This window comes from Helianthus annuus, chromosome 15 (genome assembly GCF_002127325.2).
Source record: "Helianthus annuus cultivar XRQ/B chromosome 15, HanXRQr2.0-SUNRISE, whole genome shotgun sequence".
Taxonomy (NCBI): Eukaryota; Viridiplantae; Streptophyta; class Magnoliopsida; order Asterales; family Asteraceae; genus Helianthus; species Helianthus annuus.
In genome coordinates, this window is record NC_035447.2 from 117,596,999 (window position 1) to 117,669,087 (window position 72,089).

The window sequence follows — 72,089 nt, forward strand, 5'->3', positions numbered from 1 at the left end:
ACAAGGCCAACGAGGACGCCCAAGCCAAGCTGGATGCTGCCCATCTCCAATACCAGCGGGATATGAGTTCCTACCGGGATGGCCTTAAAGGATCCGTTGTTGTTTCCCTCCTTCAAGCCAGGCTAAGGATGGCCTATGAAGCCAAGGCCTTGGGCTTTGAATGCCCTTCCTGGAATGTCAAGGCCTGGGAAGCGAAACTAACGGATCTCAAAGGCACTCCTGTGGAACATCCTGCGAAGCATGCTGGTGAGGATCCTCCCAAGACGACGGAGGCGGCGGCCGATGCTGGTGGCGATGCTGAGAAGAATCCCGAAGGTGATGCTGGTGCAGGTGCTGATGAAGCGATGGTTGAAGAGGGTGCTGCCCCTTAAAAGCAGCAAAGTGGGCAATGATGGATATATGTGCCAAGGCCGGAGCCCACTTCTTTAAATTTGGTGGTTGTGATTGTCCGAACAATTTACTTTTCCTGCTTTTGAACAATTTACATTTCCTGCACTTTTAACAATATGATGACCAAAGGTGGATGGGTCCTGGGTTTCAGGATGAAGCCCTTGGTCATCAGTTAGTATCGTTTATTTTGAACAATATAACAGTTGAAGGCGGATGGGTTTCGGTTTGAGACAAAACCTTCAATCTGTTAAGTAAATCTAGTTAGGAACCTATTGTGCTTTTGGTGGATGGGCCTTAGTTTAAGGTGAAACCAAAAGCACAATTTTTGACATGTTAATAATATGACCTGCTTTTGACCTACTTGCCTTTGTTAATGCTTTGGTCTTTCATTATATACTGTTTAGTTTTGATATCAATTAGTACAATTAAATACCTCGATCCATATTTTTAGCAATATCTTGTAAAGAACTTTTGGCAAATAGATCTTCTCAAAATCCCCATAATCCGGATAGAGTTTCAAAAAATAGTTTATTCTTTTTAAGACTTCAAATAGTTTAAAGTGTTCAAAGGAATAAGATGGTTTACTTAGCAGTTATAAACAAATTCCATTCTGGTTTTTAAACATGAGTACCGTACCCCAAATATTCCAAACAAATATTCTGTATTATATCCTGAGAATATATCCTGAGAATATATCCTAAAGATATATCCTAATCAGGATAATTAAACTTCAGACATGGTTTCAAAAGTTCAATCAAGTTGTGTAAGATTTTCAAAGGAAAGATCATACCAGGAATAAAGTGTAACCTTAGTTTCAAACTTCAATCCTCTTTGCAATTCCTTATACCAAGATGTCCCCAGTCCTTGTATGCTTGGCTCAAACTTGACTTTTCGTGCCTTACATAATCGCCTTAGGAGAAATGTCCCCTGTGTACAAAATCTTCCAACACTTAGAAAAAATTACTTAGACTTATGTTCAACTGCGTAGACAGTTCTTGTGTCATTGGGGTAAAATCCGAAAACATTCTGGAGATAAATCCTTAGTATCCTGGGGATAATCCTAAATTTTCATGCGCTACAGGCGGGAGTGTATAAACTCCAAGACTTAGAAAGGTGAAAACCTTTAAACCTTAGAGAGTATGAAAATACCCTTTCGTGAGAGAGGGTGATCAATCCTCATATACCTTTAGGATTTAGGATATAACCAACAGTAATGAAATTGTCAGCCACTTTTACATGGACTGGTCCCGCCACCTTGAACTACTCCCGAATAACTTGCGCTCCAGGCGGGGTGTCTAAACCCAATTCGGATGAAAGGTGAATACCTTTAAACCTATGAAGGGATCAGGATCCCTTATACGTGAGAGAGGGGGCCAATCCTCTAGTCTTCCGAAGCATCCTGAGTGTGCATCCTGGAGCTATATCCCGAAGCATATACTGCAAAACATTTCAAAACTAAGGTGGGTGTTAGCTTGGCTAACACCCCTCCGATGCTTAAGTTAGTATTGGGTTCAAATAAAATAAAGTATATTTAAAAGAGACAGAATTCATACCATCTTGAGTTAGAAATTAAATTCTAAACTCACTTGAAATAGGCTTTAAGATGTATAGTATTCCAGGATCTTGGTAGTATATCCCCTCCCTATTCTTAAGCTGGTATGCTCCTTTTCTGGATTCCGATTCAATCTCATAGGGTCCTTCCCACTTTGGAGCCAACTTTCCATCAGCAGGATTCGTGGTGTTCTGAAAAGCTTTCCTTAACACCCAATCTCCAACTTGGAACCTTCTAGTCCTTATATTCTTGTTATAAGCTCTGGATATCCTCTGTTGATATGCCGCCATCCTTAGCTTTGCTGCATCTCTTGTCTCATCAATGGTATCCAGTTCTTGACATAAGATTTCAGGATTTGATTCAGGATCCCGTAGGCTTGATCTAGCTGTCGGCATCACCATTTCTGTCGGGATCATTGCTTCTGCCCCAAATACCAAAGAAAATGGGGTTTGCCCAGTAGCATTCTTCACAGTTGTTCTATCAGCCCATAGGATAAATGGTAGTTCTTCTGCCCATCATCCCTTCTTAGCTCCAAGTCTTTTCTTCAAATTGTTGACAATTATCTTGTCCGAGGATTCTGCTTGTCCATTTGCTTGAGGATGCACTGGTGTAGATGTGACCATTTTAATTCCCCAACTCTTGCAAAAGTCAGTAGTTCTTTTGCTGATGAATTGAGAACCATTGTCACAAACTATCTCAGCTGGTACCCCAAATCTGGTCAGGATATTCCTCTTTATGAAGGATACCACTTCTTGATCCCTGACTTGAACAAAGGCCTCGGCTTCGACCCACTTGGAGAAATAATCTGTCATTGCCAGCATAAAAACCTTCCCTCCTGGAGCCTTTGGAAGCTTTCCCACTATATCCATACCCCACTTCATAAATGGCCAAGGGGAAACAATAGGATATAATGGTTCCGGAGGCTGATGCAATATGTTACTATGTCTTTGACATGCGTCACATCTTCGAGCATATTCTGCGGCATCTTTTCTCATTGTCGGCCAATAATATCCTGTCCTTAACACTTTTGAGAATAACGACCTGCCCCCAGTATGGTTACCACAATCCCCTTCATGTATATCCTGAAGTACTTCTTTGGCTTCAGGATCCTCCAAGCACCTTAAATACGGTCCTGCAAGAGATTTCTTGTATAAAACATTATTTATAATAGTGAATCGTGATACCTTCATCCTAAATGCCTTAGGATTTTCATTTCCGGGGATGTATCCTTCTTTAAGATATCTCACAATTGGAGCCGTCCAAGATTTGGGATCCTCTTCAGGATACTCTGTTCCAGGATCCTGTATAGCCGCTACTCCTTTACCCCAAGGATTTGTTGTAGGATACAAGACATGTATTATTGGTATTTGGGTTCCTTCTGGTATCCTGATCGATGATCCCAGATTTGCCAAGGCGTCTGCTTCGGCGTTATCCTCTCTTGGTACCTGTTCAAGTGTAAAAACATCGAAATATTCTGCTAATTTTTTGAGAATATCGAGGTATTCGATTAATTTCTCACCCTTAACTGCATAGGATCCATTAAAATGGTTAGTAATTAACAAGGAGTCAACATATACTCGCAAATTCTTGATACTCATACTCTTAGCCAATTCTAATTCTGCAATTAAAGCTTCATATTCTGCCTCATTATTAGTAGTAGGAAATTCGCACCTAATGGCCTGGGGTAATATGTCCCCCTGTGGCGATTTTAGTAGTATACCTAAACCTACACCTCTTATATTGGATGCACCATCAGTATATAACGTCCAGGATTCTGAAGATTCTCCTAACTGTTGAAATTCTAGGTCTACTTCATCATGGATATCACTACTGAAATCAACCACAAAGTCAGCTAAAGCCTGAGACTTTATGGCATTTCTAGGTTCATATATTAAATCATAAGCACTCAACTTTACTGACCACTTGGCCATCCTGCCTGACATCTCTGGTTTCCTAAGCACATTTTTGACAGTATAATTCGTTTTAACATGGATCTTATGTGTTTCAAAATAATGTCAAAGCTTTGTCGATGCCATGACTAGAGCTAATATCAATTTTTCTAAATGAGAATACCTAGTTTCAGCATCTAACAAACGTTTACTAACATAATAAACAGGATATTGCTGACCTTCATGGTCTTTTATAAGAACGGCACTTACAGCATTCCCTGATACAGCGAGGTATAGGGATAGTGGTTCACCATTTTCAGGCTTCATCAATAGAGGTGCAGTTGAGAGATATCGCTTCAAATCCTGCAAGGCTGCTTCATGCTTTATTCCCCATTCAAATTTCTTATTCTTCTTGAGGATATCATAGAACTCCTTGCATTTTTCTGAGGATCTAGAAATAAATCTATTCAAAGCTGCTACTCGGCCTGTTAACCGTTGTACGTCCTTCATATTCGAGGGTGACTTTATATCCAGGATAGCCTTAATCTGCTCCGGGCTTGCCTCTATCCCCCTTTTCGTCACCATATATCTTAAGAACTTTCCTGCCCCCACTTCGAAATGGCACTTAGCAGGATTCAGCTTCATGTTATACTGATCCAGGATATCAAACGCTCCCTTGATATCCTGGAGATGATCCTCAGCCTTTTTAGATTTCACCACCATATCATCGATATATACCTCCATGGTGTCCCCCAGCTTATCCTTGAACATCATGTTTACTAATCTCTGGTATGTTGCACCTGCATTTTTCAAACCGAAAGGCATGGTAGTATAGCAATATATACCTGTTGGTGTCATGAAAGCAGTATCCTCCTTATCCGAAGGTTCCATTTGAATCTGCTGAAATCCTGAGGATGCGTCCATGAACGTTAACATTTCATGTCCAGCAGTAGCATCCACCATTGCATCGATATGAGGGAGAGGAAATGGGTCTTTAGGATAAGCCTTGTTTAAGTCCGTGTAGTCTACACAGACTCTCCATTTCCCGTTCTTTTTCTGTACCACTACTACGTTTGCTAGCCATCTTGGAAACTTGACTTCCCTGATCATCTTGGACTTCAACAATCTTTCAACTTCCTCTTGGATAATCTTATTCCGCTCAGGAGCGAATTTTCTTCTTTTTTGCTGAACAGGCTTGAATGATTTGTCAATTCCAAGCTTGTGAGTGATAATGTCTTTGGATATGCCTGTCATATCCTCATGCTTCCATGCAAACGTTGACATCCTGCATTTCAAAAAGTTAGTTAACTGCTCTTCCATATCCTGAGGGATATTGGTTCCTACGAGCACCGAGATATCAGGATTATCCTGATCCAGGATAATTTTCTTCACATCCTGCTCCGATTCCTCCACGATATCCTGGGCCCGCATCTTTAATTGCTATGCTGCACTAGGCCTAGTTGAGGGTTTCATCGAGGATGAGTAGCATTCTTTCGCTTCCTGCTGATCACTTTCAACCTTGACAACCCCCCAAGGGGTAGGGATCTTGATGCATTGGTGATATGTTGATGGCACAACTTTCATATCGTGAATCCATGGTCTTCCCAGTATGATGTTATAGCAGGATAAGGAGTCCATCACGCAAAAGCATTGTATGGAGTTGACCCCTTCAACATATACTGGTAACTTTATCTCCCCTACGGTATTCCTAGCTTCTCCACTGAAACCAACGAGCACAGTGGACTTCGAAGTAATGTCCATCGGAGATACATTCATCCTCTTCAATGTTTCCAGCTGAATTATATTGACAGAACTACCGTTGTCTACCAGTATCCTGCATACAAAATGGTTAGCCACATATAATGTTATTACCAAAGCATCATGGTGAGGATCCTGAACAGTATCCCTGTCATCACTATCGAAAGTGATCACTTTATCAGTTGTGAGGGTAGTCATCTTGACTGGTTTGTCTCCCCTTTCACTCTTGGCTTCCTTTGCATGTCTCTTAGCCGCTGAATACGAAGTCCCACAAATGTCGGATCCTCCTGAAATAAAGTTAATTATCTTGGCGTCGGCTGGGGGTGATGCTGCTCGCTCCGGATCCTTCTCGGGATCCTGCCCTTTATTTTTCTTTCTTCCCAGCAATTCCTTCAGATATCCTTTGCTTAGTAGGTAGCTTATTTCTTTTCTCAGGGCAATGCAATCCTCAGTAACATGTCCGAAGTCCTCATGGAAGGCACACCATTTGGATTTATCCTTCCAAACAGCTTTTTGTTGATTCTTCCGAGGCCACCTAGCTTTATCTCCCAAACCCTGCATAGCATACATTAGTTCAGGTATATTAACAGAAAAACAATATTCAGATAATTCAGGATATTCTTCAGGATCCTCGTCTTCAACAACATTCACTCGCTTGCTATCATTTCTGCCATATGGCTTAGAGCGATATGGCTTATATGAGGATTCTGATTTCCTGTTGGTTGATTCGTAGGTTGAGGTAGAATTCATCTTCTCTTGCATTTTCTTGTCATCTTCCAAACGGATATATCTCAAAGCCCTGTTACGAGCTTCGTCGAGATTCCTACAGGGATTCATTACAAGATCCTGATAAAACTGAGAATCCTTTTGTAACCCCATCTTAAAAGCTTGCACAGCTGTTGCAACATCAAGATGTGGGATATCCAAGGATTCTCGACTGAATTTGTTCACGTAATCTCTCAAGGATTCCCGAGGCCCTTGAGTTATCCTGTAAAGATCACTGGTTAGTTTCTCAAAACTCCGACTACAAGAAAATTGACTGTTAAATAAATTAACCAAATGAGCAAACGAAGTAATTGAGTGAGGATGAACGTTTAACAGCCATTTTAAGGCTGATCCTGTCAGAGAAGAACCAAATCCCTTGCATAAGCATGCTTCCTTGAGCTCCGGAGGGATATGGTTAATCTCCATTCTTTCCCTATACTGGGCAATATGCTCTTCAGGATCCGTAGTCCCATCATACAGCTTCATATTGGGAGTTTGGAATCTTTTTGGGATTTCAGCATCACAAATAGGATGTACAAACCGAGATATCCTGTGGCTATCCTGGGATACTTCAGGAATTGGCTAAACCACCCCAGGTACACTGGATATCATATCCTTTAGCTTCTGAAGCTCCCTAGATAATGCTGATGTCACAGCTGTATCCTGCAAAGATCCAACACTGTTAGTGGCAAGAGTATTATTATTGTTAGATACGTTACCAGTCTAAGGGTTTTGCCCATATCCTGAAGCATATCCTGAGCTCCTTATGGTTGACATTCTGACCGAGGAGGGTATTTCAGGAGTATGATTCTGAGGAAGGCTGGGCACAATATTCCCCCTATTATCCTCAGTGTAAACTGCGGAACTGAAATTCAAAGCCCTGGGCTGTATAGGAGTGACAATTTCTTCAGCGGGTCTACTCGAGCTAGCTTTTAAGAGTTGTATTTCTCTTAACAGCATTTGATTGGTTTCCTGTTGCTGCCTCATTTGTTCCTGCACACTTCCAAATAAAGTCAAAATTTCATCGTTAGAGGCTAAAACGGGAGCAGATCCCTGGACACTCCGAGTAGGGATAACATCTTGGGATTGTGAAGAAAGCGGCATCCTTGGAGGAGGTGGTGGAAGCACCGAACCAGTAGTAGCAGAGGTCGTAGCAGACACAGTGGAGGAGCTCATGTTTGATCTTGAGGCCATTGTAAACAATGTAGCAAAAAGTTTTGAAAATAGAAAACCGGTTAATGATTTTACAAAGATTTTTAGTAAAAGTAGCACCACTTGCCCCACGGTGGGCGCCAAATTGTTTTGGTCAAAAATTACCGAAGCAATTAAGTGATCAAATTAGTTAAGTGAGGTAGTGTGCTAAAAAATGTGTTGAAAATATGTTGGTTAAGTTATTTAGAAAAACAGTATTCAGGATACGGCTCAGGATACAGAGCTGTATCAATGATCAAACAATGAGCGAAAAAGTAAAGGTTGACACGTGATGTACGAGGAAAGCCCTTGATCAATCTAGATCGCCGGCATAAAACCTCGGGAGCTGACAATCGCAGCTGCCTCGTTCTTCTTATTGCTACAAATTTCAGGATACAGTGCAGGATGTGGTGCGGATCGACTAAGTGTTACAATGTAATTTGAATACAAGTGTTTGAATGTGGTGTTTGCGGTGAGCTAGAGAGTAAAGAGTGGTCGAGAGTGTAAGTGCAAAATTGCGTGCCTTAAACTGATCCGCCCCCATCTATTTATAGTAAAATAATTCAACAAACTATCCGAAATTTCCGGGATCCAGCGAATATTCCCACTCGAACGTTGAGGACCAAGTCTTTCGAGGTTCAACGGCTCCCTCACAACAAATTCACCCGAGTCTTAAGGAGAAGAAGTCCTGATGACCGTTAGTAGCTTACAGCCATTAACCTGCACGTGATTAATTCGATATACCTCAGGATATTACCCAGGATGTTAGCAATATCCCCGTCCAGTATCCTGATTACAAATAAACAACCACAATCAGAATATTAGTCAGGATATATGTTCATAAAATGGCCCATAACAATCACCATTTGACTCGTTTGGACTATAAGACCAAAAATAAAAGCATGGTTTTAAATTTCCGATTTCACCCATTTGCCCCGTTTACCATAAGCCATGGTTTTTATCATTTACACTTGTTCCGACTTGTATCAATCATGTCGGAACCCTTATTTTGGATATTACATCATTCGCATTTATAGTTTATAAAAAAAACACGTGTCCTACAAAAGGGTGTAAGTTTTACTTACCTCGTATCCAAGCTACACTTTTCTTTTCCTTCTTGATTCGGTTGACCCGCTTTCTCCCCAAGCTCCACCTAGCTTGTTAAGCGCCAACTATTATTCGTCATTCACAAGGTGGTTAGTTTAATCATGACTTAGTACGATTATTCCACCTTACGCATTTCTATATCTAATTATCGTTCATCACATCGTAGGTCAGTTTGACTTTTTAAAAGTCAAATGCCCATTAGTATACTAAATGCATATTTGAGTTCATCAACTAGTTTTTGCAGTCTTTAATTACTCGGTAGGCGTTATCTTTAGGCCACCGTTTTAACCAAAAGTTCTAACCACGTTTATCACATTTCAATCACTTTAATTAGATCAAGCGATTATCAAGACTAATTTATTCATTCATTTCACAAGAACAAAAGGGTTCTCATCTATAAGTGAGACCCGTTCATCATATCACTAGCATTCATCCCAACATCTTATAAAATCAAGTTCTTCATATGAACTAATATGCTACACCATTTCATACGCCTATTTATATGAACGAAATTACCAATTTCATCATAACATACAAAAACCCATTTCAAGTCATGCATGAGCTTTCACTCAAACTTATAATTTGTTCAAGTATCTAACTTCAACTATCAATTATGACGATTTTTAGAACAAATACCTCATCATCTTCACTACATAATCAAAACCCACTTGTCTAAAAGTGGTAATTCATCAAATTACTCGAATCATAGCATGTTATGTATGATTTTCATTTAGGGTTTCGTTCCTAAGCAAGTATACATCACTAATCTAGCCATAGCTTCTCTAATCCATGCCTAATTCGCGATTAGGATGATTATCAAATTCTTACAACTTCACCAAACATCAAGATTTTACATACCTTATGATCCCCACGACTTGGTGATCGTTTATACGTGTTCATGCATTTGATTTGAGCTGGATTTGACCTTCAATTTGTTGATTCTTGTTGAAGTTAGGGTTTGGGCTCCAAAGAGCTCTTCCTGGTCGATCTCCACAAACACCCTTAGTGTGTGTATTGTGTGTTATTACTTGTTTTAATTAAAACAAGTTTCCCACTTGGTAAGTATTAGTCCCTCATGTTTTTATTTTGATCAATTGAAGCTACAACATACCATTTATCACTTAGCCGCATACTAGTAACTAGGTTAATTATCCCTAGTTAACTTAATAGGTTCGGGAGGTTATAACCCGTTATATTTTAAGTCTCGTTAACTCGGGCCTTTCATAACTTTATTTTTCTCAAGCTTGTATTTCCCCCTTTTAATTAATATTAGGACTATTTGTTTAAGTCCTAATATTCACTGGGCTCAATTTTACCATTAACGGTATCTTACCCGTCTTTTAGGATCAACGTGGTTTGATTATCAAACCCGTTTTCGGGGTGTTACAAGTCTACCCCCCTTAAAGAGGTTTCATCCCCGAAACCTTTCTTACGTACTTTACTAGTTTCGATCACCCGAACCTTAACTTCGGTGATCACTTGAGCATTGCTCGCACATAATACTCCTACCAGGAAAGTATGGTAATGTGATTTTGGTTTCAAAGCGTATGCGCCTTTTATGTGTATGGCCTCACAGGCCGATAACTTTATTTTGTATTTCTTATTCTTGTCATTTATTTGACCGAGTTGTCATCTGATCGTTCGGTAGTATTTACTTTCATTATGTTTACTTCAAGTTAGTCTTATTTCAACAGGCACTTTATATAAGTGATAAGTCGTAACACTACTCCGACTTTGAAGGGTTTTACCGGCCAGACTTATTAGTCGCCGTCATTATACTCCCCGTCATTAGGGTATATCTTACGGCCAACCCGGCCTTTTATGATCTCTTCGCTTTTGACCCATTTAGTTAACTTAGCGAAACCTATCGCTTTTATACAAACTTTATCTCCCGTTATTATTTTACGCCGAAAGTTACAACCAGTTTCCGCATCTTATACTATTGACCCGTAGGTTCTTTCACTTAGCCTCGTAGGCTATTTCTTTAGATTTTTTTCTCCTTTTTACTACGTTTAATCCCGTAGGTTATGATGATCCCGTAGATCATCTTTTATTCGTATTCATGTTCAAATGTATATATACCTATATAGTTTCAAGGCATCCCTTGTTATGTTTGGAATCATTTTTTTTTCGCTTTTTGAACATTAGTTGGTCTTGACCGTAGTCTAAGGCTTCATTCGTTTACTTTCGGACTAACCTTCCGACTTATGACTTCTGACGTTGCTTACGCGTCAGTTTGTCCTACGCTCACCGTTTCCCCGATTTATAATTATATTTCTTTTAAACCCTTTACATAGGTTCATTAATATTTAGCACTTTTATTTATTCGATTCACGCTTACTTACATTAGCAAGCGTCATCATTTATTTAATTCTTTTGACTTGTTCATATGAAATTTCATTATTTATGAATGAAAATTTTCATTCTTTATTCAACCCGTTCAACTTTAAAATAGTTGAACATAATTTATCAAAATTTCAATTTACAACTTCTTATCGTCTTTTAGTCATGACCCAGAACCCGAGTCTTTTAAGTTTCCATCCGCGTCCCCGTTTCTCAGTCTCTGTATGTGTTTAAATCTTTACCCATCAACCGGGTATTTTACCGAAGTCGTTATTATTGCAACCCTCCCGATATGCATTAAGACTCTGCTTCATTTTTTTTATATTCCGACTTTGTCCTCAAGTTTGACGTTTTACAGAAACGACCCGTTTAGAGACATATTCGCATTTCCCGGGTTCGAGTGTAAGTACACTCCTTCCCAATGCATATCTTGATCATTCTACATGTTTATATTCTTTGGGTTCGAGTGTAAGTACACCGCCTCCCAATACATGTCTACATCATTTTACACGTTTGCATTCTCCGGGTTCGAGTGTAAGTACACCCCCTCCCAATGCGTACCTTAAATATTTTACATGTTTCTTTGTCCCTTCTCTCGGGCTCATTATCCTAATATAATACGCTTCTGTCACTCGGCTGTGCGTTTACATTATGATCAAATATTTTGCTTATCTGATTCATTTGGGTACTTTTTAATTTGTCAACACTCACCCTGTCCTTACTACATCGGGTGTAAGCATGTCCATCATAAAAAGTTCATGGTATCTAATGTTCACTACCTACTTGGCCAGAGTAGGCGATCAACCATGACATACATGACCCTTTTATAACTTTCACATCACGCCCCATGTAAGTAACACCTCTATTTATTTCTCTTGGAAACAATATCCCGGATAGATTTTTCTATCCGGGTTTTTCCAAGTTTCTAATTTACATATGCAACAATCGTTCTCTTCATGTTTGTTGCATATTACTAATTGTGCGATTTTATTTAAAAATGCGCACCTGGTAATGCTTGCCCCGACGGGCGTTCCTTGCTATTAACCTTGTTCGCGGTCGTTACGCGATTTAGCCCTCGGTGAGCATGCTCCTCTTGTCATACTTCGGATCGTTCCTCTATCATATCCGTAATTTGTTCAACTCTTGTCACCTTTAAATGCAAGTGTCCTTCAATTAAGACATTCACAAGAGTTAGTAATGTCAACTTCAATAATCGCCCGTATTATAATACATGGCTTTTTCTACCATACGCGTCAACACGCATATTTTCATCAACCATCCAATCCTTTTAATTGGGGTAACGTGTATCACACGATAGCCCTATGTGTTGTTTACAACACTTTACTACGCTAAACCATTAACATACTTGTACTTACCGGATTTGTGATCAAGCCTCGAACCGAACACCAATCTTTATCAAGAGCATAAGGTTTAAGTCCAAGCATAGTTTTCCCACCATACTTGAATCTCTTAAACCAAGGCTCTGATACCAACTTGTAACACCCGTTCTTTTAAATCAAGGTTTAACGTATATTTTGCGAAAATAATCATGTAATTAATGATTACATATACATCGGAAATACGGTTTGTTAAAAAAACTTTTACAATTTAAGTGATATACATAATGTGTGACAACCGGTAATTAACGGCTTCTAATTACGCGATTAACGGACGTTTAAGAGGATAAGAAACAGTGTTTAAGGCACGGATTAACTAAATTAGGCTACTGGAATGCCTAGGGACGCTTATTCGACATTATAATGCGCGTACGGTGATTTTGGGTAATTCTGCTGAACGATAAACGGAAACAAACTGACACCGTACAAAATACTGACCATGCTAACAAATATGAAGTTTATACGTATAATTTATACTTATGAATGTCGTTTCGCGAATTTATAGTGCTTCCAAATGTCACGAAGCGAAAACGAACGTTGGTGATAAATTCAATAATTATAGAAAAGTATAAAGATACGTTCACCGTGTATAAATTTTATATTTAAGATTTAATTTTCCAAGACATTATATGGTTTTAAGAAAAACCATATGTATATCTTTGTGCTAACAAAGGATCCGTCTTGTAAATTTTCTACCCATGCTAAAAGGTATATATATGTATATACCTATACGTATATAAGTTGGGCGTTTACTAACCTTATAAACTAATAGGTTTATTAGTTTTATAGAAAAACTATCAAATTTAAATCCCATTTCTTTTCCTACCTTTTTTTTTATTTGATTTCTTGCAACCTCAAGACAACGTACATCTATAAAAATTATCTATACAAGACCCATGCTTCCATTCCTTATGTCCCCAACAATCCACATGATTAGAGGAAAGGAAAAGTCAAGTTAGACATATTATTTCTAGCATGCCATTCCTAAAACCCATACCTACTAAGACACATGAATGACAAAACCCATATGACTAGTACTACAATCAACGAATTTTCACATCATAAAAATATCTACTTGTCTTCATTCATTACTTCAAGCTAGTACTAGAACTCTAGTTTAATAATATTACACCCATGCTGTATATGATTAAATCTAAACCACTAAAACAAAAAGAAAAAAAAAAGTTGTTTTCTTTTCCTTCATGCCTTACGGCTTAAAGGTTTCCCCAACCAAACCATCATCATTTTTTTACTAGTTAATTACTAGATATTTTTACCACCTCTATTACACATTCAAACAAAACCCCACTCTCAAACATAACACTCTGTCTTGTCTTCTCTCTCGTCACTCAGGTCACCGGAGTAACCTCCGGCCGGAAATCCAACGCCGGCTTCTCCGACAAACACACACACACCCCGAAACACTCCCCTCGTTCTCACAACCCTCATTCTCCCGCTCGGCTTCTCCGGCGCCGAATCTCTGGCGAAACCCACACCACACCTGCAATCTCGTTCCTCTCTTCGACAACACCCACACACCCGGCCGCACCCCCTATCTCTGCCTCTATCTCGTTTTTCCGGCGAAGTATTCAGGCGACGGTGCCGCCGTCAGTGGCGGCGGTGGTGCGATCTTGCTCTCCGATGACAGTTAGGGCGGTGGTGGTGAGTTTTGACTCTGACTTCCGGTGCCTCTTCGTCTCCGACAGGCTCTGATGTGGATGATGATGATGATGCCGACAGTAGAACAGCAGTGGTGGTGTTTCTGTTCAGATCGCTTCGGTTTGTTTCGGGTCCGAGTAAGATATTACAGGTTCTCGTTTTTGGCTTGAGTTTTGGTTCGGATGGTAATGGGATGGTGGTTGGTGACGGGTCTACGGCAATAACAGTAGTGGTGGATGGTTCAGCTGGCTCGGGGTTAAGTTTTGGCTCAACCGGCTCAAGTTCAGACAACAGCAGTCAACAAAATTTCCGTTCAGGTCAGGTCAATTTACGAGTCAACTCAGTTCAGTTGGGTGTGCTCGGTTCGGTTCATGTGCCATTCTGGTTCGGTTCAGTCATAGCATGGTACAACGGGTTCGAGTTTTGGTGACTCGGGATCATATCAGCAGGTTTCGGTTCATAGTTCGGTTCGGTTCGGGTAAATGGTTCAGTCAACTGGGTTCGGCTCGGGTCAGTGCGAGTAAACACAGCCAACGGGTCAGTTGCGGGTTTTCGGCTCGGTTTCGGGTCTTGGTCAAAGGCAGTCAACGAGTCAATGGTTCGGTCAATTCAGTCAACGCAAGTCAACTCTGGTCAACCAGTCAACTGTCGGGTCAACTGGTCAAACGCAAGACGCGGTAAAGTTTAAACGACGCGAAATTCTTTTTATCTATTTCGTTATTATGAAAAATTTTAGTTATACGCGACCGAGCTCGACCCGCTTCGACTAGATATTAGTTATGTTTTGATATATTTTGACGAAACTATATATGATTGAGTACATTGCATTGAATTGTTGATTGAATTTTGAAAGTAAATCGACACTTCAGTTGTCGGGATCGTTCAAAAACAGAGGAACCTCTGCCCGATTTTCCGTAAAAATCTGAAATACCAAACATATTTATATTGTATAAGCGACACCTATGAAAGTATTTTCGCGAAATAAATATAAAGTATATCTATACTTTTGGCGACGTTTTACGACTTACGAAAGGGATGCATAACATCTCGACAAAACACGAGCTGCTGGTTTATAAAAACTACGAAGAGTCATCTTTCTCTTTCTAATACGCCTTTCTATTCATGACAACTAACACGACTTAGTATATTTATATTTAAATATATAAATATATATATAACCTAATCACTCGGAAACTAAGTCGTTTCCGAGACTTAGCGTCATCCCGATTATGAATGGGATCAAATAACCATAGTTTGGTTATTTCAAACCAAGATAATAACACCTTTATAGAATCGTTTAGTTAACGATTCGGCAGAGCTCGGACACGTAGTTTAGCTACGCTTAAATTAGAAAACTGATACGTTATTCCCTGTTAGGGATACGGTAGATGCACGCTAGCTAATACACGTTCTTGGAACGACACTACGGAATCACACTAAGCTAGCTTTGCACAGGAATATCAAGGTGAGTTCATAACCCCCACTTTTTACTGTTTTACATTTTTATAAATGTTTTCGGGGGTTGAAAGACATGCAAGTTTTGCAAAAATAAACAAGTTTTCGTTGAACGAAAACTCATATTTCTAAACCATATTGCGAATGGATTTCAAGGAACTCAAATGGTTTACGAACGGTTTATACTAAACATACCGGTTTTACAAAACAAACGCGTATTTTCACAAACGTGCATGATTTTCATGACTAGTGACAGGAATGTCCTAGTTACTACAACGGGACTGGGTTGTTCTGCGTACGAACAACGAGACAACCCAATGGGTTTATGTCCCCCTTTTCTTTTGAAATACATATTAACTAGGGTATGATTAAGCTATGGAATGAACTCTTGGATCACGTGCGAATAGGCGCTAACTTAGGCACCATTAATCCTTTTAAGGACCACGGAACAGGGGGTAGATCTATCGGGTACGGGCGAGCCCCACTCACGGTCCTTGTGCGGCCACTTAGAGTGCTTTTGTGTCCCTGTCGAAGTGAATCGACACTTAAATCGTCTACCGGGTTGAGTGCTTCCTATGTCGGCACACATATTAATGTCTTAGCTACACATTAATGATCAACATGTTCATAGACGCATTACATACCTACTTATAAACTGAACTTTCAAATGTTTTTAAGATTCATTTGATGTAAGCTCACAAATACATGGATTTACAAACTTTGGTAACGTTTTTCAAATTATACCTAAGTAAGAGGACGCGCTGATCCTGCTTATAAAGGTTCGTTTGGGCTCGGCCCACTCTCTCTCGTGCAATGCACAAAGACTATTGTGGGCTAGACTCACAGTTTTTCATATATCATGCCAAGAAAATAATTTTACTATATTTTCTCAAAAACTTCAAAACCGGTTATCAAAAAGATTTATTTTAAATCTTTTCAAGACAAACTATGAACTCGCTCAACTTTATGTTGACTTTTTCGCATGTCCTTTCTCAGGTTGCATTTTTAAAACTATGGAACGGTTGGAATAGGAGGACCCATGGGAATTCGAGTACTTAGCGGGCGTTCATTGTTTAGAAGTCTTAGCTTTTTGCTTCCGCTGTGCAATGAAGATACCGGTCCAGTCACGCCAGCTCTGATATTTCGGGGTGTGACATAATGTGATTTAACTCGCCGTTTAGAATAACGACCAAACAACGTTGCGGAAGCTTTGTTTAACGTGTGTTCGGTTCTTGCTCGATGCTCGATCTTCATCCGGAACTTTCGACATTCACCTATGATCAAAACCAACTTAAAGGTCAGTTTTGATAATTAAATAACTAATACAACGAGGAAATTAGGAAAATCCAACATTTACATCTGGATCCCAAAACAATAACTCAATTCTGACCTCCACCGTAACTTACGGTGGCACCGTAAGTTACGGTGGCCCCTGTGTTAATATTTCCCTACCGTACATCAATAGTCTAGCACCGTAACCAAATCAGCTCCACCGTAACTTACGATGGCACCGTAAGTTACGGTGGCCCCTGCATCATTCCTTTCCTTTTTGCCGTTATTGACACGAAAACTTTCGTATCTTTCAATCCGCTTGTCCGATTGACCTACCGTTTCTTCCTACGTAATTGTAATTTGATTCTCCACATTATGGAGTTAAAATCCGACATCCGGTTTAACAAAATTTCAGACTTTTAAGTCTTCGGCATATTACCCTTTTTACCAAATTTTGACCCGTTTAGGTTTTTATCAAACAAACATGTTTATTTGATCCTTAAACTCATGAAATTCATAATTTCCATATCTCCTATCATATTAATTTCAAATCACGGGATTCTTACATAATAAGAACCCGCTTACACTTAAGTTCTTATTTTGACCCGTTTAGGGCGAATTATGTACATTTAAGCATCAAACTCTCTCTTCTCTTCCCACACTTCATATTCTCACTTTAAAATAGCCTCTTACATTCCACCACAACTATTTTTGTGGTGGATTTAACATAATGAACCGCTATCCTTATTTTTACCCATAGGATAGTCATTTTACGTGATTGACCCGTTCATAGACATTTGACCCCCAAGGTTGATGCCTGCAACTCTTACACGTGCCTACGAGTTACACAATGATAATACTAGTATTTAAACGACTCCTAAGGGTCGTTTGCCCGATTTGCCTATCGAGGGCATTTTCATCAACTTATTTCCTCCTTTTACGACATAGGTCCTTTTGCTAAGGTATTTGACCCTCATTGCATTTTTAACTATAAATTTATATATATGCGTACCTGGCTCAAGTCAACATATAGACCCGTTTTATACCTCACGTTGAATTAACCAATATTCTATGGCGTTGCAAATATCCAAATTGTTAATCGCTCTTGATAACATACGACTTAACAATCATATTAGTCGATATTGTCAAATGGTGTTATCATCACCATTTGACCCGTTTGGACTATAAGACCAAAAATAAAAGCATGGTTTTAAATTTCCGATTTCACCCATTTGCCCCGTTTACCATAAACCATGGTTTTTATCATTTACACTTGTTCCGACTTGTATCAATCATGTCGGAACCCTTATTTTGGATATTACATCATTCGCATTTATAGTTTATAAAATAAACATGTGTCCTACAAAAGGGTGTAAGTGATGTGCGTGAAGTGTGATATATTTTTGATGTATATTTTTAAGCCCTTTTTACACGTTTAGCCAAGTTTTAAATTTATAAAACACGATATTTACTAACACTAAACACACATATGGGCAAGTGCACCCATCGTGGACGTAGTATAGTGTTGGTAAGATACCGAGATCGTCCAAGGACACAAGAGCTTTTAGTACCGGTTTATCCTCAACGTCTAATCAAATCAAAAAGGTTAGAAAAGGTTTTTAAACTAGAAAAATAAAAACTAACTAAATGCTGAAAAATAAAAATAAAATAAAAACAGATAGACAAGATGAATCACTTGGATCCGACTCGTGTATTAGTATAACCTTTGATTATTTTCGCACTTTTGCACTTGTTTAAGAGATTATCTTAGTTATTATAGTAGGCCCCTCTTTTGGAGGCGACGTTACCCTCAACCAAGTAGTTTGAGTCAGCAAGGATACAATCCTAAAGGGTGCACGAAAAAGCCGTGCCCAGCCTTCTGTTCAGCCTATAACCATTTTTCTTTTGCACTTTGTTTTTGGTGACTTTTTTCTTTGAAGTATTTCTCCAAACAAGCTTTTGTTTGCATAGCTTTGTTTGTTTTTTCAACTTCATCAATTTTTTTTTGTCACACGAAAAAGAACGAGTTTACGAAAAAACGAGCTTGTTACTAAAATAAAGGGTGAAAAAAAAGGGTTTTTGGTGGGTGAAAAAGGGTAAAGAAATGAAAGGTTTAGGCTCAAAGGGGTTAACTAGGGGGATTTTGGGTAGGTGGTAAAAAAATGAAAAATAATGGTGTGGAAAGAAAAATGGTTAGTCCTAATGCCTCCATCATTTACTTACTTGGGTTTAAGTTGGTAAGGACCGGGAATGAATCGTCGTGGCAAGTTCTAGAGTTGTAAGAACCAAGCGGCTATTCACAAAAGAAACGAAAAATGAGCATTTAGTCTAAGGATGTAAATTTGTATGCTCAATAAAGGCTCAAAACTCACTTTTGTGGGAATGGGTTTTTTTTTTATGTGATCAAGTATATATAATCAAATTTTAACTAGACTTGTTATGCTATTTCATAATTTTCTTATGTTGGTTCTTGTTATCACGACGCTCTCGGTTGTAAAATTTGTAAAAATATAACCTTATTAATCTTAGGATTCCTAACTTAAACTTTAGACAAGTAAAAAAATGAAAAATTTTGAAAAAAATTTGGGGTGTTTAGCCGTTACAATAGAGTTTTGTGTAAGGCTTGTTGTTAGGACTTGCAAAATTTCAAGGTGTTAACTTCCCCCCCCCCCCCCCACACTTAAATTACACATTGTCCTCAATGTGTCCCAAAAATAAATTTTTAGGTTGATTGGATGTGTAATGTAGTGTTAAAAAGCAAAGATTTATGTTACTGGTAGTCTGGACACGGCCCCGTGTTCAGGTGCCAGTAACAGAAATTAAAGAAATGAGACAGAAGCCTGGACACGGGGACGTGTCTGGTGAACACGGCCCGTGTCCAGTTACCTGAACTGGGCATTTTTCTGCAGGTGGTTCAGCACGGGGCCGTGTTGGTTGGGCACGGCCCGTGTTGAGCCTTCTGTAATGGAGATTTGTGTCGGGTTGCCTCGTTCTTGTGCATGGGGCCATTTTTCTCGTTCCCTTTTTCATCCTTTACCACTGCGAGTGTGTTTTATTCCTGCAAATTAAAACTAAAAGATTAAACTAAACTAAGGATAGTTCCGCGAAATGCCTCCGTGGTGCGCCACGTTTATAAGGGTCCTTGGCTAGACCCAAGATGAGGTTATATATTTTCTGAGTGGGATGCTTGGCGTCCCATGTTACACCGTCGGAGAGCCGCATCCAAACTTGAATCAATAACCTTCATGTAGTTGACCGGGTCGTCGTCTTCCATTCTCTTCCCAACTCCGAATTTTACTTCATCATCCCCGTACCTCAAGGTGAGTGTTCCATCATTCATATCTACCACCGCTTGTGCGGTGGCAAGGAATGGTCTCCCTAGTATGAGGGGGACCTCGGTGTCTTCCTCCATATCGAGTATGACAAAGTCGGCTGGATAGACGAATTTGCTTACCTTTACCAAGACATTTTCGATGACACCTTGCGGGAATTTGACGGATCGGTCAGCAAGTTGTATGCTCATTTTTGTAGGACTCGTTGTTCCTAGGCTGAGCCTTTTAAACATTGATGAGGGCATGAGGTTAATGCTAGCCCCAAGGTCGGCTAGTGCATTACGAACGGGGGACTCCCCGATTGAGCAGGGAATCGTGAAGCTTCCGGGATCGATTTTCTTTTGGGGAAGTTTATTAAGTACGAGGGCAGAGCATTCTTCGCCTAAGTTAACTAATTGCAAAGTTTCAATTTTCTTTTTATGAGTGAGGAAGTCCCTCATGAATTTAGAGTACTTGGGCATTTGGGTTAGGACATCAATAAAAGGAATATTGACATACAATTGTTTTAATAGACTTTCGAACTTTGCGAATTGCTCATTGGTCTTTTGACGAATTAACCTACCGAGGTACGGGACTCGAGGAGCCTTGGTAGGTTCTGGTGACTGAGGGGAGTTCTTCTCCTGCAGAGGCGGGGGTACCGTTTCTTCTGTCGGTGGTGGCGCTTCTGCAGGCCTTACGGTGCGGTTTCGTAGCGTGATGAGATGAACTTACGCTTTTGGGTTTGTTTCGGTATTGCTAGGTAATGCGCCTTGTGGTCTCTCGGCAAAATTTTGAGCTATTTAATTTAATTGTTTTTCTATGTTTTGAATACTAGCTTGTTGATTTCTAAAATTTGATTCTAATTGTAGAAATCTTTCCGAGTTTTTCTTTTCAGTGTCGGAGATGAGGCGAGATACACTATCTTCAAGCCTTTCTCGTCCACTTTGTTGTTGAGTGAAATTTTGTGACTCGTTTCTTGGTTGTTGAAAGTTTGTTCGTTGGGTTTGTTGGTTACTACTATTGCCGGGTTCTCTCCAACCAAGGTTTGGGTGGTTTCGCCATCCTTGGTTGTAGGTGCCCGTTGGAGGACCCGGCGGCCTAGGTCTATTATCAATGTAGCTTACCGATTCTTGTTGATCGTCCGTTTCTTTCATACAACTCCAATTTTCATGTGGCCCACCACACCCTTCACAAGCCATAACCGAGACTGTTTTTGTCATTTCTAATTTTTTTATTTTTGAAGAAAGGGCCTCGATTTGGGCTTGTAAAGAAGTGCTTTCATCAACCTTATGGGCGCCCGGGGCAATGGATTTATTGCCTCGGGGGGTGTGCCATTGAAAATTGGTTTGAGCAATTTCCTCAATTTGGTTATATATTTCATGCGGGCGGCGATTACCTAAAAGTCCCCCGGAGCTAGAATCAAGTGTCTGCCTTGTGTGTGGCAACAGTCCATTATAGAAAGTGGATACTTGTTGCCATATCGCAAGGCCATGATGTGGACACTTGCGTAATAGTTCCTTGAACCTTTCCCAAGTTTCATATAAGGATTCCCCGTCCTCTTGTGAATATGTATTAATTTCAGTCATTAATTTAGCCGTTTTAGCGGGAGGGAAATACTTATATAGAAATTTTTGGGCTAGTTCATCCCAGGTGTTTACCGATCCAGCTGGGAGGGCGTTGAGCCAAGCTTTCGCTCGGTCTTTTAGTGAGAAAGGAAACATTCGGAGGCGGATGGCGTCATTTGATGCTCCATTGATCCGAAAGGTATCACATATTTCTAAGAAATTAGTAATATGTAGATGAGGATCCTCGTCTGCAAGCCCATGAAAGGTTGCGGAGTTTTGGAGCATTTGTATCAAATGCGGCCGAAGTTCGAAGTTATTAGCTTCAACATTCGGAGCATTGATAGTGGCGCCTAGGTTACCTACAGTGGGTCCTAGATAATCCATGAGGGTACGTTGGTCCGCCATTGGAGGTGGATCACCCGAAACTTTCTCTTGGTTTTTAGCTTTTAATCTTTTTCTGAGAAAGCGTTCGGGTTCTTCTAGAGGTTCTTTTATGTCCTTATTAGAACTGGAGCTCATACACTAGGTAGGATTGGCATGTGGTTCCAAGTCCTGCAATAAAAACAGAAAAGAATGCTGGTCAGAAGGTTCACCACGGCCCCTTGTTCAGCGAACACGGCCCGTGGTCGGAGTTACAGTGATTGTTTTCCAAATCCCAGTTACTGGAAAGTTGGACACGACCCCGTGTTGAACCGACACGGCCCCGTGGTCAGCCTTCTGTAACTTGGAAAACTAAAAACTGCCAGTAATGATGCTGGGCACGGCCCGTGTCCGACCAGGCACGGCCCGTGCTGAGCTCTGCAGAAGCTGAAAATCTAAGAAAATCCTAAAAAATTAAAAAGAAAAATAAAAATATGATTAGGCCGTTGATTCCTAACTTTCTTAAAATCCTTGTGTCCCCGGCAACGGCGCCAAAAACTTGATGTGCGTGAAGTGTGATATATTTTTTATGTATATTTTTAAGCCCTTTTTACACTTTTAGCCAAGTTTTAAATTTATAAAACACGATATTTACTAACACTAAACACACATATGGGCAAGTGCACCCATCGTGGACGTAGTATAGTGTTGGTAAGATACCGAGGTCGTCCAAGGACACAAGAGCTTTTAGTACCGGTTTATCCTCAACGTCTAATCAAATCAAAAAGGTTAGAAAAGGTTTTTAAACTAGAAAAATAAAAACTAACTAAATGCTGAAAAATAAAAATAAAATAAAAACAGATAGACAAGATGAATCACTTGGATCCGACTCGTGTATTAGTATAACCTTTGATTATTTTCGCACTTTTGCACTTGTTTAAGAGATTATCTTAGTTATTGTAGTAGGCCCCTCTTTTGGAGGCGACGTTACCCTCAACCCAGTAGTTTGAGTCAGCAAGGATACAATCCTAAAGGGTTGGATTATTGGAAGATAATGAATTAAGTTATTAATGCAAATTATGGTAGGCCCCGCTTATGGCGGTGACGTTACCCTTGGCTAAGTAGTCTGAGTCAGCAGGGATACAGTCCTAAATAGCCGGGTTATAGTATTAATAGTAGTTAACTTATGAGGGGGTCAAAGAGTTTGGATCCCCGCCATCCAATACCTATGGGCATTGAAGGAGATCCTACTAAATTTGACCCAGGTCCATTGCAGGACCTCTAAACGCTGAACAAGGGCAAGACCCTTACCAAACCGTTCCCTTAACCCCCGACCAGGTAGCCAACATACCCCCATATAGACCGTGGAGATATGAATGGTGAAAATCTTTTATTTTATATAGACAGTAAAATAATGCCAAGACACCACGGACAAACGATAAGGAAAGATCACCTTCAACATAAGTAACTAGATATTAAAGTCATTAATACGAAACCAAATAAAAAGTGCAAAAGATTAAAAATAAAAAGTATTATACTAAACACTTGTCTTCACCAAGTGATGTAAGAGACTTAGGCAAACATGGCCTTGATTGTCAAGAACTCTTACTATCAATCTTGGATCCCGAGACGACTCACACACTCTACGATGGACAATGGATGATGGTGGTGGATGATGGTGTTATGGTGGTGGTGGGTGGTGGATGAAGTGTGAGAGAGGTGGTGTGCCAAGGTATGAGTTGGAATGAAACCAAGCACTCCTATTTATAGGCTGAATAGAAGGCTGGGCACGGCCCCGTGTCCGCTGGACACGCCCCCGTGCCCGTCTGACACTCTCTCTCTTCATTAATTGTAATTCGCAATTACAATTAATGCGCCTGCTGTACTTTCGCCATGCCCCCGTGCTCACTGGACACGGCCCCGTGGTGGGCAATAGAAGCTTCTACAGGTTTGTCTTTTCTGCTGCTTCTTGGGCACGGCCCCGTGCTGGCTGAGCACGGGGCGTGTTCAGTCTTCTGTTTTCTCTTCTTTGCTTAGGAGGATGCCGTTGAGGGTTCGGGCAATCTACTTTTGTTCCTTTTCTTGTATTTATGCTAGAATTAGCTGTCTTTTTGCTTCTTTTGTGTATTTGAGCTCATTTCATCCTGAAAATACAAAAGGAAGACAAACACGCTCTTTTTCCAACATTAGTACTTAAAAAGGGTTAGTTTTATGCCTCATTTGATGTAATTTATATGTTGCATTTTACACACATCAGTAAGTTTTACTTACCTCGTATCCAAGCTACACTTTTCTTTTCCTTCTTGATTCGGTTGACCCGCTTTCTCCCCAAGCTCCACCTAGCTTGTTAAGCGCCAACTATTATTCGTCATTCACAAGGTGGTTAGTTTAATCATGACTTAGTACGATTATTCCACCTTACGCATTTCTATATCTAATTATCGTTCATCACATCGTAGGTCAGTTTAACTTTTTAAAAGTCAAATGCCCATTAGTATACTAAATGCATATTTGAGTTCATCAACTAGTTTTTGCATTCTTTAATTACTCGGTAGGCGTTATCTTTAGGCCACCGTTTTAACCAAAAGTTCTAACCACGTTTATCACATTTCAATCACTTTAATTAGATCAAGCGATTATCAAGACTAATTTATTCATTCATTTCACAAGAACAAAAGGGTTCTCATCTATAAGTGAGACCCGTTCATCATATCACTAGCATTCATCCCAACATCTTATAAAATCAAGTTCTTCATATGAACTAATATGCTACACTATTTCATACGCCTATTTATATGAACGAAATTACCAATTTCATCATAACATACAAAAACCCATTTCAAGTCATGCATGAGCTTTCACTCAAACTTATAATTTGTTCAAGTATCTAACTTCAACTATCAATTATGACGATTTTTAGAACAAATACCTCATCATCTTCACTACATAATCAAAACCCACTTGTCTAAAAGTGGTAATTCATCAAATTACTCGAATCATAGCATGTTATGTATGATTTTCACTTAGGGTTTCGTTCCTAAGCAAGTATTCACTAATCTAGCCATAGCTTCTCTAATCCATGCCTAATTCGCGATTAGGACGATTATCAAATTCTTACAACTTCACCAAACATCAAGATTTTACATACCTTATGATCCCCACGACTTGGTGATCGTTTATACGTGTTCATGCATTTGATTTGAGCTGGATTTGACCTTCAATTTGTTGATTCTTGTTGAAGTTAGGGTTTGGGCTCCAAAGAGCTCTTCCTGGTCGATCTCCACACACACCCTTAGTGTGTGTATTGTGTGTTATTACTTGTTTTAATTAAAACAAGTTTCCCACTAGGTAAGTATTAGTCCCTCATGTTTTTATTTTGATCAATTGAAGCTACAACTTACCATTTATCACTTAGCCGCATACTAGTAACTAGGTTAATTATCCCTAGTTAACTTAATAGGTTCGGGAGGTTATAACCCGTTATATTTTAAGTCTCGTTAACTCGGGCCTTTCATAACTTTATTTTTCTCAAGCTTGTATTTCCCCTTTTTAATTAATATTAGGACTATTTGTTTAAGTCCTAATATTCACTAGGTTTAATTTTACCATTAACGGTATCTTACCCGTCTTTTAGGATTAACGTGGTTTGATTATCAAACCCGTTTTCGGGGTGTTACAGGTGCGGGCCGCATCGCTGCTTGCGGTAACTGTAGATGTTCCCGCGTCTCACTCTTTGATCAAGAAATACGCGAGATGCGGTGCCAAGCTGCATCGTCGTCTGTGGTGATTGTTGCTGTTATCCAGCTCCCTTGTATTGATAGAAGTGTTCACTGGATGCGGTGCTAGGCCGCATCGCTGTGAATACTTTCGTTTTCATACACCAGATGCGGTGTCATGCCGCATCACTATACCGTTCTCATATTCCGGGTAAGTCTTCCTCCATCATTGGGCAGATTGGATTCAACCACTGTGTTCGTGCGTTCCCGTACGGACACAAGTAAGTTGTTAGCTATTGGGGGTTTTGATAAGGGTAATGGTCACCCGCAGTCATGCTGACGCGAGATCTGGGACCATACCCCTTCAGTCGTGGTTGTAGTTTAGGTCGTCTCTGGGAAGACGACTCGCCGAAGACGACACCTGGGTGCGGTCGGAAAATGATAGATGAGATGTTGTGTTAGTGGGTTCTAAAGTTAGTAATATTATTTTATTAATAATTATAAATAGAAATTAAAAAATGGGTCCTACTATAAATTATTTAATTTTAATTGTTTTATCATTAAGGGCAATTTAATCATTTAACATGACCTTAACTGAGTGAACTCACGATCAGCTACTCAGGGGACTATCTGAGTAACCAATGATCAAATCGCATGGAGCAAAGATGCTATTTTGAAAAACTGGGGACTAAAGATGAAAAATGATAAACCAAAAGGACCATCTAGGCAATTAACTCATTTTATTGTGAGTTAATTACGTGGCTTATGTAATGTTTGTTTTAATTTATGTTAATTGTAATGTTTAATTAATTTTTATGTTTTTCAAATCCGCTTCAGTAGACCTTTTGTGTGCTGGACTCGCAACTGCAATACGGGGTTGAGTCTATTTGATGCAGTCCAGATTTCGAGACCTCTCCACCTCATAAGCGATGGAGATGTTCTAATTAATTTGGTATATGGATAAGGTAACGCTCACCATTAGACCACATAGTGTATGGATAGGGTAACACTCACCAAATACCACACCGTCCCCCATGCCGTTAGGGCTTTGACCGTCTCCAAGGCAAAATATTCAAGGCGTTGTCCCTTTTAAACCTTGACCTATTTGTTTTTTTATATTACAATCTTGCCCCTTGTCCTTGACCATTCGTTGCATTTTTTATGCAAAGGGCAAAGCCGACATGGTTTACGTGACGTCTACGTGACCCGAGAGGGCTTTCCATTGCCCTCCATGCTGTCTTAAAAAAGTACATTACAAGTTTTGTCCTTTATGTTTGTCCCAAATTTCAGGCACTGTCCTTTACCTTTCAAATTGATGAGTTTTGTCCTTAACATTTCAAAATCCTGCACGTTATGTCCTTTAGCCCTAACCTAGTTAGATTTTTTGGTTAAATCAGATTACACGAGGGCATTTTAGTCTTTTTACCTATTTGTTTAATATTATTTTAAAAAAGAAAACAAAATATTTATAAAAATTATTGTTATTAATATTACATCTCTCTCTCTCTCTCTCTCTCATACTCTCTCTCTTTAGCACTACCATCACCATCAACCCATCATCACCATCAACTCTCCCTCTCTCGGCTTCACCCACCGCCCCTAACACAACCACCACCGCCGCCCCTAATCACCACCGACAACCACCTTAGCCGAACCCGATCTTCAGCGATCAAACCCAACAAAAGATTGAACACATGGTTCTGTACAGCAGACGACAAAAACAAACATATACATCAGATGCTTCTATGAAATGAACCCATGGTTATTTTTAAAAGTATACCTGCCATGGAAGAGTGCCACATGAGAGAGTGTTGCAGCCAATGTGGCGAAACTTAGACCATAGGCCAGTGAAAAAAAATATGCTAAGATTGATTTTTCTATAATCATTATAGCCTTGTTTGTCGAATTAGAAGGTTGCAGAGTCTAAGACTCTTGAAACATGAGAGAGTGTTGCAGCCAATCAAGCCCAATTGCTCCAACACCACCGCCGCCTCTAACACAACCGTCGCTGCCGCCCCTAATCACCTCCAACAACCACCCTAACATAACCGCCGCCGCCCCTAACACAACCGCCGTCGCCCCTAATCACCTCCCACAACCATTCGCTCGTTGATTCACCTAAAATTGCAGACGAAGATGGATGGAATTTAAGATTTTTGAGAGATAAGATGGATGAGATTTCAGATGAGAAGAGAGAGAGGGGGAACATCAGATGAGAGTGAGAGAAAGAGAAGATAAAATTTATATAAATCCTTTTATTTTTGGTTTTGTACAAAACAACCCCTCATATTAAAAATTCTTTACACAATACCTCTTAAGAAGGTGAAATGACAAAAATAACCCTCATGTGCAAGGCATATGACCATATTTAACAAAAAAAATCTGACTGAGCTAGGGCTAAAGAACATAACGTGGTGGATTTTGAAATGTTAAGAAAAAACTCGTCAATTTAAAGGTAAAGGAGAGCGCATAAATTTGAGATAAAGATAAAGCACAAAACTTGTAATTTACTAAAAAAAAAAAATCAAAAAAAGAAGAGGGTGGCTAGTTGTTCTCGAGATGCGCGTCCATTGGATGACCTGGATAGCGTGATATTTAAGCTCACAAGTCACAATTACCTGTCCTCCATTTGTCCCCAAATTGCATCCCTCCATCTCCGGTAACCGTCCGCCGGCATTCTTCAACAAATGTCTTCATCAACTCTCAAGCGTTGGTTAAGGCCTGAGGTCCCTACTTCATATCAATCTCTCTCTCTCTCTCTCTCTCTCCCCCTCACTTTATTCAATCATCTATTTTTTTTTTTTCAGATTTGTGCTTGGTTTTACTCATCTAACGTGTAAGAGATAGTATTATGAATCAGATCTAATAGATCTATGATGTTTTACAGGTGTACCCTCTGTTTGCTGCTCTTGGTGTTGCTGTTGGAATCTGTGGGATGCAATTGGTTCGTAACATTAGCGGTAACCCTGAAGTCAGGTACTTTTGTTAGTTTCTGAATCGCTTTGAATTAAATTGGATTCTTGGTTTGTTTGAAGGGCTAGTTGTTACACTTTTAGGTTTGTGATTGTTTGGATGAATTGATTAATGGTTTTGCCGGATTTATGTGTTTAGGGTTTAGTATAGATATTTTTTTTTGCAACAAATGTATACTGTATATGTAGTAGGATGAGTATCATTACAGAACACTAATTATTGCCAGAACAAAAAGAACTCTAAATCGCTATATATTGAGATTTAAGGTTCATATTTTTTAAATTTTATGTTTCTTACATACATATATGTATTATATGTACATAAAAAAAACCATTATTTTTACCTACACATAGACTACATACATGCAGGTAATTTAACCTACATATGCGTAGGTTATATAAAAACTGGAAAATTTTCTTATTTTGTTTTGAATTCTAGTGTGAGAAACAATAAATCTTACGTTTGTAAATTTTTTATTTACTTTTTAGGTTTTCTAGGGTTGAAAAATGGGTGATTCATTTTGTAAGGGGTGCAAACGAACCGAGCCGAGCCCGAGCTTGACCAGGCTCGAGCTCGAGTTCGATTAACTTATGAGAGCTTGGGCTCGAGCTCGGCTTGATTCGAGCTTTGTTTTCAAGGCTCGAGCTCGGCTCGTTTGTATTTTCTCAAGCTCGAGCTTGGCTCGGGCTTGGCTCGTTTATTATCTATTAATTAATAATTAATATATTAAATAAAAATAATACAAATAATAGACTTTTTAGGCTCGCGAGCTCGATAAGTAAAGCTCGGGCTCGGGCTCGTTTACTAAATAAGCTTATTTTTAGGTTCGAGATCGGCTTGTAAACAAGTTTGAATAAGCTCGGCTTGACTCGGCTCGTTTACACTAAGGCTCGACGAGCCTAACGAGCTTCACATGCGAGGCTCGAGCTCGGGCTCGATAAACAAACGAGCTTTATTTCAGGCTCAAGCTCGGCTTGGGCTCGATAAGGCTCGGCTAGTTTCGAGTTTTTTCTCGAGCCGATCTCGAGTAGCTCGCGAGCCGCTCGGCTTGTTTGCACCCCTAATTTTGTTCTACGTGTTCTCACAATATTTAGTGTTCTGCATAGAACCTTTCCCGTAGTAGTGTTGTGTTCTCAAGTATAGAGAATTGGAAAGAAGCTAAACTATTGTGTTTTTTACTAGAGAAAATAAAGGTTACTGTGTCAAAGTTTTTGCTAATTTTCTTTCTCAAAACTTGTGTCTAAGAAGGATATATAATTTCTTTAAAAAGTTGTGAGCTTCCCTTTTCTAATCCAATATTTTTTTAAGCTTTGCTATCTGATTTCTATTCTTGGGGTAACACGAAATTTCACGTGTTTGGGTTTAGTCTAAACGGGCTTGGTTTAGTTTTGGGTAGAACCCACAAACGTGTTTGTTTAAACGGGTGGAGTTATGATCAACTTTGCGTGTTTCGTCTAGCCTGTTTTGTTGATAATGTTTGATCTTATTAAAATGTTTTGGTGCCCATAGGTTAAAACTTGTTGGGTTCTTTTACCATGGCAAAACTTAATATCTAAAAGGACATCATGAATTATGGTTTGTTTTATACAGTCTGTTTATATGGTTGTAAGTTGGTACTTTTAGAGCACAAAACTGCAAAAAAAAAAGACTTTTTTTTGGGTTAAACAGCTTCTGCCAATGTCAACTCACGGTTTTGGTCTGCACATTGTTGGATTTCGAAATTATGAACTGTTATTAAGCATTAAGGTAGTGTTTAGATTTGTACAGATAGATTGACTTATTTTGCTTGGCATGTATAGAGTGACTAAGGAAAACAGAGCTGCGGGTGTGCTGGAAAACTTTGCTGAAGGCGAAAGGTACGCTGAGCATCCGCTGAGGAAGTTTGTTCGCAACAAGAGCCCAGAAATAATGCCAGATATCAACTCCTTCTTTGCTGACCCAAAATAAATATATTTCTGGTGTTGTAAAACCAAAACCAGTTGGTCTCAGATTGCTTTGCAAGATTAACATTCAGTTTTCTGGCTAATTCATGAAGCACTTATTGTGTTTGGAAAATAATTATGGTCTTTGATAATCCAAGTTTGTGTCATTTTCTTAAGGGCATTGCTGTGTTTGAAAAAGTATGTTTACAATGATAGTTCATGTAGTATACCTTGCAACTTTTTTTTTTTATAAAACTAATTAGAGTTCATGAGAATTTTTGCAAAGTTGAAGATTATAGAAAGAATTGGTTGGAAAAATCTCCCACAAGCAGAAGCTTTTTAGATGCATTGAGTCTTGAATTTACAAAAATTAACAAAAGTTAAGTGAATAAAGATGAACAAAGGCTCATTCATGCTCATTAGGATTTTTTATAACTCAATTTACAATCTTATATAGTAATATAGACCAGCGTTTAATGGTTTCTAATTAAAAATTACGTGTTTTAGTGGTTTATAATTGAAAATTCATGGTTTTAACGGTTTCTATTGAAAATCATGGTTTGAACCGTCCCTCTAAAAGAACTAAACAACTAGATATGAACAACTAAATGTTTCACGAACTCACAAAAATAAGCATTTTATTTTTTGTGTTTGCAGGTTAAAAAATGAAAATGTTCGTTCACTACTATTCTAAGTTTATTTTTTTTATTTTTTTATTTTTTATTTTTTTTTGAAAGATGAACTTCATTAAACAAAACACGGACTTATCTCCAAGATAGAGATAAGCCGCAAAACAAGGTTACATCACATCAAAACAAAAATTACACCAACCCTTCCAATCTAACAAACCTTCTTTACACCTACTTCTATACCAAAGATATCCCAAAGATTTAACATCAAAGATAATCTTGTACACATTCGCATCCGTACTAGAGAACAACTTCTCGTTTCTCGCTTTCCATATACGCCAACACGTCAAAACCAATATACCATACACCATTTCCTTACTAGTTTTCGGGAGCCTCATATGATCTACCACCTGAAGCAAATCAACAAACGAAAAGGCATAAATATCCGGAATCTTGCACCATTTAGCGATGCCATTCCATACACCATTCGCCAAAAAACAAGCCGTGAACACATGATCCGTAGTTTCTTCCGACTCTCCACAAAACACACACGTACAATCGCCATGAAAAATATTTCTCCTTTGAAGAGCACTTTTTGTCGGAATCCTATCTAACCAATCCCTCCACATAAAGATGTTACACTTGTTAGGAATCCATTTACACCATAAATACACATTTTCGGCCGCTATCACACCTGTATTATTCATCCACTTTCGAGCCTCCTTGACTGAATACCCATCATTGCACCCATTATTCCATATCCAATCATCTTTCCTATCCCGAAGAATAACTTCAGAACACATTCTGTGACACTCAGTTAATTCCTGCACCTCATTATCACTATTAGGATAAGATTTCCAGGCCCAGTTAATCAGCCCATTTCCTTCGTTAGCCAAAATCCTAGCTGCTACTGTACATCCTTTATCCTTCTCAATCCGATACAAAGCCGGGTACAGATTCTTTAACGGTTCCGAAGCTAACCAAGGGTCAATCCAAAATTTTATCTCTTTACCATTACCTACCACACCACGAATCATATTCACAAAATGCATCCCATTACACTTCAGCCGGTAACCGAATGTGACCAATTTGTTCCAAGTACCCGAGATGTCTTTTCTGCATGGAAATGTATCCCATCTTCTACCCGCTCCATGAACCGAATCAATAACCTTTCTCCATAACGCCTCCCGTTCTACCCGATATCTCCAAAGCCACTTTAACAAAAGCGCATTATTATTGTCATCTAACTTATTAATCCCCAAACCACCTTCTTGTTTCGATTCGTAACTTTGTCCCAAGCCACCCAATAAACTTTATTAATCTCATCGGTACCTCCCCAAAGAAATCTTTTAATGACGGCCTCAAGCTTTTTCACTACCGCCACCGGCGCCTTATATAACGAAAAATAATACGTTGGGAGACTTTCTAGAACCGACTTTATAAGAACTACTCTACCCCCAATAGATAAAACTTTCGCCTTCCAAATTGACAATCGCTTCTTGAAAACCTCTATCACCGGGTCCCAATTACCAATCCGACTCATATTGGCTCCGACTTGAATTCCCAAATACTTGAACGGAGTTTCCCCCGCCCGACATCCCAAACCATTCGCCATATTAGACACCTCCTCCAATGATTTCCCCACACCAAATAACACCGATTTATTAATGTTTATTCGGAGCCCCGAACATAAATGAAACACCCGTAACAATCTTCTCAGCGCTTTAAAATTAAAAAATAGACCACTCACCCATGACCATCGCATCATCACTACTATTCTAAGTGAATATAAAAATACAAATGGACATCAACAAATTTGATAAATTAATACACATTCTATAAAGTAAACACCAATATCCAAATAAGAGATTTCTTGTTTCTAATAAATAAATAAATAAATAAACTCTCATGATTTTCGGTCATACTTGTTTGTTTTCTCGAAGACATTTAATTAAAAAAAGCTCTGCGCGTCATCTTTTTGGTGCAGATGTGAGATGACCTTTTTTAAGCTCTTCTTCTTGCCCTGGTATCAAAACACAACATGAAACCCTAGCACGTCTCCTCCACCCCACCCACCCACCCCTTTCCTCTCCCAGCCGACACCCTCCCCGCAGACGACCCTCTTCACCATCGCTTCCCTCCGCCACCTTCCCACTATCGTCCTCCCTCCACAGCACCTTCCCACCGCCACCATCCCTCCAGGTCGCGACGCAACTTGAGATGATGAACAAGATGGTGAGTGAGGTATGGCCATAACAGCGGTGGCGGTGGCTCCACCCATGAAGTCGACGACGCTCCCCTGAGTCGCCGTTTCAGGTACAGGTCTCCTGCATTTCCAACAAGCTACGAAGGAGTACACAACGGTGACAAGGTAGTACATCAGTTTTGCTTCAGATCTATCCTTGTTCCCCTTTTCTTTCTCGTTTTGGGGGTTTTCCGACTTGGGGGTTAGCGATAATCAGGGTTCCGACGGCTGCCATGCCTCCGGGACCCGCGAATGTCAAAGATGGTGCAACATTGTCTCACTGCCGGTTAGATCTAACAAACCCATATAAGGAATTTCGAGCATAACCAGTCTACTTTTCAGATCCAACTGCAACATTGTCTCACTACCTATTTGATGTCAAAATTTTCTAGACATTTATTAGGAATTTGCTGAGTATGTTCTAATTTAGTTAACAGTTTTATATTATGAAAATTTTTAAAGAAATGCTCAGTGTTGGCTGAAATTATAAGTCAACAAATCTTGGTATTAGATTTTTCGTTGTTGCTAGCTTCAGTTTGTCCAGCTAAAATGATTTGAGCAACACAACCGGGTGGAAAACATAACTTTATTTCATCAAAAGTTCTTCTATGTTCTCAATTGCACTATTTAGTTGTAGATAATTGTAGATTTGATTGTTTATTTGTTAGACTAGACATTGGATGTTGAAAAACTCTTTTAAGTTTAAAAAATAGTTTATTTAAATTTCAGTTTTATTTCAACAGCTTGTAGAAGTTAAAAACAAACAGTCTTCTTCTTGTAGATTGCAGAGGTTTGGTCCACCTCTTCTACTGTAGATGTGGTCTGCAGACTGGAAACATTTTACGTCTAAAAAAATAAACAACACCTAAAACTACCTGAAGTCCTGAAGAAATCGTTGACGACTCACGATCATTATTGTTTTGTCTTCATTTGTTCATCCTCGTGAATAGGATCCTGCAAAGAACCGTTTGCATAAACGCACATTCTTCCTCATCAGGTTCAATCCCGTCTTCATCGAATATTGGTTTGTCTTTCGATTGACAATCCTAATAGATCAATTCGTAGTACCGAGGTTAGTAACGACTAGAAATATGTTCCTCCCTGTCTTCACGGATGTTACTTGACTCAGTTTCCGCATTTCACATCCCTTCTTGTAATTCAAGATCTTGGATCCTTTGTTTGAGCCACTTAATCTTAAATCTCCATTAAAGATCTCGGATCTTTTGTTGGAGCCACTTGATCTTGAGATTCCATCAGTCGGGATCAACTCAATCGATGCCTTAGTCGGTCGTTCTAAGAGTAAAGTGTCTCTCACCAAGAGCTCTAATATCAAGTGCTACAGAAATGAGAAAAATCAAATGGAAAGAATTTCAAAGATTAACAAAAAGCTTCAAGAAAACCTCAAAGGTTCTTGATAGAACTTAAAAGTAAGGATATCAATCGAACCTCGAGGGTAAACCCGAAATCTGAAACATTTGAGATGGGTATGAGATCAGGTATAAGATTATTCTCATTTTTTCAAAGGTATGGGACATATATTTGATTTGGTGGTATATCTGTTTACCTGATTTGATTCTTCGAATTGTATACCCCTCTATCCGATTATATACAAAGATAATTTTCTTTTATTGTATATTTTATTTAATTTAATTTACATTATAATTAAGTGGTTTATATGATATATCCTTAAAAATTAGATAGTTTTCTTTTTCTTTTTTTTAATGGCATTATTTAGTACGATAAGTGATCATGTACAAGAGATAATTATTGTACGAAGCGTAGGAGATAAGCTCAACCATTGATCTCTAAAGATCAATGGCTCAAAACTAGGTGGTGGCGTTTTCGTAAATATAAGGTTCAAACAATTGAAAAATAAAAAGAGAAAGGGTATTCTGGTCCTTTCTCACATGTATTCTTTCTCCCCTTGATTTTCAAACGACTATAACTTTTTCATATGATAATATTTTCTTAAAAATATTACACCGTATTAACGAACATTTCATTCTCTTTAATTCGAGCAACCTATTGCTATAGTTTTATTAAAAAAAATTACATGATTTTGAATACCGAGCACATAACTACGTGATTTTGAATACACATTACGTGATTTCATTATAGTATGTGAAATCACACTAAGCGATTACGTAATTACGTAACAACAATGATTATGTATTATTATGTGACTACGTGATTTTAAATACCTATTTCGTGATTACGTGATTTCATTATACTATATTTCTTAGAAGTTAAAACAATAACTAATCAATTAAAAAACCAATCATCCTTTTCCATTAATTCCCAACACAATAAATATTTAAAAATCTTAAAGATAAACCGTAATAGAAAACATAAAAATATAACTAAAAAAGATAAACAAACAAATAAAAAGATATTCAAATAACTAAAACAAAGATTATTTCAAAATCCTATCTTTCCTCATCATTTCCATATGTTAAGAGACATGGATTAAATGATGTTATGGTAACATTCCAATTCCATTCAGTTGAACACTAAATAATCAATTACTTAGTAAATAAATAAATTTAACTCAACAGAAAGAAATAGTTTGTTAAAAAAGTCAACCCCATTAGTTAATCCCCCATCTTGAAACCTATATATTCCGATAAAATGGGAATAATTCAACTTCACTCATCTCCAATTTCATCGTCATCTTCTCAGCCTACTTTTCAGTCTTATAGTTACTCTCTCTCATCTTAACCATTTTAACAACATCCCCATGACAGTCAAGGGTGGTTCTCGCCCCGCTTGCGCCGCCTGTCGCTTCCAACGCCGCCGCTGCTCCGCCGACTGTCCTCTAGCCCCATTCTTTCCGGCCAACCAACCCAAACTCTTCCAAAACGTCCACAGTCTTTACGGTGTCGGTCACATCTTAAAGATTCTATCTCAACTAGAAGATGATGAACAAAAAGAAGAAGCCATGAAATCCATTCAATATGAGTCAAACATACGTCAGATTCATAAGGTGCATGGGTGTTATGGGTTGATTGTTCACTTGCAGCAAAAGATGGTGGAGTCGGTTCAAGAACTGCGGCATCTTCGCCTTTTGATCGATGCATATCGAAGAAAGAATGTTAATGTGGTGCAAAGTGATGTTGCTGGATCAAGTGATTGGGTTAGTGGGATGATTAATGGAGGGGGTGATTTAGGGTTTTATTATAATGTGGGTGATCATAATGTTGGGTATGAGAATTGGGATGATCAAACGAAAACCGCTATCGATGAGTTTCAACAGTTTTGTAGCGTTGGTGATGATCAAGAGAGTTCAGGTTATAAAGAAACTATGGCGGGTTCGAGTTCGTTTGTTGATGATCAACAGGCTTTTTTGGGATCTAAAGAACCTTATGATATGAAGTAATTTGTGAAAAAAATAATCTTTATTTTATGTTTTTTTTTTGTTAAATGATGTTCATGATATAATATAAGTTTTTTTTTATTTTTTATGTTTGCAGTATGGAATCATTGTTGAAGGATACACCATATGTCAATGAGCCTGGAGAGTTAAAACCTGAAAGATGATGAAAAAATGTTTCGGGCTTAGGGTTGTCGATTATTCGATTCATAGCAGTGTTTGATTTCTTGTGATTAAACGAAAATAGCGTGTGCACGATCAAGATCTCCTCGATCGGCGAGTTAAGCAACGAGTTTCGTGTTTGGTTTATATTGATTGTTGTTTAAGTAGCAAAACCCTAGTTTTTGTGATTTTGATAGTTGGTTGTGTTTATGATTGTACTTTACGTTTATTGTGGTTTTATGGTGTAATAGATAGATGTGGTTACATGGTTCATTAATTTAGGGTTTATGTGGTTGAGTAAACTGATCAAACAAATGAACAATACAATTCAGTTGATTTTGTTAATTTGATTTATCTATTGATGATCATTTGATAAAACGGTGTAGATATTTTATTATGACTTGCACACGTTTTCAAGAATTCAAAATTCAAATAGGATATAAATTATCTTATATGGTTAACGCTTACCAAACATGAAGAAATTTAAAAAACTAATTAAATTGTTACGCTAAGCTGTATGGAATGGAGCCTCTGGCCATGTGTGCCCCTGCTTCGTATTTTCATTCGGATAGTTTCTTTCACGACATAGGTTAGAATTGGGTTTGACGGTTGAACGGTATCATCATACTCGACACAACTGGCTCGACTCGTGTCCTCCAAAATCATATTATATCTTATAATGCAAACATACATTATATTTCTCTTTTTTTTTTTTCTTTTCCGGTATATGTATATGTGTTGGTTGGGCAATGATAGTCTAACATTTCTTTAACACCCCAAATACTTGTTCGATATCTTTTCCCGTGGACTCATGTTTTTTCCTGTAATACATGTGTCTTCCATCATCATGGCATGAGAGAATTTTCATTAACACGGTCCACTCTGGATATATACCATCAATAAGATGATACTCGTACTTGTAATGCACATCATTTGCATAAAATGATGAATCCGGTGCAACCTCGTCCTTATCATCGAAAAGATTCCATGATTGTAAGACAACAAGATCGTTGTTTGCACTAGCCATACCAAAGTATGCATGCCAAATCCATAGATCTTGAGATACGACTGCTTGTAGCATTAGGGTTGGACCATCGTGATCACCTCGGGTGTGTTGATCTTTCCAAGCAGTCGGGCATGCCTCCCAATCCCAATGCATGCAATCTAGATGTACCCAATTTCTCAGAAAAGTCGTGTTTTCCTTGATGGGCCGCGTATAAAAGCGGGATGTCATTGGAGGTCGGACTCCTCAGATTTCGCCGTTCATATAGATCACCGATACCTAATAAATAATAATAAACAATAATAATAACAATAACAACAACAATAATAATTTTAATGCATAAATAATGAACAATAATACTAAACAAATACCTTTACAAAAATGGTCAAGACTATTCCGGCACATGCATGAGGACATTCTTAAATACTCGTCCCATGCATCGACCGACATGTCGTATGCTAGTTGACGAATAAAGACTGTATAGTTTTGCAACGCGGAGAACCCAAGTTTGTGCCTTGCATCCTCTCTTTGTTTGAAAAATATATATTGTGCTCTAAATCACCACTAATTCATAAAAAAAATACAACAGCTCATAGGAAAGCGACGTCAGAATTGCTCATCATCGTACAACGGATTGTAAGAAAAATAATCACTCACCAAACACCACCGATGAGCACCTATTAGATGACGTTCAATATGTGGTTGTCTAGTACATGGTTGTGACGATTCTACTTCGTCTCTTAAAGGTTGAACGACGTCCTGGGCCGTGGTTAAAAATAAGTCATCGAGGGTTCCCGAGTTGGTTGGAGAGTTGGATGAAGACTTGGAATTTAAAGACATTTTCTAAAAAACATAGAGATTTTGGAGAGTTTGTGAGAAGGTATTTGAGAGTGTGGTTTGAAAGTATGAAACATGTGTGTACTTATATATGGTTATTCTTTTAAATTGATTTTTTTTAAAAGGAGTCTTTGGTAAATGATCACGGGCCCCAGAAAACATTCACGTTGAAGCTCGTTGTCGGGGTAGCGAAGTCTCAATAATTCCCCCTAATAGCGCTTGATAAATGGAGGGGGCGTTATTGATTGAAAAATGGATTACGTGGATGGGGCGCCAACCTATAGCACTTAGCATTGTAAGTATCATGAGTTACAAAAGATTTTCAAAATAACCTATGAAGCATGGGATCAAGTGGATAAAGAAAAGAACCTAACCAACCCCTTTTTATACCTACCTACCTATTTACATTTCATCAAGTTCTTGATGTTAATACTTGGTACTACCCGGTTTAAACTCAACTTGAAGGGGGTATGGTTCCAAATGACGCGCAAGCCATGTGCGCGGAGGGCCATACCTATACTTAACTTCCAAAACACTTAGCTTGTTGACTGTTCTAGGGTTCCTGCACACCATAGATGCACAACCTTGATAGCTCATGAAAGTACATCCGGTACAAGTGGCAGCAGCCTGCATCCAATCAGCATACGCCAAGCTCTGCCCAGCCAATTCCCACGATTACCAATCATGCAGGAGACACATAGTATAAATGGACAGTGATGTGTAGCCAATCATCATGCGCTATTTACTGCTCCATGATCTCCACTCACAGCTAATGACAGACTCGACAACAAGTACACTCGGTAGGTGACGTGGCACCAATCATGGTGTGTAAACGTCCTTCCATCTCTGCAAACACTACTTGTCATGTTAGAGGGGACCAAGAGGATATTCCTTGTTGGCGAAATGTGGCCCAAGGCCCATCTCCTTTTCCAAACCCTTCGGCTATAAATACCAAGCTTTAACCACAGGTTTAAGGATCCAGTTTCTCACTCTCAGTTGGGTAGGGTTCCAGCGTGAACAATCTCCCAAGAATGAACTGCGTGAACAGATATGGACCCTTGATTTCCTTTTTAGTTGTTAAGGGTAGGATTGTAATTATATAAAAAAATAGATTTAAATCATTATTTTAATAATTGAATTAAGTTACATCTTTCCTAATTTAAATTCATTATCTACATTATGTTTATTTATTAATAAGATAATTATCAAAACAAACAACAAATCACCAGATTTCAATTTTAATTTTTATTTCAGATTTCATCACCAGAATTCAAATTTTGATTTTTAAGATCCACGTAACCTTCATATTTCAACGGTATACACATGTGTACTTGGATATAAATTGTAACACCCCGTGTTTCGGAAGTCAAAGTCAAAGTCAAGATTGAAGTCAAAGGAAGAAAAGATTGCTAATTGCGATCTGTCTCACCTTGCTCAATTCCTGTTTTGACTTCTTTGACTCATAGATTAGTCTATTTTATTTTCGCTTTAGTTGTATTATATGGAGTATCTATTAATAATCGCTTGTTTAATCGCTATTTATCGCATATGTTATCGCTTTATCGCTATCGCAATCACACTCGCAACTCGAATTACGCATTTTTGTTGTTGTTATACGTGTGTGTGCCTTATGTGTTACTTGTGCATGTTTAATTTATGTTATGTGTAAATCAATCGAACCGCAATCGAAACTCGAAACGCAATCGAACTCAATCGCAATCGAAATCAAACTATGATAATTAGTGGAGAAGAGATAGTGCGAGATATGAGTAGTTGGGATTAAAAGTAATTTGACTAGGAAACTCTATCGCATTCGCAATGCTCGCAATTGAAAATCGAAACAGCAAAACTCATCGCACCAAACACATGAAACGATTGACTGATCGATCAGGCAGCTGACCGATCGACCAGCTGTCCAATCGAACAACAGTTCGATCGACCAGCCAGTCGGCCGGCCTGCCAACCGATCGACCAATCCCTTTCCTCTTTGGATAACCCTATAAATACCCCATGTCGCTCTCAAACTTTCTACTTTTGGCAACTAACGTCCGACCAGCTCGTTCTCCTCACTTTTCTTCAGATTTCTCTCGATTCCAGTAAGATCTCGCCCTAAATCTTGTACTTTCTTAATCTACACGCACTCCTACACCTTTCTATCTTTTAGATCTTAACTTTTAACCGTGAAATCATCAAGATTCAAGGTGTTCTAGGATGACGTCATCATGTGTTCTTGAAGAACTTCATGCTTTGGCCTCAATCCACCAAGGACTACTTGGATCTAACCGATTTCCACATAAACAAACAAAGATCTTTCATAGATCTAAACATATTCACAAAGAAAAGGATTGAAAGATGGTTTTCTAACTTTCTTTCAACTCTTTTACACTCAATGCCTTCAAAACCGATAGAAACGGAGCTTGTGCCAACCTACTACTCATTCTTGTGGTTGTGTGGCCAAGATCTGGATTCTATCCACGAGGTTCACCGATTTCGGGTTAAATGTGAAACACCGTCCCGAACAGTTCACTAATCGGATTTGGGTGGTTCCTGTCCGATCAGGAGAACCAAGTATTGACAAAGTTTCTGTTGCTTAACTCGTTATCAAAACACCTCGATAAAATGACAAACAATCAAAAAAACCAAGTGTAAGACGAACCGGACGACCAGGACGGGGTGCCGTCCCATCGGACCGCTGTCCGATCGAACAGCCAATCCGATCGAACTGGCCAATTCGAACGACTTGCACCATGGGTCCCACACTTCACCATTTGTGTCAACATTTGAAGTCTGAGTGTTGAAGGAATTGCTGTCCGATCGGACTACCATCCAATCGAACTGCCATTCGAATCATGAGACATTTGAACTTCAACACTTAAACAATTTTCAATATGTTCAATGCACTAGGAATGCCACCCGATCGAACTACTGTCCAATCGAGTGACAACCTGCTGTGAACTTGTTCTCACTGAAGTGCCCAACCAATCGGGTTGCCGGCCGATCGAACGACCGTCCGATCGACCGACCTGAAAGGTAGAGATACTTCAATGTTTTCAAAATGCTACAACAAAAAATTCAAAAGTCAAACCATCATACACAAACACATCTCTCCCAAAGGAAGTAACAATCCACTCGAACGGCCATCCGACCGGACATTCGTCTGAACGGGCTGTCACTCACACGATCAGCTGTCCGATCGGACTACCATCCGATCGACCAGTTGTTCGAAACACCAACACTTGTTTCGTTTTACGCTTCACTTATCGTTATGCTATCGAACTATTCAGGCTAACCCCACTCTCTAGCGCTCCCTTCAATCCATCAACCGCTGTGAGTATACTCGATCCCTTTTTGCTTTCACACTTTTGGGTGTTACATACGTTACCTATACAAAATCACAATCGAACACACTACGCAAAACATTAAACGCTAACCGTTACCGCATGTTATGCGTGACTTAATGAATGCTTGTTTGTTATGTTTACACATGGAATGCTGTCTACCTGCCTTAGCAACGATAGTACTATAGTTTGGACTCAGCACCTGCTCACGCAGGGGTTGTTAAGGACAATTATTTGCATGGATTACAGTGGTGATCATGTATTACGAACTGCCTTAGGCAGTCAACCCGCAGTCATTGGTATCGATAGGTTCATGTCGATAACTAACATGCTTCGTTTTACTCAGTGTACGTGCTGGTTATGCGTAAACTATTTCGAACTCTATATGCTACTATCAAACTTGTATGCTCACCTTTACATTATGTGTATTGACTTTTATTTTAACGTATGTGACAGGTGCTTAAGATGCCTATTTGCTTGGAAATCAAGGCTAGGAAAGAGTCCTAGGAACCAACAAATAGTTGTCTGTACTAATGAAACCTGAGTTGTCGAAACAGAACAATTTGCCTTGATCTTTTCTGTAATAATTGTATTATCTTATATGACATGGTATGGGACATGTTACTTTAAATATTTGGTAAATATAGTTGTTATGGAAACTTCTGGACAATCTGTTTTGCTCAGTGCCGCGCCCCGATGTTTCCGCCATCGGTTGGGGTGTGACATAAATAGAACAGTACACATGTGTACTCAGCATCGTACATATATGTACAGTAATTCACAGGTGTACATCAACATTCAATACAAAAAAAAATGTGAGATATCACAAAAACAGACGACATACACATGTGTACATCGCATTAAAAAGAGGGCAAAATCAGAATACACATGTGTACATCGCATTTAAACAAATAATTATTTTAATAATTGAATTAAGTTACATCTTTCCTAATCCTTGATTTGATTTATGAGAGATTTATGCAATCAATTTAAGAGGATAATTGATTACTTGATTTGTGAGAGATTTATGCAATCAATTTAAGATTGAAATTACACATATACCCTTTTTGTATTTAATTAAATGAAAAAAATTAACCAAATAATTACCATCATGCCACTCACTTTAATCTCAAGATCATAAAAATCAAGGGCCCAGATCAGTTCACGCAGTTCACTCTTGGGATTTTGTTCACGTTTGAACCTAATCCCATTGTTTTATTCCTTTAAAATAGTTACTTATTCTTACGCCGGAGGGTACTTACGAGAAGAACCTCCGCCTCTCTTTCTCGTAACGAGCTCACGATGCTTTACTTTGCAGATCACTGCAATTGCTCAGGTCAAAGATGAGATTAAGAAGATAAGCTCCCGTTGAGATCACCTCCATAGTTCTATCTCTAGTGGATTAGAACTGGTGTTTCTTCACAATCCATTTCTTGATAATTATGTTTGTCAAAATTCTCACAAAGAAAGATGGATTTGCATGTAATCTATATTATGTATCTTTGCACTTACAGTAAAAAGAAATAGAGAGAAATGGATTTCTTCTGCTACATTGCATGAATGTCAAAACTAAAAACCAAAGGAGACCATAAAGTGTTGAAAATTAACTATACGTTACGACTTCCTAGTTTAGAAGACTACGTATTTGAACCCGTCTCTAATTAATTTCAAAAACATTAACTTGTTATGTCACACCCCGAAATATCAGAGCATTGGCGTGACTGGACTGGTATCTTCATTGCACAACGGAAGCAAATAAGCTAAGACTTTTGGAAATTGAAAGCCCACTAATGTTAGGATCTGAGTTTGGATTGATTGTGATTTGTGTTTGAATTTAGATGAACAAATGAAAGAGTAGTGCAGCGGAATTTAAATGGAAGCAAACTTTTCACAATCAAACAGAAGAAATGCTTTCAATCATACATTTTCAACACATAATCAAATGATTAAATTTATTTTTAAACTCTGATTACAATGCATGTATGATATGCAAACTCCGCCTCAGCCCAAGCTCAGTATTTGTTCGTGAAGGAAGAAGATGGTGAAAGAGCTAAACAGAACAGTACAGAGTACTGTTCTATTTATAGGCACTTGCAAACCATTGAGCATCTAAGCTGGCGTCACCATGAAAGTGATATCTAACCTCCTTACAAACTCTAACCTCTGATCTATACAAACACTGTTATGTTAACTACTGATATTACAATTCAATACATAAAGTAAGCATAAACTGCTGCTGCATCCTTCCACTGCTGTGAACCCAGCAGTACTTGACATGATCAGCAGTGCTTGAACCAAGGCAGTAGATTGAACAGCAGAGCTTTAGTTCTTCAACAGACTTTTTTTTAGCAGTTGTAAGTCAGCAGTTTGCATGATCAGCAGATAGGAGATCAGCCAATGTTGAAACCACTTTCAAGGGGAGAGACTTGCAACCAAACATCTGCTTATCCTGGATCCATTGCTCTGATCCAGTTTTGGCTTTTATTATCTGTTCCTTTGGCAGGGTTCAATCCAACAACTAAGTACTCGACTCCACTTGGTTCTCCTATTCCAACTGTGCCTTAACTTTGAAGTGCAACCTGAGAAAGAAACATGCGAAAAATCAACATAAAGTTGAGTGAGTTCATAGTTTGTTTGTAAAAGATTTGAAATAAATCTTTGGAATAACCGGTTTATGAAATAATATTGAGAAAACGAATCAAAAATCATTTTCTTGCCCAGTTATATGAAAACTTTGTATTTGTAACGATCTATGTTCGTAAAACCATGGTTTTTATTTTGTATAAATCAAGCATTTTGTAAGTGTGTATGATAAAAATACCTGGTATGTAGCAGTAAGGAAAAAGAGATCACCACCGGGTTGCAAAGCCACTGGTATGTGTGAAGTGATGCAGGAAAACTCAAACCTAGCAAATTTGTACCGGGCCTCGGCTGTAAGACACAGTCACCTCTATGGGTCACCCTGACCTCACGGGTGTGGGCTCGCTACACCCAAATAGATCTATCACTCTTGTGTCCCTCGGTCCTAACAACGAGGATTAATGGCTTTAAGTGTTGTACCCACCACTCACATGATCTGAACGTCCCAACCCTCCTTAAGCTAACCATACCATGTATAAAAATGTCCTAAATACTTGTAACATGCATTTTACCTCAGCCTCTAAGGCTGAACCTCCCAGCCCCTAAGGCCAACTCCCTAGTTATGAAAATCACTCACATTTCGAAAATACGCATTTGTTTTGTAAAAACCGGTATGTTTAGTATAAACCTTTCGTAAATCATTTGAATTCCCCGAAACCCATTCGTAATATGATTTAGAAATACGAGTTTTGCGTTTGTTCAAAACTTTGTATGTTCTTGCAAAATGTGTTTTGTCTAAAAATATACAGTCTTTGTTTATCGAAAACTTTGTATGTTTCTGAAAATCGTGCATGTCTTTCCACCCCGAAAACATTTACAAAAATGTAAAACAGTAAAAATGTGGGGTTATGAACTCACCTGAATATTCCTGTGCAAAGCTAGCTATGTACGACTTTGATGATGTCGTTTCCAAGACGTGACTCGCTAGCGTGCATTCTACAATATTCCTTACACGGAATATCTTATAAGTTTCTAATTAAGGCGGTAACAAATCTACGTGTTACCGAGCTCTACCGAATCGCTAATCGAACGATTTGACAGAAAGTTGTTAATTTAAAAGAAGCGTAGAAATTATACTTGTTTAGTTCGATTATTGTCGGTAATCATTTAATAAGTCTTGGAAAGACTTAGTTCTCGAGAGATTTATAGCATATAAATATTTAACAAATATTTATATAAAAACATATAATTATATCGTTATCATTGCGTTAAACGTCTTGCGAAGTCGTACGTCTATTAAAAAGAATATTTAATGAAAATTACGTATAACAGACTTGTATTATGTATCGCGTATGACATTTGTCGAAATATATGTAGAAGCCGTTTAGGCGTTTAAAATAAATATAAAAAGTTATATTATTTAGTAAAAGAATCTTTTATTCGAAGTCTGAAATAAATAGATAATCTATATCTATTTTATAAAAGGATCCGTGATGTGCGAACTTTAGAATAAATATATATAAGCTATATTTATTTTTATAGAACGAATACTTGTCGTTCAATGTTTCAAATAAATATATAAACGACATTTATTTTGGTAAGAGGATCGTCGTTGGAAGTTTGAAATAAATATATAAAATATATTTACTTTAAAAACGAATTCATGTTTTTCGACATTTGAAATAAATATGTAAAACTATATTTATTTTTATAAAACGAATTCGTATCGTTCGTTATTTCGAATAAATATATAAACTATATTTATTTTAGTAACAGAATCGTCGTGTCGTTTATTGTTAAAATAAATATACACTATATTCATTTTTATGAAAAGGAGTCGTAATATTCGTCATTTGAAACAATATAAATAATTTCATTGATCTTATAAAAGTTTCGTCAAATTTTCAAGGTTTTAAAATAAATATAATAACTATATTTATTAGTTGTGAATAACATAGAATCGTCGTTTTTAGCGTGTTGTAAAGTATCGTCAAAAGATGTTATATGTTCGTATTTATTTTTCTAAAAGATTATTTGAATCCGATAGTTTGCTTTATAATAAAACGCGTTGTATATTACGGATTTTTCTCAAAAAACGGGCAGAGTTTCCTCTATTTTTGAACTCCCCCGACAACGCATGTTGTCGTTATTTTATTAAAAATTCAATCAATTATTCAATTATCAATGTATAATTTTTGTAAGAACGACAAAAATGTAAACTCAAACACTAATCCGAATCGGTTCAAGCTCGTTGCACGAAATTAATAAAACTGTATAAATTTAAATTGATTCGCCGTTAAACTTTACCATTCTTCGTGTCGAACGTCAAAAAGAAGTTGACTGGGTTACCGAGTCAACCGGGTTGACCGAGTCAACTGAGTTGACCGGCTGAATTTGACCGAGTTGAATCAGTCCGACCGAGTCGACCGAGTCGAACCGAAATACACCGAGTTGAGCTGAGTTGGACTGAGTCGAGCCGAACCCGTCACTGAAACTGCTGACTGAGTTGACCCGGGATAACCGGCTGACTTCATTGACCGTAGCTGACCCGAGCGTCGAACCGAGCCGTCTGACCGCGAACCGAATGCGAATCTCTTACGAACTAAACCCAAATCGGACCTGAACATTAGTTACTCGATGATTGAAAGTGAATAATGAGTTCAACACAATATATACTAAACTCACCGAATCTGCTCCGCCACTTCCGCCGTCAACCCGAGCCGAGACCAACACAGAACTGCCAACCCGCTATAGCTCTGATTTGGACTGAAACATCGTCAGCATCAACAAGATCACCATCACATCGATGAAACCCGTCGGACAATAGTGCCGACCACCGGTTAAATGAACCGACCGGTGGTCCGAGTCTCCATCTCGCTCTCTGCTGCTCGAACCCCCAAAACCGACTCGTACTTGACCCGGGTCGAACCCGAAACCGGTGAACTCGCCGGGTAAAGGCAGTGTCCGGCGGCCAATGGTACCGACCGCCGGTTCCTTCACTCTTCTCGGCTCTCTCTCTATCTTTCTCGTCTCTCTCTCGTTTGTCACACCGCCGCACCACCATCGGACTGTGGTGGTGGTGGTCGTTATACGGATCGAAGGAAGGAAGGGGGGGGGCTGCTGTGCTTGTCAGAGAAGAAAGAGCCGCCAGAAGACTCCACGGCCGCCGCTTACGGCGGCGCCGTCGCCGGTCCCGGAAATCCGGCCGGTTCCTTTTGCTGGTGAAGGTTCACGAGAGAGAGAGAGAGAGAGTAAAGTGTGGATATGTGTGAGTTGTTGTCTGTTGTTGCAAAAATGAGGATTATAAGGCATCAAATCTTTATATAAAGGCAGGTTGGGTCTTGTAGGTTTTGGGCTTGGGCCCAGGGCCCACAAGCCTAATTCTCGAGTTTATAATGGCCCGACATCTCCTACAAAACCCGTTTTTGCGACCCGAACACTTGTAACGTCGTAAAACGTAATCATTGATCTAAAAATATATATACTACTGGCGGTATTGATCATTAATTGCGTATGTTGTCGGTCTCGTTAAAATCGCGTAATCTGCATAGTTTCGTCGTTTCTAATCTATTTTCCAATCCGTTTTCAACGACGGATAATAAAAAATTAAAAACAAAGGTAAATATTATCAAAATATATTAACATCAAGACGAAATTCGAGTCCAGTGCGTCCGTTTCGTCGTTGTTTGTCGGTGCGTTACTGTTTCCGCGTTCTTCATTCACGTCTGTGTTTTGTGTCGTTCAGAAGTGCGATAAATTCGCAAAATTAATTTCATGAGCATAAAATTTTCGTGTAACGTTCATACTTGTCGGCGTTGTCAGTATTTTGTATGGTATCAGTTCGTTGCCGCTTAACATTTGACATACTTCTCTGCAAATCACTGTTCGCGCACTGTAAAGTTGGATAGACGTTCCTAGGCACTCTAAAGACCTAATTAAGTTAATTTACGTCGTAAACATTATTTATTATTGCATTAATCACCTGTTAATCACGTAATTAAGGGCCGTAAATCACCGGTTGTCACATTCTCCCCTGTTAATAAAATTTCGTCCTCGAAATTTAGACTACGTTAACTCCTTAGAGTTACGTTATGCGTCACTAATTACGAATAATGTCAAAGGAAACAAGACATACTGATATAGTCACCAATGTGACCAAGTTACAGGGGTCCAATAGAAGAGGAATTTCAACCAATAGAATTCCAAGTGGATGTTTACAATATGCAAATGAATGTTAGAAACAATAACATTCGCTTGGAGAAGCTTAGAATCAACAAGCCCAAACGAAATAGTTTTGTATGAAACGCTCGATCATGATCAGCCCAAGCTGCAAGTTCTACCGACGCCACAAGGTGTCGTAGTGAATGAAACAATTCAAATATAGCGGTGATCGAACAAATTCACCGTGTTAGAAATCAAATGATAGCGTAATAAAGTGAATCTGAAAGTTTGTTTCAAATGACATTATAGAATTTTCAATTGAAAATGAAACATCAAAGAGATAATGTTTTCGAACGAAGATGAAGAAGCAATGGATATCGCAAAACATTCAATCGATAGTGAAAGAACCGTTAGGAGGTACACCGAAATATAAAATGAATTTGTGTACCATTGTCTTAATTCACGATTGCGTTAAGATTGCTGTAATATGATAAATAAAAGCGGGTTTAAAGCAATTCAATAAATAAACTATTAAATCCGTGCGTGGGACGCGTAAACGAGATTAGCGCAAGCTTCAATTCAATGAAAACACCACCACAAGGTGTCGAAATCAACAAACAACTTAATGGAGGCGTAGATCAAACAAATCTACTACGACTCAGAACAATGAAACGCTTGTTAAAACGAATCCGAATATGATGCTTTCAATACATCATATAGTGTCTTGAATTGAACGTGTGTAATGGACAAGTTCAAACAATTGAATTTGACTTCGGCGCAAGCCGAAAATAAATACATGTATCGACAGGAAAACTTTCGGCATGGTCACAACGAAAAAACATGTATGTATCTTGAAAAGAAAAGAGATTTCAAGAAAAATGTGTTGACTTGATAACAGAGGAGCCAACAATTACAATAATGCGAGTCATTCGAATCACAAATCAATAATTAGATTTAGCGAAATAATATTTGAACTTTGATGAAACGCTTATTCGAAACGAAGCCACATGCGTAACAAACGATGCATTCGTGGCATATAAATTTTCAAGAAATGAAGCAATTGAGAATTTGCTAAAATGATAGAAACGATCGTGATACAATGACCATTAAGAGGAGTAGAGATACAAAAATCTATTCAGTAAATGCAAAAGTCGAAATTTCAATAAAAGAAATTTGAGGACTTTACCTGGGGTTGTGTGTGATGACCGGTTGTTAGGTGACGTTACCATGGAATGTCGAACATAGCGTATTCATCGTTATGAGTTAGGGGGATTGCTGAGACATACGTCTTCTCCTTGGCGTGTTTCGTGTCGTTGCAGGATCGCGTGACAAGTTGCCGTTTCCTGATTGTTGGTTCTCCTGCTGACAGGAATCTAGCGTCGTCGTTGAATTTTGCCATCGTGTCTTTTCAAAGGCCTCGCCTTGAAAGTCGTATGTATTGTACTTCAACCTCCGTTGACATATAGCTTAAGTTTCACGTATACCTGTGCACTAGCGTTATGTTTCGCGTAGGACGTGATGTACTCCGGTATCCGTTGACGTAAAATTTGAGTTTCGTGTATTCTCGTGCACTAGCGTTTCGTTATGCGTAGGCTGCCTGCTCGGGAAGTTAAAATATCATAGACAATATGGATAACAGTGTGTGCCCGAATTTAATATTCATGGTTCCTACGTGATGACCTTTAATGAACTTCGACATAAGTTTCCAAAGGTCTTAAATGCATGTTTCCTAAACTCTCGGAGTGTTGTGTACTGTATGTAATTGTTTTATGCGCCGTGTATGAAACACCACAATAGTGTATGTTTGAAAACAAAATTTTGACTGTTTGTTTTCGGCAACGGTTGGAGACCATATTCGAGTACTGGGCGTTCTGTATGTATTCAACGTCTTAATAGTCTAAGTCCCAGAGAAAAGTGAGGTTAGAGCCTAGGTATTCCTACAGAAACCTAATTCGTTGTAACCTATAGCTCTGATACCAATCTGTCACACCCCGAAATATCATAGCATTGGCGTGACTGGACTGGTATCTTCATTGCACAGCGGAAGCAAATAAGCTAAGACTTTTGGAAATTGAACGCCCACTAAGTACTCGACTCCACTTGGTTCTCCTCTTCCAACCGTGCCTTAACTTTGAAGTGCAACCTGAGAAAGAAACATGCGAAAAATCAACATAAAGTTGAGCGAGTTCATAGTTTGTTTGTAAAAGATTTGAAATAAATCTTTGGAATAACCGGTTTATGAAATAATATTGAGAAAACGAATCAAAAATCATTTTCTTGCCCAGTTATATGAAAACTTTGTATTTGTAACGATCCATGTTCGTAAAACCATGTATTTGTAAAGTATGTATAACCGTCAATGCCCACCCTGACTTTGACTCTATGCCCGTATAATCCTATACTTTGAATTTGTATAAAACATGGTTCTTATTTTGTATAAATCAAGCATTTTGTAAGTTTGTATGATAAAAATCCCTGGTATGTAGCAGTAAGGAAAAAGAGATCACCACTGGGTTGCAAAGCCACTGGTATATGTGAAGTGATGCAGGAAAACTCAAACCTAGCAAATTTGTACCGGGCCTCGGTTGTAAGACACAGTCACCTCTATGGGTCACCTTGACCTCACGGGTGTGGGCTCGCTACACCCAAATAGATCTATCACTCGTGTGTCCCTCGATCCTAACAACGAGGATTAATGGCTTTAAGTGTTGTACCCACCACTCACATGATCTGAACGTCCCAACCCTCCTTAAGCTAACCATACCATGTATAAAAATGTCCTAAATAATTGTAACATGCATTTTACCTCAGCCTCTAAGGCTGAACCTCCCCAGCCTCTAAGTCTGAACCTCCCCAGCCTCTAAGGCTGAACCTCCCAGCCTCTAAGGCCAACTCCCTAGTTATGAAAATCACTCACATTTCGAAAATACGCATTTGTTTTGTAAAAACCGGTATGTTTAGTATAAACCTTTCGTAAATCATTTGAATTCCCCGAAATCCATTCGTAATATGATTTAGAAATACGAGTTTTGCGTTTGTTCAAAACTTTGTATGTTCTTGCAAAATGTGTTTTATCTAAAAATATACAGTCTTTGTTTATCGAAAACTTTGTATGTTTCTGAAAATCGTGCATGTCTTTCCACCCCGAAAACATTTACAAAAATGTAAAACAGTAAAAAGGTGGGGTTATGAACTCACCTGAATATTCCTGTGCAAAGCTAGCTATGTACGACTTTGATGATATCGTTTCCAAGACGTGACTCGCTAGCGTGCATTCTACAATATTCCTTACACGGAATATCTTATAAGTTTCTAATTAAGTCGGTAACAAATCTACGTGTTACCGAGCTCTACTGAATCGCTAATCGAACGATTTGACAGAAAGTTGTTAATTTAAAAGAAGCGTAGAAATTATACTTGTTTAGTTCGATTATTGTCGGTAATCATTTAATTAAGTCTTGGAAAGACTTAGTTCTCGAGAGATTTATAGCATATAAATATTTAACAAATATTTATATAAAAACATATAATTATATCGTTATCATTGCGTTAAATGTCTTGCGAAGTCGTACGTGTATTAAAAAGAATATTTAAATGAAAATTACATATAACAGACTTGTATTATGTATCGCGTATGACATTTGTCGAAATATATGTAGAAGCCGTTTAGGCGTTTAAAATAAATATAAAGAGTTATATTATTTAGTAAAAGAATCTTTTATTTGAAGTCTGAAATAAATAGATAATCTATATCTATTTTATAAAAGGATCCGTGATGTGCGAACTTTAGAATAAATATATATAAGCTATATTTATTTTTATAGAACGAATACTTGTCGTTCAATGTTTCAAATAAATATATAAACGACATTTATTTTAGTAAGAGGATCGTCGTTGGAAGTTTGAAATAAATATATAAAATATATTTACTTTAAAAACGAATTCATGTTTTTCGACATTTGAAATAAATATGTAAAACTATATTTATTTTTATAAAACGAATTCGTATCGTTCGTTATTTCGAATAAATATATAAACTATATTTATTTTAGTAACAGAATCGTCGTGTCGTTGATTGTTAAAATAAATATACACTATATTCATTTTTATGAAACGGAGTCGTAATATTCGTCATTTGAAACAATATAAATAATTTCATTGATCTTATAAAAGTTTCGTCAAATATTCAAGGTTTTAAAATAAATATAATAACTATATTTATTAGTTGTGAATAACATCGAATCGTCGTTTTTAGCGAGTTGTAAAGTATCGTCAAAAGATGTTATATGTTCGTATTTATTTTTCTAAAAGATTATTCGAATCCGATAGTTGCTTTATAATAAAATGCGTTGTATATTACGAATTTTTCTCGAAAAACGGGCAGAGTTTCCTCTATTTTTGAACGCCCCCGACAACGCATGTTGACGTTATTTTATTAAAAATTCAATCAATTATTCAATTATCAATGTATAATTTTTGTAAGAACGACAAAAATGTAAACTCAAACACTAATTCGAATCGGTTCAAGCTCGTTGCACGAAATTAATAAAACTGTATAATTTAAATTGATTCGCCGTTAAACTTTACCATTCTTCGTGTCGAACGTCTAAAAGAAGTTGACTGGGTTACCGAGTCAACTGGGTTGACCGAGTCAACTGAGTTGACCGGCTGAATTTGACCGAGTTGAATCAGTCCGACCGAGTCGACCGAGTCGAACCGAAATACACCGAGTTGAGCTGAGTTGGACTGAGTCGAGCCGAACCCGTCACTGAAACTGCTGACTGAGTTGACCCGGGATAACCGGCTGACTTCATTGACCGTAGCTGACCCGAGCGTCGAACCGAGCCGTCTGACCGCGAACCGAATGCGAATCTCTTACAAACTAAACCCAAATCGGACCTAAACATTAGTTACTCGATGATTGAAAGTGAATAATGAGTTCAACACAATATATACTAAACTCACCGAATCTGCTCCGCCACTTCCGCCGTCAACCCGAGCCGAGACCAACACAGAACTGCCAACCCGCTATAGCTCTGATTTGGACTGAAACATCGTCGGCATCCACAAGATCACCATCACATCGATGAAACCCGTCGGACAATAGTGCCGACCACCGGTTAAATGAACCGACCGGTGGTCCGAGTCTCCATCTCGCTCTCTGCTGCTCGAACCCCCAAAACCGACTCGAACTTGACCCGGGTCGAACCCGAAACCGGTGAACTCTCCGGGTAAAGGCAGTGTCCGGTGGCCAATGGTACCGACGCTGGTTCCTTCACTCTTCTCGGCTCTCTCTCCATCTTTCTCGTCTCTCTCTCGTTTGTCGCACCGCCGCACCACCACCGGACTGTGGTGGTGGTGGTCGTTATACGGATCGAAGGAAGGAAAGGGGGGGCTGCTGTGCTTGTCGGAGAAGAAAGGGCCGCCAGAAGACTCCACGGCCGCCGCTTACGGCGGCGCCGTCGCCGGTCGCCGGAAATCCGGCCGGTTCCTTTTGCTGGTGAAGGTTCACGAGAGAGAGAGAGAGTAAAGTGTGGATGTGTGTGAGTTGTTGTTTGTTGTTGCAAAAATGAGGATTACAAGGCATCAAATCTTTATATAAAGGCAGGTTGGGTCTTGTAGGTTTTGGGCTTGGGCCCAGGGCCCCCAAGCCCAATTCTCGAGTTTATAATGGCCTGACATCTCCTACAAAACCCGTTTTTGCGACCCAAACACTTGTAACGTCGTAAAACATAATCATTGATCTAAAAATATATATACTATTGTCGGTATTGATCATTAATTGCGTATGTTGTCGGTCTCGTTAAAATCGCGTAATCTGCGTAGTTTCGTCGTTTCTAATCTGTTTTCCAATCCTTTTTCAACGACGGATAATAAAAAATTAAAAACAAAGGTAAATATTATCAAAATATATTAACATCAAGACAAAATTCGAGTCCGGTGCGTCCGTTTCGTCGTTGTTTGTCGGTGCGTTACTGTTTCCGCGTTCTTCATTCACGTCTGTGTTTTGTGTCGTTCGGAAGCACGATAAATTCACAAAATTAATTTCATAAGCATAAAAATTTTGTGTAACGTTCATACTTGTTGGCGTTGTCAGTATTTTGTACGGTATCAGGTCGTTGTCGCTTAACGTTTGGCATACTTCTCCGCAAATCACTGTTCGCGCACTGTAAAGTTGGATAGACGTTCCTAGGCACTCTAAAGAACTAATTAAGTTAATTTACGTCGTAAACATTATTTATTATTGCGTTAATCACCTGTTAATCACGTAATTAAGGGCTGTAAATCATCAGTTGTCACATGTTATGTATCAGCTTTATAAATAGTCACAATGATTTAATAATGAGTCTGTTAAAAAACTAATTGAATATAAACTTCCACCATATTTTTTAAAAAATAAGCGCTTTTTATATGATAGTATTATATTAGATGATGATGATGATTGTTTGAAATCTTATAAAAACAATGATGACAAAAAGAATGATATTCAATAAAAAAATATATCAAAAAGAATGATATTCAATAAAAAAAGTATATTTTCTATAAAGGAAAATACTCTATGATAAATCCATTAGAAATAATTACATGAATATATATTAACGTTTACGTACTTACCCACGATACATTTTAATTAATTTTCTTCTAAATGTAACAATCTCGATGATAATAAACTGAGTTCACAACATTTAAATTCAACTTATCTTGAATTTTATTAGTATGAAAGTTTTTGTAAATGTTATTAGTGAAATAAAAATGCATGGTGTAAAAGGAAAAAGATCAAATAGGAAGTTTATTTTGGCTAGGAAGTATAGGAAGCAATCTTAGCCGTTCGTTATCTTTTTTTTTTAAATTTTGGACGCGTGGGCTTTTTCGTCTTTTTACATTAACATATCTTCGTTCTAATTCGATTATAGATTCTGTTACCTCTCTTCTTAGTTCATCACTCTCATAACAGAATTGAAGATTCTATAACCTTAAATCGCCATCGATCACAAATTCACCTCTTTTCAAACATTAATCTTGTTTCGTTCGTCAATTCGATAACCTCAATGTCTTCTTCAGACTCTGCTGGTATGTTTAGCTTCAATTTTGAGTAAATTTTTGTTATTTTTTTCCGAAATTCATTGTTTTATGTTTTATAATTCGTGTTTCTGTTATTAATATTTTTTCCGAAATTCATTTTGTTTCTTCATCATTTATTGCGTTTTAGTGAAGAGTTGCGTTTTATGATATTAATTAAATTATATGCATACAAACTTTTAATTTAAGATTTATGTAATATAAAGCTATAACTGTCATTTGTTGTACAAGTTTTGTTTGTTCATCATTTGATGCGTTTTACTGAACGTATTGTGTTTTATGTTTTTATCCATAATAGTTCATATACAAACTTTAAAGGTCTGTATTTCTAAATTTTTATTAACTTATTTTGAGATTTAACACTAAAAACATTATTATATAAGTTGTATTGTGTTTTATGGTTATTTGTTAAGTGTTTCAGATCACATGATGCGTTTTACTGAACGTATTGCGTTTTATGCTTTTATCCATATTAGTTCATATACAAACTTTAAAGGTTTGTATTTTTAAATTTTTGTTAACATATTTTTAGGTTTATCACTAAAAACATTATTATATAAGAGGTATTGCGTTTTATAGTTTTTTTAATTGTTTCAGATAACATTTCCAAGTGGGAGGAACGTGTATGCTTAAACAGTGGAAGAAAGTTTTTCAAACCTAAAGTCAGTGGATCCATTACACCTGCTGTTGGAATGTTTTTTAAGTCATTTGATGAGGCTTTTGCGTTTTATCAGAGATATGCACTTGCTGCAGTTTTTTCTTCAAGAAAAAATACCTCTTGGAAAAATGGTGGTGGTTTAGTGAAAATAAGATATATTGTCTGCTCAAAAGAAGGATTTCATGTTAGCAAAGAAATAGATTCTGGTTCAGTTGATGAGAATAGTAAAAAGATTGTTAGACGTAATAGAGGTTCAAAAAGAGTTGAATGCAATGCTCATGTGAAATTAATATTAGAGAACAATAATATGTTTAATATCTACTACTTTGAAGAAGAACATAATCATATCTTTGTTGAAGATGAAGATATTCATTTCTTGCCGGCTGCCAGAAGTATCGATTATGTGAAAGAAAGTTTTATATCTGGATTGTCTGCAATCAATATTGGACCTGTTAAAGCATTCAATATTATGAAAACAATGTATGGTGGTTTTGGTGAAGTTGGTGCTAGTAAAGTTGATTGTAAGAATTATAGAAGGGATTTGAATCTTTACATAGGAGGGTATGATGCAGAAATGGTAGTTAGGCGTCTTATTAGGAAGAAAGAATGTTGTCCTGGTTTCACATGTGATTATGTTATTAGTGAAGATAGAAGACTGAAAGGGCTTTTCTGGGCTGATGAGCAATCAAAAACAAATTATACAGTGTTTGGTGACATATTTGGTTTTGATGCTACTTATAAATCAAACAAGTAAGTTTTTTTTCATTTATTGCGTTATATATTCTATTGCGTTTTATATCCTGTTCTATTTTTTCTAATGCTTTTTTAATTTGTTTTTTATGTAGGTATGCTTTGGTTTTTGAACCATTTACTGGTATTGATAATCATTTTAGGAATGTCACATTTGGTGGTGCATTACTTGGTTCGGAGACTGCAGATTCTTATAGATGGCTTTTAAGGTGCTTTGTTAATGCTTTTGGAAGTGAGCCTAAAGTTGTTGTTACTGATCAAGATGCTGCAATGAAGAGAGCTATTAAGGATGTACTTTCAAGAAGTAGGCATAGGTTATGTATGTGGCATATATGAGAGAAATTGAAGACAAAGGTATTAACTGCGTTTTATGATATAACAAACTGCAATTTTATATTGTTTTATTATTGTGTTTTATGTATTATACAATAAAATCCCCAAACACTTTTATCAGGAGAATTACAAAACAATTGCGTTTTACCATCAATGCATTATGTTTATCATTTTCAATATATTGGGTTTTAAATTGTTGCGTTTTATGTTTAATAATTTTATTACTTTTTATTCAGGTTGGTCCTGTTTTGTCAGCAAACATTGATTTTAATACAAGAATGACTCATGTTGTTTGGAATGATACTATTATTCCAAAAGATTTTGAAACTGAGTGGCATTCAATAATGTCTACTTTTGGATTGGAAAATCATGAGTGGTTAAAAGATATGTACGATCTTCGATTTGATTGGATTCCCGCTTATTACCATGGAGAGGATTTGGCTGGTCTTATGCGTACTACGTCTAGATGTGAAAGCGAGAATTACTTCTTTGGTCAGATTTGCAATCCAAGATGTATACTAGTTGAATTTTTCACTCATTTTGAGACTGCAATGGATATTCAAAGGCATGAGCATAGGAGGAATGATCATGATACAAGGTATATTCAGTGTAAGACCTGGAGTGACTTTGTATTGGAGAAACAAGCATCAGAAATATATACCAAAACAATTTTTAAGGATATTCAGATTGAAATTGATGCTGCCATTACAAAGTGTATGTCAAAGTCTCTTGATACTGTGGGTGATGTTCAATATTATGAAATAAAGGATTTCAAACAGCCATGCACATCTTTATTCAAGGTATTTTTTAAATTTATATTGTTTTAAATATCTATTGCGTTTTATTTTTTCCATCTTTTGTTGCGTTTTATCATTATATGATCATATACTTATTTCTGTATTATATTTATTATTCATTGCGTTTTATATTACATTTCACTAATTTTATATAGCTTTTTAATCTTATTTACAGGTGCAATACAGCAAACAAGAAGATGGTTTAAGTATAAGTTGTTCTTGCAAACGGTTTGAACAATTTGGTATATTGTGCCGCCATATATTTTATGTTCTACGGTATGATGATATAACTGAGTTTCCTAGAAGATATGTTCATAGAAGATGGATGAGAGAGGTTGTTTCAACTGGATCAAATCATTGCAATATTCGGTTTGATGAAATTGGTAGGAATAGTGAAATTGATAAAGTTTATAGAGAAATCGTTGTTGCAAATGAGTATGTGGTTAATAGGCTGGTCGGGGATTTAGATGAGCTTTGTCGTTACAGGGATCATATTAAAAGTTATATTGATAAAGCGGATGAGGTTATGGTTGCTGCGCTGCCTCCTAGTCGCAAAGAAAGATTTGCTGATATTGGAGGGAACTTAGAAAAATCAGATTCTATGATTCGTGTCCCGATCAAAATAAGGACCAAAGGATGCGGTGTACAAAAAAGGATCAAGTCTAACTGTGAGATTGCAATTCAGAAATCATCAAAGATCCAGAAATCGTGTCGTGTATGTGGTGGAAAAGGACATAGCAGTCGCACATGTAAAGATAAGGTTTCTTCTAATGCTATAGGTTCTAGCAATGGAATGTAAGTATGTATACAAATTCTGTCAAAATCAGATATCAATAAGAAAAAAAAATTTCATTGCGTTTTATGATGCATAGGTTTCATCTCTTTTTGTTAGTGTGTTTTGTGATATCCTTCATAAATATCAGCTTTTTTGGTTAATTGCGTTTTATGATAACAACAGTATATTGTTATTGCGTTTTATACATAAAACAAATTAAACAAGAAATGCAAGTGAATATCATAAACATTGCGTTATATAGATGATGATAGTTTTAAACAAAGATGATGTTTTCAAAATACAGAATAAAATAAAAATTACTAGCATGATCAGCATTATGGATCAAAGTTTGTTTCTTCTTCGGATGAGAACCCTAAGCTTCCATCAGGGATTTCCTCATCACTTTCAGATTCAACCCAAAGTTCAACCTGTGAGACTACTGCCTTTTGAAGCTTCTCTGCAAATTTGCTAGCAAAGTTGTTGATGATTGGTATTTCAGACAACTGCTTCAAAAAATTTAGATCCTCACTGGTAGATATGTCCTTTGGGTCTTACATCTCCACATCACCATCTTCCCAAGTCACTGAAACTTTGAAAGTTTCCTCAATGAACTCCCAAGATGTAACCTGGACATCTTCAGTTGCAGTTTAATTTGGATTTCCAAATCTTTTGTGTAGAATTCTGAACAGTGCGGCTGTTTGATCTGTGTAACAAGCAGGTGGTATACCTATTTCATTCATCCTTCTCAAAACATTATCATTGCAGTTTTGAAGAACAGAAGCAACGGAATGGTATTTTTTTTTTCCATCAAGGAATTGAAGAACGAAATTGTCTCTTTTAACCCACCAAACTGATATTTGTTGATTAGCCATTTTAGGGTTTCTGAGTGTTGGGTATTGGTGTATTTGGTGTATGATGAGAGCAATGTGAAAATAGTTTAGGGTTTTTGTTCTTATATAATTGATTGGTAGAGGGATTTGAATCAAGTGTGTTAATAATAAAAATGGTTATTTTTTATTTTTTTCTTTGAATTGATTGTTCAATCATACAATATTTTAGATCAGGAATCCAAAAGGCTTTTTAAGGCTTTTTGTCTAATCAATTTCCTTATCATTTAAGCTATCAGTTTTTTTTTGTTTTATCTCTACTATTTATTTATTATTTTTTTTTTATAAAATTGCGTGTCACACCCCAACCAATGGCGGAAACATCGGGATGAGACGATGTGTGAAGATTGCTAGAGACATCATAACGCTATTTGTGACAATATTTAATAAACCGATTTCATTTCATAATTCATTTGTCAACGTTACAAAGAAATCAAATAACGTCAAGTTCAAAGGAATTAGAATACAACATAATCAAAATTGATACAACGATTAAACCTAAACGTCTATATGTGTATCTAGGCATCAACGCTACTTCATTTCATAGCATCATCATCCTCAACCTGTAACATGTTTAAAATAAAGTTCAATGCAAAAGCAAAGGCGAGTATACAAGTTTAAGCATAAGTATAAGTATAAGTATAAGTATAAAATTTTAAAACGAATCCACATGGCAACTAAGTTTATACGAGATCAACCTATCGTGGCATGCAATATTTCTAGCCAACCTCTGTTTACGCAAGTAAGTTTAATTAATTCAACATGACCCAAGTTTAAGGGGGGTGGTGCGTTACTCCTATAGCGCTATACATGTCGAAGGGAGGCCCGTGAGAGCTAATGACTAAAACATATCACATAAGTATGGTCCACGTAAGCATCAAGTATCATAACATAGTATTCATGTATAAGGATTGTTTTGTGCATTGCATAAAGAATAAGTTTAAGTGTAGTTTAATAGTAAAACATGTTACACCCCAAAAAGTGGTAAACATAAAAAAGGGGGTTGCGAGTATACTCACAAATTTGCATATGCTTTCCGATTATCCAATGTGACGAAGTTGATGGGGTTAGAAAGTTGAATGTGTAGGGTTAAAGTTCTAGTATGCTTAGAGTCGAGATTCGGTATTTAAAACAACATAAAAGTAAGATATGAGAATAGCATGTGAAAATAATCATCTTCAACACTTAACCCTTGTATGATACTTGGTAACCACAAGGGTTATGATAATGTTTTCATGAGTTGAACACCCATAAGAATCACAACAAGGTTTAGGTCTTAGGTGATGTTCTACTACTTTAACATATAAACACAAGTTCAACATCAAAGGTTCGAATGAGTGTATATATACTTAGGTTAGGTACTACATATTATTTAGTCCAATAATTCAAGTAGGAGGTAGAAGATTAGGATCTTCATTTAGGCACCTCGTATTATCATAGATGTCATGTATGGGGTAGGAAGGACATGCTTCCATTTAGGAACCCCTTGAATGTTCACCACTTCACTTGGTGTAACAACAACCAAGGAGGGTCACGAACTAGGATTTGCACAATAACATAAACAACCTAACTATAGAGAAATCATCAAATCATGTGAGGATTGTATGTAGGACAACCCAAGTCGTTCCATAATCACTCATGTATCAAAGGCTATGTTTGACATGATTTGTGGGTTGAAACCCTAAACAAAACACCAAGTTTATGAGGTTTAATCCTCTGATTTTAAATGTCTCAACCTTGTTTTTAAGCTTAACCAACCATGGGATAAGTTGTAAGCATTAGGACATGGGTATGAGATGTGTTGAACACAAGTTACATAGGTTTAAACAAGTTTTTGATGAACATAAAAACAAACAGAAAGTTTATGGACGATTTCGGGGCATTTCCAGGTCTGATTTATCCAAGGAGAAGTCTAGGAATCGAACCCCATGATTATCCAAGTAAGTAGGAAAAAGAATCAAGTGATTTCGTTAAGAAATGAGTGAGTTATGCTCATTTTCGTGAAGGGGTGTCAATCTGCTCGAACCCTTGCTTTCAGCTACGGCTTGGAGGATGTTTTGAGAGTTTTTAGTGTTGCAAAAGTGGTAGGGAGGCTGGTTATAAGTGGTATTTATAGGGGGAAGGATTAGGGTTTCAATGGGTTGGGCTTTGGAAGTGTTTAGAAGGGGTTACACCTTGAAACTAGCCCACAAAGCCCAACTATATGGGGCTGAATTTTGCTGAATTGGGGCTGCCATATTTCTTTATTTTTTTATTCTTTTAAAACATTATAATGAGTAATTTTGTTAATTAAGTTGTGTAATAATATGCAACAATGTTTCCCCTAACTTGTAACAAGGTGAAATATGAAATAAAACATGATTTAACTCGGTAAAAAGTGTAATGTACAAGTATGTAACATGTTTGTAAGTGACAAGTATATGTCACATATTAGATGATTAACCGTTGTATAAATAAGCATATTATTAGGGGTTTTTAGGTAACAATTTGAGGACAAGCATGGACATGCATCGTGAATAAGTATCGTATAAGTATGAATTACAAATAAGGATTCGATGTACAATGAATTCCAACGTATGAACATGTATGAATATGTAGATGGCGAATTTAAAGAAATACGATTTTTATTTATGATCCAAGTCTCGGATTTTACAACGAAAAGACGACTACAATAATACAAGATTTCCAAAAATAGCATTACAAGGCGAGCTTTCTAATTATGGAAAGTATGAAAAAGCAGGGCGTTACAGTCTCCCCTCCTTTAGGAAATTTCGTCCCGAAATTTATTTAAGAGGTAGATTTAAAGAGTTTTGGTAACAGTTCAAGACTTGAGATTTTGAAACGTTTTGAAAAGTACGAGATTTTGGGAAGATAAAGATAAGTTTGTAAAATGATTTGTCGAGTCGAAATGGGTTTGAGGCATAAGCAGGGGTAAACAGGTATAGGTAAAACGATTTGTAATGGCTAATAATTAGAAAGTTCTAAGGGTAATAAGATAAGTTAGGATTTGAATGCTTAAACGAGCTTGATTGTGAACGAGGTTCGTATGAAAGGAAGGAAATAGGAGCATGGGGCGAACAATTGACACTAAATGAACGCAAGTATACGAATGATATGGGCATTAGATAGATGAAAGTAGCATGTTAAGTATGAAGTCTCGTCATGGATAATCGGACATAATGTGTTTGTGAGTTGCTTAAAGCTTGTATTAGGTCCAAGAGGTCTGTAAAACACTGAATTTCCCATGGCACGTTTTACGAAATTTTGGTAACATGGTGAAAACACTTATATATAGGAAGTACCAGCGGCGTATCCACCATGTTTTGACCATGTTACGTCCGTTTCGTCTTCGGTGTCATGTTACGTTCCGTGTATTACCATACGCAGTAGCACACTCTATGGTTCTCATACGCCTATCACTATAATCCCGTGTGCACCCGTGATTATTTTGATCGTCGCATGATCCGCATAGCTTGTACTAGTTGTGCATGCATCGGGGTATACATAAAAAAGTTTAGAATGTGTACGTACAAGAATATAGTATATAAGCAAGTCCATGTTTAAGTATGTGTGGGACCCACGCAAGCGAATCCCTCAGGTTACGCTCGCGTATAGGTACGAATGTATGAATCATGAGTAAGGATGAAAGTATGAGCATAAGTTTAAGTATGAATACGCATGTATGTATGAGCATAAACATAAAATGTGTAAGTAGTATGTGTACAAGCAGAAGCGTAAAATGTATAAGTAGTATGTGTATGAGTACAAGCATAAAACGTATGAACATAGGTGTAGGCATGAAAAATAAATATTGCGTATATAGTGTTCGTTGGGACATCACGGATCTAAGTGTAATAAACATTCAAAAGGTCGAGTACGTAAATACGAATGATATAAATGATGTTATCGCGAGGTATCGACCAAAATGTGTACGATGATATGCATGTATAGTTGTTTAAACGAAACGTTGAGTTTATTGAATCAAATTTAGATTGAGCTTGGTTTGAAAGGTAGAATATAGTTTGCATATGTAAGAGGATATAAAGTACTTATTGGTCATGCATATCGTATTTTGTAATAAATGGAAATGCTACCTTTGTTTTAAAAGAGTTTACGAAATCCGAAGATGGTCGGTCCCCATGGAGTCTTCTTGCCCACGTGTTTTGAAAAATAGGTGTAGAAAAAGGTAAGTTCGTTTCATCAAAACAAGAAATTTTGGAGTTTTTGTGAATACGTTGATCCATGGAAAAGGGATTTATCAAAGGTCTTAGTGTTCATTTTAAAGGGTTTTGACAAATGGTTCGTTGATGTTGGAAATATTCTTTGGTAAAACGATCTCATAATATCTATAAGATCCTATAGGTAATTGAGAAAGGTTGGTTTGGTTTCAATTAAGAATGGAAGTCTCTAGTATGACGATATAATGTGAGCAAGTTTTAGTGATTAAGTCGAATACGAAGTTCATGGGCAAGAGTTTCATTGGGCCGATTAAATTGATAGGTAGCATTTCGTAAGGTTTTGAAGTTTGCGTAATAAAATGTTTTAAGACATGATTAAGAATCTCGTGTATATGAATTGAGTACGTTTTGACAAATCAATGTATTTTGAAATTTGTATGAGTGGGTATTTTGAATAATGATAAACAATTTGGGTATAAAATATGATCGAGTTTTCATAATAAGATATTTTGAAGAGACGTTTTGGTAACGATCACCTAGGTAAGGGAATCACCCCTAACTCGTTGGTGAGGTCATTTTTTAAGAAAAAGGGGAGTGGAGTTAATCGTCAAGGTAAGGAAATCACTCCAATCTCGATGATACCTCTCCACTAGTTGTTACAAGGAATATGAATTTAAATTATATGAAAATCATGCATATATAAATGTATCGAAAAGGTTCGATATGTTGTGCGTGTGAAAAGAGAAATCAAAGGTAAACTCGAGGTTGAAAGATTGCATCGTATAAAATGAACAATAGAAACACATGTTTGACCAAAGTTTGGAGTGTTCCAAAACGGAACTTTGACTAACCAAAGTGGTCGAAAAGTCTTTTGAATTTGAGGAGCATGCTTTGGCCTAATAGGTAAAATACTCTCGCCGACAAGTCGGTTAACGGTATTTACCCTTCCGGTTACTACATGTCCCAAATCAATCGAAATTTCGAGACTTGGCGGGATTTATGAAAAAAAATGCCAAGGAGTGGAACTAGTCGACAAGGTGCGGGTTTCACCCCTAACTTGACGATTTCGTATCCTAAGTGTGGTTGGTACTCGTCGGGTCAAAATTTAATTTCGACGTGTTGACGAGGGTCCACTAGAATTTGAAATTCAAATTTCTCCATCAAGGTGAGGATTTCACTCCTAACTTGGTGGTGAATTCCGTGTAAAAAGAAAGGTAGAAGGATTGAGAGTCATTCACCAAATTGTGGGTTTCACGCCTATTTTGGTGGACTCGTCTCGTTTGTGCAATATGTGTGTTGTCGGATTTAGAATAGTCGAGTAAAACGCGTGAGGAAAAGTGTATATTAAAGATTAAACAAACAAGTATAACATGTCAAGAATATCACAATAAAAGTGAAATGATGAAACGAATATTAATGCATAAAAAGTATGTCAAGAACACACATAAAGGATAAGACGATGAAACAGGTATTAACACATAATAAAAATAAGTATAGCATGTTAAGTGTTAACGCATAAGTGACACATATGCTTACAAGATCAAGAGAATAAATAAAAGCAAACAAGATAGCATGCAAGTAGTTTTTAGTAAAACGTACGAATAAGGCTCTAGAACTATAGACTAGGTTAAAGCATTCCTACTTTTCCTAATTCCCTATAGTTATGGCTCTGATACCAATCTGTCACACCCCAACCAATGGCGGAAACATCGGGATGAGACGAAGTGTGAAGATTGCTAGAGACATCATAACGCTATTTGTGACAATATTTAATAAACCGATTTCATTTCATAATTCATTTGTCAACGTTACAAAGAAATCAAATAACGTCAAGTTCAAAGGAATTAGAATACAACATAATCAAAATTGATACAACGATTAAACCTAAACGTCTATATGTGTATCTAGGCATCAACGCTACTTCATTTCATAGCATCATCATCCTCAACCTGTAACATGTTTAAAATAAAGTTCAATGCAAAAGCAAAGGCGAGTATACAAGTTTAAGCATAAGTATAAGTATAAGTATAAGTATAAGTATAAGTATAAGTATAAAAGTTTAAAACGAATCCACATGGCAACTTAGTTTATACGAGATCAACCTATCGTGGCATGCAATATTTCTAGCCAACCTCTGTTTACGCAAGTAAGTTTAATTAATTCAACATGACCCAAGTTTAAGGGGGGCGGTGCGTTACTCCTATAGCGCTATACATGTCGAAGGGAGGCCCGTGAGAGCTAATGACTAAAACATATCACATAAGTATGGTCCACGTAAGCATCAAGTATCATAACATAGTATTCATGTATAAGGATTGTTTTGTGCATTGCACAAAGAATAAGTTTAAGTGTAGTTTAATAGTAAAACATGTTACACCCCAAAAAGTGGTAAACATAAAAAAAGGGGGTTGCGAGTATACTCACAAATTTGCATATGCTTTCCGATTATCCAATGTGACGAAGTTGATGGGGTTAGAAAGTTGAATGTGTAGGGTTAAAGTTCTAGTATGCTTAGAGTCGAGATTCGGTATTTAAAACAACATAAAAGTAAGATATGAGAATAGCATGTGAAAATAATCATCTTCAACACTTAACCCTTGTATGACACTTGGTAACCACAAGGGTTATGATAATGTTTTCATGAGTTGAACACCCATAAGAATCACAACAAGGAAAAGTGTATATTAAAGATTAAACAAACAAGTATAACATGTCAAGAATATCACAATAAAAGTGAAATGATGAAACGAATATTAATGCATAAAAAGTATGTCAAGAACACACATAAAGGATAAGACGATGAAACAGGTATTAACACATAATAAAAATAAGTATAGCATGTTAAGTGTTAACGCATAAGTGACACATATGCTTACAAGATCAAGAGAATAAATAAAAGCAAACAAGATAGCATGCAAGTAGTTTTTAGTAAAACGTACGAATAAGGCTCTAGAACTATAGACTAGGTTAAAGCATTCCTACTTTTCCTAATTCCCTATAGTTATGGCTCTGATACCAATCTGTCACACCCCAACCAATGGCGGAAACATCGGGATGAGACGAAGTGTGAAGATTGCTAGAGACATCATAACGCTATTTGTGACAATATTTAATAAACCGATTTCATTTCATAATTCATTTGTCAACGTTACAAAGAAATCAAATAACGTCAAGTTCAAAGGAATTAGAATACAACATAATCAAAATTGATACAACGATTAAACCTAAACGTCTATATGTGTATCTAGGCATCAACGCTACTTCATTTCATAGCATCATCATCCTCAACCTGTAACATGTTTAAAATAAAGTTCAATGCAAAAGCAAAGGCGAGTATACAAGTTTAAGCATAAGTATAAGTATAAGTATAAGTATAAGTATAAGTATAAGTATAAAAGTTTAAAACGAATCCACATGGCAACTTAGTTTATACGAGATCAACCTATCGTGGCATGCAATATTTCTAGCCAACCTCTGTTTACGCAAGTAAGTTTAATTAATTCAACATGACCCAAGTTTAAGGGGGGCGGTGCGTTACTCCTATAGCGCTATACATGTCGAAGGGAGGCCCGTGAGAGCTAATGACTAAAACATATCACATAAGTATGGTCCACGTAAGCATCAAGTATCATAACATAGTATTCATGTATAAGGATTGTTTTGTGCATTGCACAAAGAATAAGTTTAAGTGTAGTTTAATAGTAAAACATGTTACACCCCAAAAAGTGGTAAACATAAAAAAAGGGGGTTGCGAGTATACTCACAAATTTGCATATGCTTTCCGATTATCCAATGTGACGAAGTTGATGGGGTTAGAAAGTTGAATGTGTAGGGTTAAAGTTCTAGTATGCTTAGAGTCGAGATTCGGTATTTAAAACAACATAAAAGTAAGATATGAGAATAGCATGTGAAAATAATCATCTTCAACACTTAACCCTTGTATGACACTTGGTAACCACAAGGGTTATGATAATGTTTTCATGAGTTGAACACCCATAAGAATCACAACAAGGTTTAGGTCTTAGGTGATGTTCTACTACTTTAACATATAAACACAAGTTCAACATCAAAGGTTCGAATGAGTGTATATATACTTAGGTTAGGTACTACATATTATTTAGTCCAATAATTCAAGTAGGAGGTAGAAGATTAGGATCTTCATTTAGGCACCTCGTATTATCATAGATGTCATGTATGGGGTAGGAAGGACATGCTTCCATTTAGGAACCCCTTGAATGTTCATCACTTCACTTGGTGTAACAACAACCAAGGAGGGTCACGAACTAGGATTTGCACAATAACATAAACAACCTAACTATAGAGAAATCATCAAATCATGTGAGGATTGTATGTAGGACAACCCAAGTCGTTCCATAATCACTCATGTATCAAAGGCTATGTTTGACATGATTTGTGGGTTGAAACCCTAAACAAAACACCAAGTTTATGAGGTTTAATCCTCTGATTTTAAATGTCTCAACCTTGTTTTTAAGCTTAACCAACCATGGGATAAGTTGTAAGCATTAGGACATAGGTATGAGATGTGTTGAACACAAGTTAGATAGGTTTAAACAAGTTTTTGATGAACATAAAAACAAACAGAAAGTTTATGGACGATTTCGGGGCATTTCCAGGTCTGATTTCTCCAAGGAGAAGTCTAGGAATCGAACCCCATGATTATCCAAGTAAGTAGGAAAAAGAATCAAGTGATTTCGTTAAGAAATGAGTGAGTTATGCTCATTTTCGTGAAGGGGTGTCAATCTGCTCGAACCCTTGCTTTCAGCTACGGTTTGGAGGATGTTTTGAGAGTTTTTAGTGTTGCAAAAGTGGTAGGGAGGCTGGTTATAAGTGGTATTTATAGGGGGAAGGATTAGGGTTTCAATGGGTTGGGCTTTGGAAGTGTTTAGAAGGGGTTACACCTTGAAACTAGCCCACAAAGCCCAACTATATGGGGCTGAATTTTGCTGAATTGGGGCTGCCATATTTCTTTATTTTTTTTATTCTTTTAAAACATTATAATGAGTAATTTTGTTAATTAAGTTGTGTAATAATATGCAACATTGTTTCCCCTAACTTGTAACAAGGTGAAATATGAAATAAAACATGATTTAACTCGGTAAAAAGTGTAATGTACAAGTATGTAACATGTTTGTAAGTGACAAGTATATGTCACATATTAGATGATTAACCGTTGTATAAATAAGCATATTATTAGGGGTTTTTAGGTAACAATTTGAGGACAAGCATGGACATGCATCGTGAATAAGTATCGTATAAATATGAATTACAAATAAGGATTCGATGTACAATGAATTCCAACGTATGAATATGTAGATGGCGAATTTAAAAAAATACGAATTTTGTTTATGATCCAAGTCTCGGATTTTACAACGAAAAGACGACTACAATAATACAAGATTTCCAAAAATAGCATTACAAGGCGAGCTTTCTAATTATGGAAAGTATGAAAAAGCAGGGCGTTACATTGCGTTTTAGAAGATTATAATATATCATTTTTATGATTGTCATTATTGTAATTAAGTTTTTAATTTGTTTTTTGTGTTATAAAAATTGTAAAAAAAAAAATTCATTGCGTTATAAAGTATATTGCGTTATATGTTTTGGAAATGAATAATTAGGAAACACTTTGTAATGCGTTTTAGAGTAAATAACTTATGTCAAACAACAAATAAATAGACAATGTTGAGTTATAGCATACTATTAAAATGTTGCGTTTTATATTAATGAAATTTCACTATATATGTATCCTTTTTATAAATTTTAAATATATTATATAAATTTTTTTCAAAATAATGTTTAAATAATTTGTTTAAAAGAAAGGAAACTAATTGCGTTTTAAATATATCATCAAAATATTGTGTTATATGAAAATTATCCCAAAAGAAAAAAACATTGCGTTTTATAATAAGTAGCATTTCTAAATTAAAGTAACCAGCAAGATCAAGAAAATAATGAGTTATATTAAAACCATGCTAAAAGAAAAAACATTGCGTTTTATAATAAGTAGCATTTCAAAATCAAAGTAAACCAGCAAGAGCAAGCCTGTCATTAATCCTATCTAAACTAGTGTCGTAAGATTGTTTTTTAAGTTTCGCACTGAGCTCTCGAAACTTCTTTGAGTCCTCAATAACATAATCTTTTTGTTCGTTGATTTCGTGCAATAATATCTTTGCAATGAACTTTCTTCTTAAATCTTCAAGTTGCGCGGTCTGCTTGTTGACTGGTTTTTTTGTTTTTACCCTTCTTGATATTTGCAGGTTCTTCATATTCCTGACTAAACCCACAATCCCATTTCTCGGCTGCTTCACCTTTATAACATTCCATATGACGCATACAGAATATACCACAGTCAATGTCGTTATCTTTTGCCCTCCATTTCATCTCCATTCTAACAGGGGTTACTCCCTTTATTTCATCTGCTTTTTCATGTCCAACAGATTTAAGGTAAGCTGCCAAAGCATTCCTCTACAGGAAAAAAAAAACAAAAAGATTAGGTGGTTTATATTTGTGTTTTAAAAGCATAAGTAAGAATACTTACTGTATTTTCAGGCACATCACCATATTTAGCTTCATTTGTTTCTTCTTTCGCACTGTTGTCAATGATGAATATTTGTTTCTGTTCAAGATTGAAGGAGATCACAAAGAAATGCTCTGAAAGGAGAATCGGGACAAGGATAATTTTAAAATCCTTTATGCTTTTTAGCTTTGCACCTTGAAGAATTTTTTCAATGTTCTTTGTGAATGCTTCTATCATCTTTTCTTTATTTTCAGTTTCTTCCTTATCACTTGATGTTAAAGCCTGCATAACATTAAACAAATTAACATATTATTGCATTTTATGAAGGTAATAAAACATACAGCTGCGTTTTATGAAGGTAATAAAACATACAACTGCGTTTTATAAAACTTCATTCACACAAAGTAAGCATTGCGTTTTATGAAAGAAATAAAACTGCAATTGCGTTTTATAAAACTTCATTCAATCAAACTTCAAAATACTTCATTATACGAATATTTTTTCTAATACAGAAAAATCGCGTTTTATATATCATACCAGCATTCGAATAGTACAGAAAAATCTTGGAGTTTTGTTGTCTTTTGATCTTCTTTTTTCTTCTTCATTCAAAATATATGACCAACAATTGATTACTTCTCCGGTGATTTCCAATCCTTGCCTCATTGTTTCAGCAGCATATCTATATAGAAATACATGTTCTTTAATTTCAAAGACAGTGTCCCTGCAAAAAAAAAATAATAATTAAATTATAATATTTTGATTTTTGTTTTTTTGTTTTAGTGTATATAAATGATTTTTTACATCATTTCTCCTTCTGCATGGAAAGCATATCCCGATATGTTGTTTTCGTGTGCCGTTCTTGCTTCCTTCATTGCTACTTGTCTTAGATAGTATGGTGAACAAAATACTTCTGGTACATTTTTCTCTCGATCTGGTCGTACCATCCTTGTGATTATTTCTTCTGTTTTGCTTATATCACTTGTTGGTTGTTCTTGATGAACTGATTTTGCAGGTGTTTTATGCGGATCTTCTTGTGGGTTGAGGAATGATATGTTTTGAATTAGATCACTGATTTCCTTTTTAGTATCCTGTTCTTCAATTCTATCAAACATTGTTTGTATTCCTGTAATTTGAACTTTTTTT

General features: G+C 37.3%; 4 protein-coding genes, 1 long non-coding RNA gene and 1 other non-coding gene across 6 annotated transcripts; 5 read left to right on the plus strand and 1 right to left on the minus strand.

Annotated features, from left to right (window-relative positions):
• The first annotated feature begins 14,510 nt into the window (after nt 1-14,510).
• On the plus strand, nt 14,511-16,542 carry LOC118487677. The gene is made up of 3 exons (XR_004882616.1): nt 14,511-14,728; nt 15,429-15,516; nt 16,503-16,542. It is a non-coding gene; the product is annotated as an uncharacterized LOC118487677 (long non-coding RNA).
• A 5,032-nt stretch (nt 16,543-21,574) lies between these two features.
• LOC118487683 lies at nt 21,575-21,681 on the plus strand. Its single transcript, XR_004882626.1, has one exon. It is a non-coding gene; the product is annotated as a small nucleolar RNA R71 (small nucleolar RNA).
• A 6,590-nt stretch (nt 21,682-28,271) lies between these two features.
• Nucleotides 28,272-30,801, plus strand: LOC110917710. The gene is made up of 3 exons (XM_022162172.2): nt 28,272-28,456; nt 28,618-28,706; nt 30,503-30,801. The coding sequence occupies exons 1-3, from the start codon at nt 28,418-28,420 to the stop codon at nt 30,648-30,650; spliced, it is 276 nt and encodes a 91-aa protein (XP_022017864.1). The 5' UTR covers nt 28,272-28,417; the 3' UTR covers nt 30,651-30,801.
• A 5,325-nt stretch (nt 30,802-36,126) lies between these two features.
• On the plus strand, nt 36,127-37,367 carry LOC110916619 (LOB domain-containing protein 27). The gene is made up of 2 exons (XM_022161323.2): nt 36,127-36,871; nt 36,970-37,367. Exons 1-2 carry the CDS (start codon nt 36,237-36,239, stop codon nt 37,034-37,036), a joined length of 702 nt encoding a protein of 233 aa, XP_022017015.1. The 5' UTR covers nt 36,127-36,236; the 3' UTR covers nt 37,037-37,367.
• Nucleotides 37,368-37,788: 421 nt separating this feature from the next.
• Nucleotides 37,789-38,484, minus strand: LOC110920055. The gene is made up of 3 exons (XM_022164295.1): nt 38,406-38,484; nt 38,136-38,313; nt 37,789-38,050 (listed from the first exon to the last, which is right to left on the minus strand). Exons 1-3 carry the CDS (start codon nt 38,482-38,484, stop codon nt 37,789-37,791), a joined length of 519 nt encoding a protein of 172 aa, XP_022019987.1.
• Nucleotides 38,485-55,999: 17,515 nt separating this feature from the next.
• LOC110920054 (protein FAR1-RELATED SEQUENCE 5-like) lies at nt 56,000-59,367 on the plus strand. The gene is made up of 6 exons (XM_022164294.1): nt 56,000-56,021; nt 56,452-56,526; nt 56,628-57,438; nt 57,534-57,729; nt 58,008-58,571; nt 58,744-59,367. The coding sequence occupies exons 1-6, from the start codon at nt 56,000-56,002 to the stop codon at nt 59,365-59,367; spliced, it is 2,292 nt and encodes a 763-aa protein (XP_022019986.1).
• Nucleotides 59,368-72,089: the final 12,722 nt, after the last annotated feature.

Coding starts and splice junctions, on each gene's coding strand:
- LOC110917710 (XM_022162172.2), top strand. CDS start 28,418: ATGTCTTCATCAACTCTCAAGCGTTGGTTAAGGCCTGAG. Junction 28,457..28,617: donor AGCGTTGGTTAAGGCCTGAG/GTCCCTACTTCA, acceptor GATGTTTTACAG/GTGTACCCTCTGTTTGCTGC. Junction 28,707..30,502: donor AGCGGTAACCCTGAAGTCAG/GTACTTTTGTTA, acceptor TGGCATGTATAG/AGTGACTAAGGAAAACAGAG.
- LOC110916619 (XM_022161323.2), top strand. CDS start 36,237: ATGACAGTCAAGGGTGGTTCTCGCCCCGCTTGCGCCGCCTGTCGCTTC. Junction 36,872..36,969: donor AAAGAACCTTATGATATGAA/GTAATTTGTGAA, acceptor TTATGTTTGCAG/TATGGAATCATTGTTGAAGG.
- LOC110920055 (XM_022164295.1), bottom strand. CDS start 38,484: ATGTCGGTCGATGCATGGGACGAGTATTTAAGAATGTCCTCATGCATG. Junction 38,314..38,405: donor TCTTGACCATTTTTGTAAAG/GTATTTGTTTAG, acceptor ATTATTTATTAG/GTATCGGTGATCTATATGAA. Junction 38,051..38,135: donor GAAAGATCAACACACCCGAG/GTGATCACGATG, acceptor TGGTATGGCTAG/TGCAAACAACGATCTTGTTG.
- LOC110920054 (XM_022164294.1), top strand. CDS start 56,000: ATGTCTTCTTCAGACTCTGCTG. Junction 56,527..56,627: donor TTCATATACAAACTTTAAAG/GTTTGTATTTTT, acceptor TAATTGTTTCAG/ATAACATTTCCAAGTGGGAG. Junction 57,730..58,007: donor TGAAGAGAGCTATTAAGGAT/GTACTTTCAAGA, acceptor CTTTTTATTCAG/GTTGGTCCTGTTTTGTCAGC.